At 49.2% G+C, this 61,209-nt stretch overlaps 1 protein-coding gene and 1 long non-coding RNA gene across 5 annotated transcripts; one reads left to right on the top strand and one right to left on the bottom strand.

Moving 5' to 3' along the window:
• Positions 1 to 12,414: 12,414 nt before the first annotated feature.
• On the bottom strand, positions 12,415 to 57,482 carry PKNOX1 (PBX/knotted 1 homeobox 1). 4 transcript variants are annotated; one of them, XM_070466839.1, is made up of 12 exons: positions 57,375 to 57,482; positions 39,728 to 39,796; positions 38,683 to 38,789; positions 35,658 to 35,785; positions 33,501 to 33,672; positions 31,643 to 31,813; positions 26,838 to 26,937; positions 25,760 to 25,857; positions 22,098 to 22,226; positions 18,418 to 18,494; positions 16,156 to 16,328; positions 12,415 to 15,487 (listed from the first exon to the last, which is right to left on the bottom strand). In XM_070466839.1, exons 3-12 carry the CDS (start codon positions 38,731 to 38,733, stop codon positions 15,276 to 15,278), a joined length of 1,311 nt encoding a protein of 436 aa, XP_070322940.1. In that variant the 5' UTR covers positions 38,734 to 38,789; positions 39,728 to 39,796; positions 57,375 to 57,482; the 3' UTR covers positions 12,415 to 15,275. The 4 variants fall into 4 exon arrangements, with proteins under 4 accessions (XP_070322940.1, XP_070322941.1, XP_070322938.1 ...); XM_070466840.1 differs by having other exon boundaries at positions 26,838 to 26,934; XM_070466837.1 differs by lacking the exons at positions 38,683 to 38,789; positions 39,728 to 39,796; positions 57,375 to 57,482 and adding an exon at positions 37,345 to 37,586.
• Positions 57,483 to 57,496: 14 nt separating this feature from the next.
• Positions 57,497 to 59,268, top strand: LOC139034817 (uncharacterized). The gene is made up of 2 exons (XR_011487392.1): positions 57,497 to 58,259; positions 58,394 to 59,268. It is a non-coding gene; the product is annotated as an uncharacterized lncRNA (long non-coding RNA).
• The last annotated feature ends 1,941 nt before the right edge of the window (positions 59,269 to 61,209 follow it).

Raw genomic sequence — 61,209 nt, 5'->3', positions numbered from 1 at the left:
AGGTTGCAGCCTTCAGTAGTTGCGGCTCTAGGGTACAGGCTCAGTAATTGCAACACACGGGCTGAGCTGCCCCATGGCATGTGGGATCTTCCCGGATCAGGATCAGATTTGTGTCTCCTGCATTGGCAGGCGGATTCTTTACCACTTGAGCCTCCAGGGAAGCCCAGACACGAACATTTCTGAACACAGAGGATCACCATTATGAACTGGCCACTGTTCTCGGCATTTCATCTGTATTCCTTCAGTTTAGGTCTCGTGACTTAACCTCTGTGCTTCTACCAGACAGAAAGAAACTCACCCCTCTGTTGTGTGAGCTGCTGATATTCTGGGTGTGGGCTGCTCACAGGACTGCTTAGGCAGGAAGAGGGGGCAGCTCTGGAGGAAGGGGGCCAAGGCTGGGGTGTGGGCAGCAGATTCCTTCTGGAGGCTAGGGGGAGGGTCTGTCCAGGCTCTTCTAGCTTCTGGAGGTCTGCTGGCAGTTTTTGAGGTTGCTTGGGGTGTAGAAGCATCACTTTGACCTCCGCCTCCATCTTCACACAGTGTCCTCCCTCTGTATGTGTCTCTTTCCATGTCACCCCCTTTTATAAGGAGCCAGGTCATTGCGTTAGGGCTAATCTAATGACCTCATCTTAATTAACTGCATCTAGAACAACCTTATTCCAGATAAGGTCACATTCTGAGGTGCTGGGTTAGGACTTCAGCGTGGATTTGGAGGGGACTCAGTCAGCCCCCAACAGCCCCCGACACAGCCTCCCAGTGTTGGGACAGCACCACCCTGACAAGCATTGGGTCTGACAGAAAGCAGGGTCAGGACCCAGTTCAGGCTGGGTTGGAATCCTGACTGCAGGGTCCTTGGGCAGGTTGCCCTGATTTCCAGTCTATAAGAAGGAGATGAGATTAACACTACAGGTATGGAATCAAGTCAGACGGGATCAGGTGCACCCACTATCACGGTAAGTCTCAGCATGGTAATAGCACCACCCCTCTCCCTTGACCCTGTTCCCTGTTTCCCCCTTCTCCGGGCTCTGCCTCGTGGGACGTGGCTCTGTGCTCACATGCACTCGTTTCCCAGGACTTGCACACCCTTGAGACTTACATCAACCCATCAGTGTGTGATGGGACTGAATCCAGACTCTTCTGGGAGCAGTTCCAAAAGCTAGTTATTTGAGAACAGATTTTTAAAACTCAGTTGAGAGCCTGAACCTCCCTGTATCTACTCCTAAGACTGTTTCCCTCTTCCACCCATTATCGAGAAATGGGATCCCAGAAACCCAGAGGGTCTCCAACCCATCAGCATGGATTAAGTTCTTTAGAAAGCATGCTTTGACATCATTACTAAGAGCAATCATTTGTGTGGAGCTGTCACCTCCAATCACTGTTCCTGTGAACGAAGGGACTCCTCAGGGGTGAAGAGCTGGCTGATGAAAGAGCTCTGTGGTTGACGGTTTGCTAGCAATGGGGAAACAGTAACTAAGTTTCTTTCTGCAGGACTTCTCAGAGCCTTCAATATGCTAATGAGCATAGAGACTGTGAAAGTGAAAAAGTCGCTCATTTATGTCCAACTCTTTGGGATCCCATGGACAGAGGAGCCTGGCAGGCTACAGTCCATGGGATTCTCTAGACAAGAATACTGGAGTGGGTTGCATTCCCTTTTCCAAGGGATCTTCCTGACCCAGGGATCAAACCCAGGTCTCCCACACTGTGGGTAGATTCTTTACTGTCTGAGCCACAAGGAAACTGTTTCAAGACTCTTGTGTAGGACTCCGCGGCTGCTTCGGGAGGGCCTCGCTCCCTGCCCGGTGCTGGAGTCAGAGGATTTCTGAGGTAGAGGTTTCACCCTGTCACCCGCCGGGCGGCTTTCTGTGGCCGTCTCTGTTGTGGGAGTTTGGGGATTGACAGGATCTTGGGGACAAGGGCAAATGTACAACTTGTGTCCCTACCACGCTGCCTAGAGAGTGCTGGGTTAGCTTTTATTGCCTTCAGTCTCTAAAGTCCGGTCCGGGCTAGTTCGCTTTCAGCCTTTCTGTTGTATGTTTGACACTCACTCTCTGCGCCTGGTCAGGGCCAGGTATCCAGTTCGCAATCTGAATGTACATTGCAAGTGGTAAGCGCTGGAAAGAAACGAACTGGGTGCCGAGATAAAGGATAGGGGAGTCTAAGGAAGTGATCTTTAAGCCGAGACGCAGAGCGTGGCTAGAGGCAACCCTGAAATCTGGAGGCCCAGGGAAAACTACCTTCAGCAGAGGCAGTGGCTTGAGCTGCGTCCCTGAGGTGGGAGCTGTAGAGAGGTGACCAAGGTCGTGAGCTGGAAGTTCAGGCATGTAAGATAATACGGGAAGGTGTGTCGAGGTTCTGTAGAACTTTGAAAGCCGTGGTGGGAGTTTTGATTTTCTCTGCAACGGAAGAATATTCCTGTTTGTAGAGCACAGGAAAGGCTTATAAGCAAGGGAGAAACACAATAGGCCCGGGTTCTTTTTGGAAAATGTATAATAATTTGGAAGGTTATTGATTATATAGTTGGATTATTGATGATTTGCATTAGGGCGGTGGTCGTGGAGATCGAGTTGAAGGGTTAGGGGTGTTTTTAAAAGATTGGCGAAGACTTCCTGAAGGGTTGAATGCAGCAGAGGAAGAGGAGCAAACTATTACAGGTGATCTTGGGTTTTTCCCTTGAACAGTGGAATGGATGGTGGGCTACTGATGAAATGGGCGAAATTAGGTGAGGATGTTATTGTTTGGGGGTAGTTTGCAGTGATTATATAGTTAAAGAATTCAGTATTTTGGTTCTGTTAAGTGGAAAGTGCCTGTTAGACACTTAAAAGTTTCAGGGGAGCAGTTAGATACACAAGTCTGTAGCTCAAGGAGATGTTCCTGATGGAGAAATACATGGGGTTCCAGCATAGAAAGTCAAAGGATTGCATGAGATCATCAGAGAGAAGTGAGGAGAGAAAGGAGTGCCAGCATTCAGAAGTTGGATATTGAAAGGTCAGTACTTTCAAGTGCAGTGCTGAGCCTGCTGAGAGGAGTAAAGACCACTCAGGATCAGTCCCGTGTCCTTCTGTGTCTGGGAAATCTTTACTGTTTTCTTTCATGGTTCTCTCAGCTCTATGACTCTCAATACTTTCTGTGTATTTTGGTTATAATGCGTCAGTATGCCATGTTTTTATTTTCTCCTTGTCTGTCTCTATTACAGCACACTGATTTTTTGTTTGTTTGTATATGTATATTTAGAAACCCGTTACCGCATTTCAAGTTCAAAATGTTAAGTTATAAGCTCATCAGAATGTGCCATAGGAATAAGGAGAATCATTTGAGAAGTAAGGAAGGCATATGGAGGGAAAATGATTAGAAATTGTCATTTAGGCTGGATTTGAAGGATGGGTACTAATAAAGAATGGCTTTAAATTTTGGCTTATGAGAAAGAATACTGAGGGAATAAGTTTTCTTCAGTGTGGTGTTGTGATGTGGGTGAGTTAGGACCAAGTTTTACCAGGGCTTCCCTGGTGGCTCAGCTGGTAAAGAATCCTCCTGCAATGTGGGAGACCTGGGTTCAATCCCTGGGTTGGAAAGATTGCCTGGAGGAGGGCATGGCAACCCACTCCAGTATTCTTGCCTGGAGAATCCCCATGGACAGAGGAGCCTGGCGGGCTACAGTCTGTCAGGTCCCAAAGAGTCAGACACAACTGAGCAACGAAGCACAGCACACAGACTGAGTTTGAAATCTTTCCTGTAAGCAGTGGGAAACTTCTGAAGATGTTGAAGCAGGTAAATAACATGGGATAGATGTAATAATGGACGATTAATCAGGCAGCAGGGAGTGGAATCATAGCAAATTGAATCTAACAGCAGAAAACAATCTGAACAAGAGATAAAGTGTCTGAATGGAGTAATGGAAGGGAAAAAGAGGAGATGATTCCAAGACACTGGAATGTGATGGTTGGATGTTATGGTACAGGGTCTACAAGCAAATGCAAAAAAAAAAAAAAAAAGACTTGTGTATCAGCTATAATTCAGTTCTCCTGCAAGTGATAGAAACCCCAGATGACAATGGCTCCATTCAAGTTAGAGGAGTTTCTTTCTCTCTCACCGAATCACAGTGCAGAGGCCAGCAGTTCCATCATCAGCAGAAACCCAACACCTTTCTAACTTGCCACTCTTGCAGTCTCAACACAGGCTTCTACCTCATGATCCCAGAGGGCTGCTGATGCACCAGCCATTATGTGTAGGTTCCAGTGAGCAGGGAGAAGGGGATGAAGAAGGGTGCCCTTTTCTCTTTGTCACACTTCCACTTGGACCCTACTGGTTGATCCATCTGCCAACACAGCAGTGCAACTTTGGGGGAATTTGAAAAAGGCAATCCCTCTACCAGACACAGGCCTGAGGACGCACAGCTTGACAAGGCCACAGTGCCTTTGTGCAAACTGGAAAAATGGTGAATTAGTCCATCACTATCCTTTCTCAAGGCAGACCTGGAACACAGCCCTGTGCTGGGGACCCACTAGGTTAAGCAGAGGGTATGTTCTCTAGGCCCACCATCTCTGCTCCAAACTCTCACACTGGGCACAGCTGGCATTAGTCAGCATGGGAGGCTGCCCTGCTGACCTGAATATGGTAACATGGCCAATTTTAGCTGCAAGGGAGGCTGGGAAGTGGAATCTTTATTCAGTGGCCACAGGCTCAGCTTAAAATAGGGGTGTTGTTCCAAAGAAGTCCTAAGGAAGAAAAAAGTAGGGTGCTGGTTTGAGTCTCTGCCACACCCTCACCCCAGCAACCCTTTAAAATGAAACCCCAAATGACAGACAGCTGGCTCAGGACACTGGGGTCCCAGAGGGCAACCTGGTATAGTACCTTGGGTCCAAATCCATGGTCATTCCACACAGCTGATGGACATTCCCTGCTGGGGTGGTGGACATGGGTCATGCTTGGCGGTACCCAGCAGGAAGGGGTCTCCCTGGGCTGTGGTTGCCTCATCTTATGACTCACATCCTGGAGGGAATCCAAGTCCACCTCCCAACCTCTGGACCAGAGCAGCAGTCACTCTCCCATCAATCCAGGCAGCTAGGTGCAAGCCCCGACATGCTTGGAGAAGAGACTCGCCGCCTTGACCAGGACCAGGGCCTGGGCCACCAGGAGGGAGGGGGGATGTGGAGCTTCTCCACAGGGTCTGGCTGGCATGCAGAGGGCAGTGCCGCCCCACCCGCTGGTGGCAGCACCATGACTGCCTCCCCATCCCTGGTGTGACCCACTGTGGGTGGGTGGCCAGTCTGAGCCTGCCTCCAGCTTCCTGTCAGTCAGATCCCCAGGTGGTCCCCCTTTTGAACAAGCCCCGGGCTGTGGCGGTCATGGCAGAAGCCCTGAGGTGGCCCGTCCCTTCCACCACCACTGCCAGGGATGGCTGGGTTTCCATCCTGCCCACGTTCTCTGTCACAGCTGAGCACAGGGTGGGTTCCAGGAGAATGCACACTTCCTGGAGCCGAGCCAGTCAGAGAAGGAAGCAGCTGTCCTCCATGCCAGTCTGGGAGTGACTTGGAGGACTCCTGCCCCGATTAACATAGAAATACCGTCTTCAGCAGAAATACCTTCCCAAATATTCATTGGAAGGACTGATGCTGAAGCTGAAGCGCCAATACTTGGGCCACCTGATGCAAAGAGCCAACTCATTGGAAAAGACCCTGATGGGAAAGATTGAAGGCAGGAAGAAAAGGGGATGACAGAGGATGAGATGGTTGGATGGCATCATCAATTCAGTGGACATGAGTCTGAGCAGACTCTGGGAGATAGTGATGGACAGGGAAGCCTGGCATCCTGCTATCCATGGGCTGCAAGGAGTTGGACACAACTGAGCAACTGAACCACTGCAGTGCTTCATTCCTTAGAATACTGGTGTGGCTCACATGCCTCCACATGGACGCAGAGGTGTGCAGACTAACATGATTTATCTACCAAATTAGTATCAAGAGAGAAGCAGCGGTGAGGGGTGCTGGGCATGCTCACCCCCTTCCCGGGGGTGGGCCTCTGCCAGCTCCAGACCAGGGGAAATCAAACTCGGACAATCCCTGGGGAAGGTGGCCTGGCAGCAAGGGCCTTAAAATGCTCCCTCCCTCACCAGGTAGCACTGAGCTCCCAGCAGGGATCAGGTACTGGGCTTCCTTGCTCGTGGGAGGAGTCATACAAGAAATAAAACACCTGGAGAGGGCTAGAAACCAACAGAGGACAGATAAAAAGTACAGCGTGCACACATGGAGGAGAATTCAGACTTGAAAAGGAACATCCTGACACGCGGATGAGCCTGCAGGACGTGATGCCGAGTGAAGTAACCTGGTCACTGAAGGACAAACACCGAAAGGTCCCACTCACAGAGGCCCCTGGAGGAGTCAGCTTCCCAGAGACGGGAAGTGAGAATAGTGGGGGCCAGGGGCAGAGTCAGGGTGACAGGAAATGAAATAAATTGTGCACTCATGGTAAATGTTATGATATGTGTACTTTACCACAATTTCACAAAGAAAGGAAAATCAAGGAAAGGGTTGAAGAGCCCCAGGGGGCAGAACGGCCGCATATCCCAACAGAAAGGCGGGACTGCCCAGTAAGGGCCCAGCAGGCTGAAGGCACAGCTGGTGCAAAGGCCCTGGGGTGGGAAAAGCTCTCCAAGTCAGGAGAGGGGCCGGGGGAACAGGTTCAGAGCCGAGTCAGAGGGTGGTCGGTCCCTCTGTGGAGGTGGCCTGGTCGCTTCCCACCCAGCACACTGTCTCCTGCAGGAGCATACTTGCCCTGCCCTGCGTAGCACACCCAGCCTCCATCACTGTGCTGCCCGGGTAGCCGGTGTGGAAGTCCCCTGCCCGTCTGCCGCCTCTGTCAGATCACCAGCATCTCAGGCAGCGCTGGGCCTCCTGCGGCCTCAGCAGAGGCAGTGAGTGGCCGGGTGCGCTCTTGACAGGCGGGGGGTGAGATACCAAGTCGGGAGGGAGAGGGGGCGGGAGGCAGAGCCGCCTTGAGGCACGTCCCTCGTGACCTAGTCAGGCTCAAGACAGCACCGCAGGGTCAAAGGTAAGCTTCACACCCTGGATGAGGCAGGTGTCTGCTGGAGGAGCGATGTCCTTGGCAAGACGGGGCATGGGCACCCCAGCCCTTTCAGTGGCTTTCTGGGGCCCAGCACCAACATGGGGGAAGGCTAGTGATTGGATCCAGAACCAGCATCAAGATTAACATGACTCGCTCTTCTCCTGGGTCCATGGTGCCCGACACGGTGGAGAGGAGGCCCTGTGAGGGCACGGCACGGTGGAGCACAGGGGCGAAGGCCACTCAGGTGGGTACCCCCCAGCGGCGTCAGGCAATGGGGATGTCCATCTGCTCACACTTCCCATGTCCAGCAGCCAGCCTGACTCAGGGCGCAGCTCCCAGCATCTGCAGCTCCCCCTGCCCATGTGTGTTGTGAGGCAGATGCTGTGCCTGGAACCACTGCGTGTGGCCAGGGCTTCCTTACAACATGGTGGCTGGGACCCAAGGGCGTATGTCCTGAGAGGTAGATTTCCAGGAGGATGAAGGCCACGTTTGTTCTGACCTCAGACCCCAGCGACACAACCATTGCCTCCTATCCTGACGTCAAGACAGCACTAGACTTCACCCGGTTCCCAGAGAGGACGACCTGCTTGGAGGACGAAGTTCTGCAAGAGCATCAGGACCTGGAAATACCGTTGTGTCCACTGGGAAACTCACCTGCTGAGACCCCACAGCTGCAAAGAGTAACATCTCAGTGCAAAGAGCCAGGATCTAAGGGCTTTAGGTCACGCGACAGTAAGGGGGAGATCATCAGACAGCCCCTTCAATGCTGAATAAAAATGATTTCTAGCATCGTTTTTCCCCTTCTCGATTCTCACATTTAATTCCTGGCCTCTGGTGCGAACAGCTCACTATGCATGCCGCCCACCCCCCTCAATTTGGACAAGGCCCCACCTCATCTGAGACTGGCTGGTCCTCAGGACCCACTCACTCCTAATGCCCTCCCATCTGGACATCCTTCCTGGGGTGTGCGCCTTTGGAAAGGCACAATCCTTGAAAAATTGCGTTTTCTATATTCCTCATTTAGCTAAATGGGATGGTGAAATGGGGCTGGTTCTACTTCCTTTTTCTCCACTCAAACTGACCTTAAAATCTTGTTTTCAGTACATGTTTTGTGGCTCACTTCCATTTCGGATATAGAAGCCACGAGAACACTACTCACAGCCTATCAACAAGGAAAAGTGGAGGATCAATAAGATCTTTAACTCTTCCTGAGCTCAGAGAGCTGAGGCTGCGAGGCGACCAGGTGACTGAATTCTGAAGAGGGACAAGCCCCTCCAAGTCAGGTGGGGGTGGGGCACAGACTTGGGAGGGGACAGATGCAAAGGAGGAAGCCCCGGCCTTTGAGGACCAACCCCCCACCGACTCTCGGGGGTGAGCATCATCTCACAGGCGTGCAGGGCGGGGCAGGATGGGACTGGAGAGGCCCCCAAACCCCCAGCGTGAGCCGGCATGAAACCCCACCCACCACCCTAACCCTTCCTTCCTTTGAAGCAAAAACCTTAATCTAATGGGGGAGGAAACTGGGCCCCCCACCCCAGGCAACCTGGGTGAAGACTGCTGCTTCTGGGCAGGAGTGGGTAACATTTCAGGCCCAGGTACAAGGGCCCCAGGCCCCCACTCCGATACACAGCAGGGTCTGCGGCAGAGGCAGGAGAGGCCAGACCGCTGGCCAGGCTGACCCTGGAGGCCCAGGACACAGGACTTGCTCAAGAACAGAACATCTGCCTCCACCCGAGGTGGGGGGATGAGAGCAGAGACACCCCCCACCCCAGGGTGGGGATGGGTGCACAGGGCCGACTGAAAACTGGAGGCAGGGCAGGAACACGGAGGGAGACCTTCTGGCAGGAAGAATCTGCACTTGATCTTAGCCAAAAGGCCGAGAAGCGATGGCAGGAAGAATCTGAAGGCCATGAAAGCCACGCTGAAACTAAACCCCACACTCAGCTTGTCGGCTCAGCAGACGACTCAGCCCCACACTGCAGGCCAGCTGGAGGGTGCGTCCACTTCCAGGGCCCAGGACTCTTGGCTTTGGTCTCTGTTGTTCTATAGAAAGCGTCTGGCATTTGGTCAGGAGTCATGAGATACAGCGAAGAGAAAACCACCCATCCTCAGAACCAGACCTGAGAGTATCCGCCTGCCACCCATTGTCCATTCCTGCGTTCATCAACTGCACGGCCGCTCCACTCGGCAGGGAACCCCGGGCACTTCTTGACTCTCGCCGCCACAGATAGCACCCGCGTGCATCGCTGCAGGAGCCTTCTGGTGGAGCCTGTAGGACCACAGAGCCCAGCTTCATCTCCTTGGGGACCGCTTGGTTCCGTGACAACCGCCCCAGCAATGCTCCCACCAGCAGCAGCCAACAGTAGGGCCCCCCGCTAACAGTAGGGCCGGATAAAGGGTCTCCGTGTGTGTGCCTCCGATGAGGCCAAGGCCCAGAACATCTTCATGTACTTGTTGGCCGCATGGCTTTTCTTTTCAAGGAACTATTAAGATTCTCTGCCATTTTCTCCTGATTTCCAACAATTCTCCCTTAAAACCCTAAATGTGAACTCCCTGCCAGCTTTAGCATTAAAAAAGAGGGGGAGAAGGCTTCCTCCCAGATTGTCGCCTGTTCACGGTCCAGGTTCTCCTTCTCCTGATGTGGCTGCATCTCCCTGGGCCTCCACTGATGACTCACATGTGTCTCGTAGGTCTTCATCCTGAGTAGCTATGATCAGCTGCCATGTTACCTTCTGCTGGCTTCACACTCCCACCCCCAGGACCCCTGCATCTGGCTTGGCCCTGGCCTCACTACACTACCATGAGGCTGCTCTGATCAAAGCCGCCCTGGTTCCCATCCAGTGTCCTCCACACTCAGCTCCTCCTCTAAACTCTCCCCTCTGGCTTCACTTCCTGCAACATTTCCTCCAGCTCTGTGGCTGTCCTCCTGCCAACAGAACTCTCTGGCTGGAAAACTCAGGTCTACACTCAGAGAGCATACACTACTGAGGGCTTCAACCTCTTATTTCTGACATGGACTGATCGTGGTGTTAATACTGGGAGAAAACTGAGTTAACACGAAGCAAAGTATTTTTAAAATATACCCGATTTTTTTCTAAAGATGTATAAGCAACTAAAGCCACTAATCTCATTAAAATGTTCCTTTTCAGAGATACTGGAATAAAAGAATTCCTACTTTATTCCTGTATATTAAACACATCACTGACTTTTACAGATTGCATTTTTTAAAAAATGTATCTTTTCTCCTCCATTTACTTAATTTTTTGGCTTCACCTGGTGTGGCTTGTGCGAATTTACTTCCCTGACCAGGGATGGAGTCTGGACCCTGGGCAGTGAAGGCAGTGAAGGCAGTGAAGGTCCTAACCACCGGACCCCCAGGGATTCCCCCCAGGCCCCAGTTTTGGGTTGTTTCAACAGTGATATAAGAAGTGGGAGCACTTGTATGAGACAATGCCTCAGTACCATTTGTATGTAAATTACTCACCAAACCATTTAGTTAAGAAACTCTAACTAGTTACTTTTAGACCAACTAGAGACGACCGGGACCCTGCTTTGCAGAGGCCGGGCCTGGGCCTGGGGGCCAGTGTGATGGGCAGAGTGGTCATGGGAAGCTGGCAGCTGGCGGCAGGCTAAGACGCCTGCCCCCAGGCCGGCATTCGTTGCCACTAAGTGATAGCTCTGCTGTTCGACGGATCTCAGTTTAAAAATGGCACCGAGGTGAGCCAGAAAGATAACACCAATACAGCGCACTAACGCGTGTACGGGATTTACAAAGATGGTAACGACGGCCCTATACACAAGACAGAAAAAAAGACACAGATGTACAGAACAGACTCTTGGACTCTGTGGGAGAAGGCGAGGGTGGGATGATCTGAGAGAACAGCATCAAAACATGTGTATTATCAAGGGTGAAACAGATCACCAGCCCAGGCTGGATGCATGAGACAAGTGCTTGGGGCTGGTGCACTGGGAAGACCCAGAGGGATGGGGTGGGGAGGGAGGCGGGAGGGGGGATCGGGATGGGGAACACATGTAAATCCATGGCTGATTCATGTCAATGTATGGCAAAAACCACTACAATATTGTAAATTAGCCTCCAACTAATCAAGGGGGAAAAATGGTATGGAGATCTTAGGTCTTAGTGAAAATAAGAGGGTGTGTCTGCAAAATGGCAAAAATAATTTGTGCTAAGAATTTCTTCTTAGAGGGTATAGAGCACAGCACATGGGCTAAATGTAATATACATTATTTAGGACATCTGCATAATACAACAGAATGCAAAACACTGAACATTTGGCCCAAATACAGTTATTTTCAGGATTTGCCAGGTCATTGCTTTTTAAAAATGTTTGTTTATTTTTGGCCGTGCCGGGTCTTGGTCGCTGTGCGGGCTTTCTCTATTAACAGCTGCGGTGCGCAGGTTTCTCATCACAGCGCGTCCTGTTGCAGCATGGGCCCTGGGCACCTGGGCTTAGCTGCTCCTCGCCATGCGCAATCTTCCTGAACCAGGGATCCATCCCAGGTCCCCTGCATTGGCAGGCGGATCCTTAACCACTGGGGCAATCCCCAGATTGTTATTTACTCGTTTCTCTTTTGAGAGAATATTATTAGTCAAGTATTACAATCTTATAAACCAACTTCTTCCTGTTACGAATGAAGCACTTGAAGCCTAGAGGGGTCGAAGGCTGGACCAAGGTTTCGCCAGGTGAAATTTCACACCCACCCTCTCCCCTCTGACCTAAGGGAGTTGGAGACAGAATAGGGTGACTGACTTCTGTCAAATCGATAAGAACCATGTCTTAAAACAACATACTTCACCGCTGTCATTCCTCACTCCAGCCAGGTCCACAATTTACATGCACTTAAAAAAAAAACTTTAGTCTGCAGACTTAAGCCTCTATGCATAAACCTTAGCCTCTACATATAAACCTTAGCCTCTATGTATAAACAGTTTGGCAGTTAAAACTCTCTGACAGTGGTTTAATGGACTCTTCAGTGCAACCAGGAATTTCTTGGCAGGAAATTTCACATTAGGAACTACAAAAGGTAATACCTTACTGATGAATTGTTTTCTTCTCATTACTATCAGAATAATACTACAATAAAAAACAAACTGAAGCTTTCCATTTTTTTTTTTTCCTGGAAAACCACTGACTACCTCAAGAAACTTAGAAAACACTCTTGAAGATGCAAATGGGCCTGAGTGCTCCAGGGTGGTGCAATCCTAATTTTTTAGAATCTCTGGGGGTCACGACAAACCCCAAGTGTCACCAGCAAACATGTCAACATCTGAATGTTGTCCTTAAAATGGAAAAGCATCTGTGGTGACATGAGTTTTAGAAAATAAAACGTCCATGAAGCATGTTTCTGTTTTTAATTTTTTTGCTTTGATAAATCAGTTGCTTCACAAAAATCCCTTTCAAAGACAACAATCCAAGAAAACATTGTTACAGCATTCACATTTAAAGATTGTCAGTTCACAGACCAGACAGAACTAAATTAGGGGAGGGTGGCAGGGGTTTTTTCCTGTCCCTAACTGTCAGAGGCGGGCTGTTCTCACCTTCCTGGGATGTCTGAGCTTGTCTGAAAGAAAAGGTGCTCCCCCACTTTCTCGCCCTGGTAAGAGTCAGGTCAGGTCATGGGCAGGTTATGTGGAGAAGACTCTGGGACCTGGGCCACGGTGGCTCCAGCATCAGGGCCCTGTGGTCTTTGAGTGAGCTGGGGCCGTGGCCCACCTTACGTTGCACGCTGGACAAACACTTACACTGTTTTATTTCTGGAATCAGAAGATGAAAGCTGCGTTACTGCGGCAGCTGGAGCATGGCTAGACGTGGCCCAGCCATCTGCTACCCGCTCAAGAGCTGAGCAGCAGGTAACACGACACTCTCAACCTGGGTTGCAAGACACAGTCAAAACCATCCTTCAGAGAAAGGAATTTAACAAGAGCAAATTCCCTTAAGACGAGAGCTCAGCAGGGTTGTGCTCTCTCAACTGCTCTAAAAACCCCAGGGGCTGGGAAATGGGTCTTTATTAGGTGCCAGCTAACTACCAATGCCCCAGACAGTGGCTTATGAACCAAAACAGTCTGCCTGTTGGCTTAAGATCCCATTAGTTACTCATGAGAAGAGCAGCATGGAGCCCAGGTGCATGCATGGAGCCCACTCTCGAATGATCTTTATCCTAGTCCTCTGAATGTAGGGACCAGGATGCAGACTTCAGCTGCAGGGAGCAGGGACTGCGACCCCAGGCACCAACTGCTGGACCCCAACATGGCCCTGATGTGGCCCCATGTCCCCGGCTCCAGGGAACAGGATTTCTGCTTGGGGAAACCAACCTGAACCTGAGGTCAGAGGGACGGAGGGAGGCAAGGGAGGGAGGAGGTGGCTGGCCAGCTTCCACAGGGTCTCGTCTTAAATCCTAACTTTGTTGGACTTAAAACAATCTTTCAAACTGGTATAGTTTAAAAGATGTGACTTAAAATATATAAAATTGTTTAAAAGGAACACAACAGCTGCTTTAAAATGTTATTTTCTCCCCAAAAGAGAGTCAAGTTTTTCTTTTAAATCTCCTGAAATATTTTAAAAGAAATTCCTCTGTATTTCTTGCTTCCTTCTAAGTTATCCAGGAAGTACTCTCCTATGACTAACTTTAATTATTAATAATTTGGGAGGAAAAAGTCAGTTCCAGAAAAAAAATCTGCACTTGCTCAAAACACCCCTGGGTAGCCTTGGTCCACAACCACTCACTGTTGCTGCTTTTCAGGAACTGACGACCATTAGACCGTCCTTCAGGGCTTCAGGTGTCCCACGGATGGTGATGCAGAGACATCTTCTGTGAAACCAGGTCCTGTTTCCTCGCTGAGAAAAAGCCTCACTTGAAAGGAAGCAGGCGGATGCAAATCCAAACCCAGGGAAACAAGCCCAGTCTGCTCTGTGGTCCGTCTGGTTACCAGGAGCCAAAGTCCCACCATCATCCAGACGTGATGCGATCAAGTCAGGGGAAGAACCACCGACCGAGTGATGATGAGCCGCCGCCCCACCTCCAGGCCCTGCTGGTTCCTGTCCGTCCTGCAGTGCACACGCACTAACCGTGTAACAAAGCCGAGGGTCTGCTCTTTGCCTGCTCTGAGCCAACAGGATGGACGCTTGATAGTAGTATATGACACACGTTCTATGCATAACATACGCTGACCAAAAGCTCCTAAGACAACGCCCAGCTAACATGGCACATCACCACTTAACCGTGGTCAAACTTAAGTTAGACGGAAATAGTCAGCAAAAGCTTTTAACTGACCACTGGCTACCACTTCTTAACTCACCTAAGCCCTACTTAGTAAATACCTTGAGATGTACATTTAGATCAAATTGCAATCTGAGCAATATATTGACTAAAATTTGAAGATATCAAAATTTCATTAAATAGATGTTTCTTTTATAGTCGAAAATGTGAATTACTACCCTGGGAGAGCAGAGAACCAGAATGCTAGCTAACTGGGGGCAGGTTCATCAAATTTGGCCAATTCAGAACATTCCAAATTGAGACAGTCAATAAGCGTGTACTGTTTCTCCTCTAGAATTTACCCTTGACATAGTCATAATCCAATTCATAAGGAATTTATAAAAATAGCTTTTTATCCAATAATTCCAGCAAGGTAAAAATAGGAGTTTCTTTTCATATACAGCAAATGACACAGGCTTACGGAACATGAGAACGGAACCACATCTGAGTCACCAAACATTCACCACAGGTCACACGCGGTTTATTGTGCTGTCGTCCGCCTCGCACGGGCGGTCTCCAGGTGCAGAGGCTTCTTCCTAATCCCGGGGCTGACAAGTAAACCAGCCCCCCGAGACCTGCCTTAACCACAGAACGAAATTAAAACTGCATAATTGTTCAGAAAATGGCAGCACTAGTCCTTAATCTAATTAGGGGCTCATGGGGCAGAGGGGAGGTGTTTGTCATTCATCACATTTTTAGCGTTAAACCTTTAAAGAATCTCCTTAAAAACACACGCACACACGCACACACACACGTGCACACACACGCACACACACACCTTGAAAGAAGAAGTCGCTGCACCGGCAAAGACGCCCTGGAAGCTTACTATGAAATACAAAAGTGCACTCTTCTATGCCTACATATAAAACATATTAGAAATAAAACTGTGTAAAATGTTTGCTGTGCAAACTATAAAAAGTGGGGCCGGGCGGCGGGCCCTACTGCAGGGAGTCGCTGTTCTCCAGGACCAGCCCGCCCAGGTGGCCGGGCGCCAGCGCCGCCCCGCCGTCCCCCGTGCTGTCCACTGAGTCGTCCTCGCTCTGCTCGGCCATCATCACCTGCTGCACCGCCAGCGTGGCCCCGTCCGACGACAGGGACTGCAGGCTGTCCACGTTCATGCTCACGGGCGCGGTGATGGTCACGACAGCTCCTGCGGCACAAGGCGGCGTCACCAGGCCATCGGGGTTCAGTGACCCCCGACTGTGTTTCTGGGACCATCCACAGGGATTTAAGGACTGTCTCTAGGATCGTCCCAGACCCTGCAAAGCTCAGCTCTCTGTCTAGAGAGGGTCTGAGGGTCAGGATGGTAAAGGGGCAGATGCCTTGGGTGGAACGCAAGCGTCACACTGAGGACAAGGGACCCAGGACACAGGGGAGAGGCCACAGGGGACAGGCAGGGGTGGGGGGACGGAGGCCAGTCTGCGAGGGAAAGTGAACGCCTGGGACACACGCTCCTTGTGCTCCAGCCCAACAGCGGGGGAGTGGGGACTGCCAGGTACCCGTGAGCGGGACATGGCCTAGAGGCGCTGGGCCGTGAAGGCTCTGCACCAGGAAACCGCACAGCTGGATGAAGCCTGAGAGGACACAGAGGGTGAAATACCAGGCGGTGGGCGCATGACACACACACCGCCCCCTGTACTCATGCAGAAGGGGCAGAAAGAGGCGGGGGTGACCTTGGGGGTCTGGCGAGCACCCCGCTCTCCTGGGCACCTGGACCAGCACTGTCCTCACAGTCAGACACAGCCAAGACTGCTGCGTGCCCTCGGCTTACCGCCTTAACCGCACCTGCAGGATGGGGTCACCCAGCCCGGTGCCCACCTTCAGACACAGTCAGCTCACTGGCGGCTGGCTGTGCTGCTCCTGAGGCGATGGAGTCAGGCCAAAACCTCTGGACAGGTCTGTTCTGAGCAGTTTTTTTCTTTGTTTTTGGAGTTTCTGAGCAACTAGAATCCAACATCGGCTGTAGGATTCGTCTTCTCGCGTTGATGAACCTGCGTGAAGGAAATACTCATGTCAAAATGGCCTTTCCAAGGGCCCCGTGGTCTCAATGACAGGCCGGGTGCTTCACAAACCACATGAATGTGACCACATATTCCCTGCTGTAAGAAGCGCTTAAGAGTAACGCCAAGCATCTCCTCTAAACTTCCAGAGAACACAGCTGTTTTTAGAGTAATTCACTTGAATAAAGACAGACTGTCCCACAATGTCTTTTCTCCACTCTGATTTATCCACGTCTGTGAATTGGGTATTCACGATGACACAGATGATGCTGTTCAAACTGGGGATGTGACATGCCCTTCTCTAAGGAAGCGGCAGGTTAGAGCAGCAGAACCAGGCACCCTGCAGCCTCCACGTCCGCGGCCCGCAGGCGGTGCGTCTCTGAGAGCCCACCCGGTCAGGCCCTGAGTGCGGACAGATGTCCAGCTCTGAGGCTGCCTAACTGAAATACTAACATTCAAAAACATCTCCAATTGCCCGAGGACATATTCTAATGACAGATATGAACAGGCTGACACCACAGAGCTTCGTTCAGAGACCGTCTCTGGTCCCTGCGGCTGAGTGTGAGCCGGACTGAAGGGTCACAACAGCCCCTTGGTGCACCACAGACCCCAGCATGACCTAGGAGGGAAGCCCACTGCCATCTCTGTCTGTCCTTCTCTGTCAAAGCTGCTACAAGGTACAGGCATGAGCTAATGATGGGTGTGTCCAAATTCACTCCAAAATACAATTTTTGCAAATGTAAAAAGAAAGAGTCACAAAAGGTTAAAAATGGCCACTAGAAGACTTCCGAAATTTTAGAATTTATAAAAGACACGTATTAAATTGTTACTAATTTTAAAATGAAAAGCTGAGGTCAAACCTTCTAGAAAAGACAATTCTGTTACTAGCACAGAGGAGAGTTAGGAAGGTCAGGGGCCCACAGGTGAAGAGGCTGACAAGCCACTGACCATCAGCACATCCAGAGACATCGCTCTGTCCTCCGCCCCTCACCCATCCGTCAGTCACTGAACCAAAACACAGCTGCTAAATGGGACGCCATGAAGACAGTGGAGACTATGACAGAAAAAGATGCGACAAAACTCAAAGCAACAAAACACTCAAAACCTTTCAACTCTTGTTAACACTCTGTTTAGAAGATCCAACAGGAAATAATCCAAGCACCATGGCTTATAATTGCCACTTAAGTCAAAAACAATAGCTCAAAGGCAAGTTAGTAGAAATACTTAATGCAGTGCCAAAGCATACCTCCAGCATGTATAACTGCACAAAATGGAAAATTTTTATTGTTTATATTGGAATCTATCTGACCTTCAAATTTAAGTTTTAAGTTAAAATGAAAATACAACAATGCTTACAAGTGGTAGACACTGTGTCTCCTTTTACGCATGCCAATGTTCTTAAGCTGAAATCATTTCCTACATCTGAATGATACGTAAAATAATAAGTTAAAAAATGAGGCCAATGACAGAAAGCACGATGCAAGTGCACATTTAGACCCCAGCGCCACTTGGTGACATCACTGCCTCTAATTTAAGGTAAACACATGGTTAGGGTCCAAGTGTCCACAGTGACACGTGACACAAGAGCCACAACAGGGTGCTTCCTCTCTAAAGTACACGTTTCCTTCTCAGGGCCCCTTGGGCCTGCTGTGGGGCAGGACCACTGTGGCCAGCCAGCTGGGCGGCTGCCTCCCCACATCACTGTTGAAAGGATACAGGGTCTCAAAAGGACGGAGGGGGGTGGGGGCCACCAGTGATCAGGTGAACTCACTTCAGCTGTCCACGGCCCAGGGAAACTTGTCCACAAAACATCATGGTTTAAGGGGGGTTGGGGGGGGAGGGGACCTGGAGAAATGCATTTTTGATTGAGCGAGTAGATCATAGGGAAAAGTCCTCGGGCATCGGTCACAAAACTTAGGTGAAAGTGTGTGAGATTTATGCTTAAGTGTCCTGCCACCAATTCCAGACTCTGATAACAGAGGAATGTTCATGTAATTCACCCAAACTGTACTATTCACTGGTGTCAGGATTTCCAGGTGTGCTGTTGACGGCACAGTTTCAGAAAGTGGGTGCATCTTACCAGTTGTTAACTTGGAGTAGTGTCAAGTTTGTCTGAGCAGCAATCTGTTTTTTCTCATCTTCCGTCGGGTACGGATGCTGAAAATAAAAGGAGTGTCACTGTGAACTTTAGTTTTTAAAAAAGGAACTCAAGACCATCCTGGTAAAACAGAAGCACACAAATAATTGTTAGTAAAAACTGGTGTGAACAGTGCTTTTAGCTAAAACTTAACTTTAGTCTTATATTTTTTCCCAGAAATGCCTACAACAGAATGAAGCCTTTCTCCCAGCTGCCCAAGAACACCGGTGTTGCAGCAGCTGGTGGAAGCCCAGGCAGAGGTGTTGTCCAGACGGGAGTCTGGCTCAGAGGCCACGGGGAAGGGAAGAGATGAGGTAAGAGCACTGGAAGCGGAGGGACTCTGGGGGCTCTGCCCAGAGGTGCTGCTCTAAGCACCCGACACAACTAATGGTTTTTCTATCAGCTTCACAGGTGTCATTTCAGAACCATAGACTGTATCCATTTAAAGCAGATAAATGGCTGTGTTTTGACCCACAGCACGGCAGATCATGTGATCACCCGTGCACATCCTACACAGGAATCCACGAATTCTGCACACTCACAGACGAGGAGCCCGAGCAGGGCAGGGCACACCCTACCCATCCTGGGCTGGTGGAACAGGAGGCAGCAGGAAGCGGCCTGGACCATCACGTCCAGGTGACACATTCTGTCATGGGAACTGTGAGCATGAACTGGACGGGGATGCACTGTGGTCACCTTACAGCATCTGCTAGGCTACGAGTGCTGTCAGCAGAGAACTCAGCTGGGGGCTGGGGAAGGGGTGTCTGCTATTTCTTCTTTCTTTCATGGATGACTGAGATATGTCACTTAGAAAAAACAGAATTAAACCAGAAGTAAATACAGACACACCTAGGAAATACTGCAGGTTCAGTTCCACACTACCTCATTAAATTGAATATTGCAATAAAGTGGGTCACAAATTGTTCGCTTCCAAAAAGGTATATAAGTTGTGTTTACACTATACTGTAGTCCAGTAAGTGTATAATAAGCATTTTTGTCCAAAAAAAAGTACACACCTTAATTAAAAGAAACTTTATTGTTAAAAATAACTATCATCTGAGTCGTCAGCAAGTCATGATCTCTTCACAATAGTCACATCAAAAATGACTGAGCACAGATCATTGTAACAAATATAGTAATGATGAAAGAGTTTGAAATAAATATTGCGAAAATTACCAAAACATGACCCAGAGACACAGAGCTGAGCACATGCTGTCAGGAACAGCACCGACAGATCTGATTCACGCTGAGCTGCCACAAACCTTCAACTCCCAGATGGCGACATCTGACAAGTGTGATAGGCTTGTGTCAAAATTCACAGAAGCACCAAAGGAAGGTAATTTCTATCTACAGGAATAACATGTCCAGAGGTGACTATCCTCCGCATGGGGGACCAAAGAGACATCTACTCTGAAACCTACATGCACTCAAGCCCCTCATTTTGCACTGACCAGGACCCCAGAGAGTGGGCAGCGCCAACAAAGAAGGAGGTGGGAGTGTGTTTCAGTTCTTAAGTGAGCATCCTGTGCTGGCAAAGTCACTGTGTGCCTTGGGGACAACGGAACAGCAGCAGATTCATCTCAGCAGCACTCCAATGCCTCACACTGACAGTAACTCACTTTCACTCCACAGAGGCGCGCACACGGAGCCAAATGAGAGCTTCTGGGAACAGAAATATTGTTCTTGTCCTCTAAAAAGCTCATAAAATAAAAATGTGACAGGAAGCAAGTACACAAACCAGGAAAAAAACAAAAGTAACAACTTCTGCCTAGAGTGTGAGGAAAACCACAAAGGGAGGATAAAATTTACAGGAAACGAGGGCAAGAAGACATAGAAAATGTTCACACGGGGATAAAATTGGCATTTTAAAATGAGCCTATGAGCAAGGTCTATTTTAGAAATTATTAATACATTAAAGGAAACAACAGGAAAAAACTCAATTCCATTACGTGTGTAATAGTCCAATCACTATATTATAGACGTATTCACTAGCTGTAATAATCACAGTTCATTTAGAAACACTTCCTAGTGCTTTGGGCCCTCGTTCATCATGTTAACTAGTTGCACGACCTTCCATCAAATCCATGGGTCCTGATTCACACACCACCTCATTCCCCATTATTATAATGAACATCACTGTGACATTCAAGCCATGAAATCTCCATTTCCTTCTGACTCTCTAGGACCAATCTCCAGATGAGGCTGTATTGTGGCAGACAACAGTGTTCTCCCACATGTGTGCGTGAGCTGCCCCCTCCCGCCGGGGCCCAGCGTGCAGAGCCTGACTCCAGGCAGAGGTAAGAGGCTTAGCAGTGACCAGGGCCAAGCCCCAGGGGGACACGAGGCGACAATCAGGTGCTGGCCTTGGGGCTCCCAGTCAAGGGAGGACAAAGAAGATGCCAAGGAACAACCCTGGCCTTAGCCCAGGGGGCAGGCACCTCTGGGGGAAAGGACTGTGGCGACCTGAGGGCACCACGGTGCACCGGGCAGAGGCAAGGAGGCGGGCACAGAGGATGCGGCTGCAGGGGGTGACGACGGTCGTGATGCCAATGGGCAGGTCTGGGCCCACCAGCTCAGCTCAGGAGCAGCCACGGGCAGGACTGTGGAAGAAAAACCTCGTGGATGGACATGCCTGGTGGGGAGGGGCTTCCGGCCGGCCTTCCTGGCCTCCCGCCCCTCTGGATGCCAGAGGCAGCCTCCGAATCTGACAACAAGCCCCCGCCCCCTCCTCCACCTGGACAGGCTGTAACTCAATGGATGAGCACTTTCCTACCTCCACCCACTTCCACCCCCCCCACCCCACGAAGGTCAGCCTGTCCTTCCCAACCCAGCAGCTATAACACTGTCACCCCTGAAAACTACTCAGGGTCACCCCCTCTCCTGAGTCAGGGGCATGAGGACTGGAGCTTGGGTGGGTCATAAACGAGTCTTCCCATGAAATCAACAGACCAAGCTCCACTTCACAGTCAATAGCCCATCTGCCAACCACTCTGCCCACAAGCTCAACTCCTTACCTCCCTTTCAAATCCAACATACATAAAGTGTTGAAAGTGTTAGTTGCTCAGTTACGTCTGACTCTTTGTGACCCCATGGACTGTAACTCTGCCCATGGAATTCTCCAAGCAAGAATACTGGAATAGGTTGCCATTCTCTTCTCCAGGGGATCTTCCCAACCCAGGGATTGAACCTGGGTCTCCCACATTGCAGGCAGATTCTTTACAGTCTGGGCCACCAGGTAAGCCCATAACAGATATAAAACATAACTATTTTGCAAGGTTTTGCCTGGAAGCACCATTTCTCTGCCTGCTTCTCTAATCAGCCTCACCTCCCCCCAGGTATGTTCCACAGGCAGTTTCTCTTGAAGCCCAGGCACTGTTAATATCAGCTGAACTCATTCCCTCTCACTAGTGGTATCCCTGGTTGATTTCAGTTTCCTGAAGCCTTTCCTCCAATTCTGGGTAGCCTGACCTCCTGTCTCGTGGTCTATGCACTATGGACAGTCAACAAAACACCGATTCTTAAAAACTGGCCTACCAGCCCATGTAAGTCAATGCTTCCTAGACAGTAAGCAGAAAGAAAGCATCTCGAAGCCGTGCTAACGGGGCAGTCACATCTGTTCTCACCCCGATGTGCTGAAAGAGCCAGGACCGCATCACGTTGGTGGCGTGCTTCGGCAGGACCCCCCTCTTGTTCTTAGATGAGCCGTCATCTTGATGCAAGATGCTGAGATCTTGGTTTAACTGTAACTGAAGCTTTTAAACAATTGAAAATAACGTTAGACAGCACAGAACGTGATGGCATATCCAACTGGCTTATGACTGCAGGTGGTGAGAAGAGCCAAGGCTCCGCTGGGTAAACAACTTATTTATAGTACAGGCACAAACAGTTGGACTCCGTATGGGTTAACTTTCTGAGGATTTGGTCCCCGCATTGTAACCATTTACACTCGTGTCTCAGCTATAGCGAGGGAGGCAGGTGGGACGGGCACTGAGAATCAGCCGAGTCCCCGCTCTGCAGACAGGTGAGCCCCTTCTTGTGCACACCTGTCCTCATCTCGCTGCCCGTAGCAACAGACGTGACAGCAGCCCATTTCCTAGCCTAAAAGCAGCCAATGAGAAAGGACAGGGAAGCCAGAAGTGCCACTAACTAGAGGAGCCGGGCCAGGAGAACAGGAAGTGTGGGCAGAGGGGCAGAGGGCCCGGCGACCTCAGCCCAGACAGCTCCACAGCCACTTGAGACATGGCCTCCCCTACCCTGAGCAGAGTACGAGATGCCTGTTCACTCCATCTTGGAAGGAAAAGGATGCATGTCTAACACCCTCAGATGGGGGTCCTGCCACATAAACAAGGGGAGAGAGCTTGGGGCCCTGTGCCCGCCCTGGGCGGCACCTCACTCCCAGCTGCTGCGGAGACATGGGGCCATGGTGTTCACCACCCAGACCAGGGACAAAACCAGGGCCCACGTGGCAGCCTCCACACTGGCACAGCAGGGCCGTGCCACTAGGATCCACGCTTTAACTTAGAACTTACGGATGAGGCAAACTTTATACACAAACATGCAGTAGCTTCTACAGGTCAGATTCAGTATCATATGGTCATTAACATAGTTTATAGGATTTGGAAGTTCATTTTGGAGAGTAAAATATATTTTCACTATATTACCTGTACTTCCTCCAGATTTATATCATTTTGGATAAATGAATGCCAACATTTAAACAGAATTCATGACTTAAAGGAGACATTACAACTGTATCTAAAATTTCTGAAAACTCAAGATTACTACCATGAGCATGACTATTTTCTGGGATGCATGTGTGTTTTTACTGAAGGACTGGGTAGTATGAAGCATTCTGTACACTCACGTGTGTGCGCACATGGAAAACGGACTCTTAAAACTAGTTCCACTGGGGCTGGAATGGAGCCTGAGGTGTACCTGCCTCATTTACAGCCTTCTTCATGAAATCTGACATGGGGCTCCATTTCAGTGTCACTTTTCTTGTGCAGGGTGAAAGCACATGTGGCTTCATGAACAGGGTAAGTGACAGCTGGCTGTGTCTCGACTTCACGGACACCACCAAGAGGATCTGAGGAGGCAACTAGGCTGAGGGCTTGCGAGGGGGCCAGCACGCCCAGCCCGCTGCCCTGCAGCACTGCCTCGGCCTGCACGTGGCACGGGGATTTAGAAGCCTAGGAACTTGGGTGAAAACTTAAGGAGTGAGACCCCCACCACCCCCATCATTCTCAGCGCATGTCCAGTCGGCCCCAGCCCAGCAGGAACTCGGGGCATCTCCCCAGAGAAACAGATCAGAGGCTGCAGCCTGAGCACGGCTGGAGAGCAGGAGGAGGGGCAAAGCTAGAAAGAGGCTGAGGAAGGTTTGCACAGAAGTGCAAGACCCCCACCCACTCCCGCCCCTCCCCAAGCAAGAAACCTGAGTCTGCTCCAGCAAAACTACAGAAGGAGGAGGGCAGAATTTGGAGGTCAGGCCACAGAAGAGCCAGCTACCATGGCCCACAGCCTGACAAGCAGCAGACAGCATTCATGTTTATACTGAGAAGAACAGTCAACTCTCCCCAGACACCTGAAAGCCTCTATCACAAACCGCAAGCATCAATGCAATGAACCAGGTGTGATGCAAAGGAAATGGACAGGGGACCTTCACGGATGTGATTTCAAAAAAAAAAAAAATCACAGAGGACTAAGAAGAGTCTTAGAAACTAAAACTACACTTAGTATTTTAAACTTAATAGATGGGTCGGAAGAGAACAGGAAATTTCTCAGAATGTAGATAAAAAGTGGACAGTGGGAACACAAAGACAATAGAGAAAAATCAGCAGACTCAGCTTAGCAGGTCGCGTGTCCAGTTAGTAAGGGCTCCGGGAGGACAGGATGTGCATGGAGGTGGAGGTGTCACAGAGAGTTCAGGGAAATGTCCCAGACTCAAGGATGCAAGGTCCTCGGCAGTGCCCGGCACAGAGCAGCCCAAATAGTTCTGGTAGGACCATATACACAAATTTACAGGTTTTATTACTCCCAGAGCACCCCACCAGGGCCCTCATCAAACTATTTACTCTTCTGTGAAAAACCCCACGGCGCTTGTTTCTGTGCTCCCAGCCCCGCTGCCCTGGGAGTGACAGACAGCTGGGACACGGCGGGGGTTGGGGCTGGCCAGGACCAGGGCAGAGGGGGCTCGCTCGTCAGCCATGCTGCATGCTAAGAAGGGGCTGCACTGACCTAACCCACACTCTGCACGTCTGCTCTGTAAACTAGAGGAAAACTGAGTCATATTCTCCCTTAAATGACAGCACGAATGTCATTCAAAATGTCTACAAAACAAATAAGCATGTGATTCATGAGTGCTCTTCCTCTAATTCTTCCCTATGACACTAGGAAATGCTCTGCAAGCCAGCTCTATATTCAGAGCCGTTGTAAATGGAAAACTTCAAGGAAAGCAGGCTCATGGAGGGGCGGTGGAGGAAGGGTGCTAGGGGGCCTAGCCTCACCCTCCCCGCTGCTGGGCCTGGGAAGCCACCTCGTGTTGCGGGCCCGTAGGCCCAGCAGGCCCCTTGCCCAGGCCTTCTCATACCTGCTTCTGAGTTAGGAAAACATTGACATGCCTAGGGCTGGGCCTCAAAGTGGCCAACAAGGATGTAGAAGACATCCATGCAGGCCAAAAAGAACTAACGTAAACAATGGTCTGAAATAAGTACTGACGACAGAAACACTGCTTCTGATGTAAACCCAGAGAAGTGGGGAAAAAAAACAAACAACTGCATGTGTGTCTAGAATAGAAAGGAGACTGGCCTTATTTCATCACAAAGGCAGAGAGGGCAGGAGGACTTCAAGGCGGGGCACACCACAGTATTTATAGCTCTGTCACTACTGCAAGCCCAACCCCACACCCTTAGCTAGAGGCCTGCTGTCTGCCATGAACCTCCAGGGGTCTGGGAAGGATACATCTAGGCAGCCTCCAATCTCCAGCAGTGGAGACAGCTGCACAGCCCCACGTGGTGGGGAGGGGTCCTGAGCGACCTTTTCCTCCTTCCTTAGGCTTCTCTGAACTTTGCAACAATAAGGCAGACAAAAGTGAAAGACAGGCAACACGGACATTCAGACTAACTGGGGAGGACCTGAGGAAGCAGGTCTGGGACAATGACCTTCATGCAGAGGGGAGAGGTTGAGCCCAGCTCCACCTGTACCCCACACTGTGAACACACGCCCCATCCTCCCCCTGCGCTGTGAACACATGCCCACCCCACCCCACCCTGCCCAGCCCACTTCCACGCACCTGGGAGTTCTGGATCCGAATGGTGCCAGGCGACAATGCCTGTGTCACCACTTGGCCTTGGGGAGTGACAACTGTGACAGGCTGATAGACTGTACCCCCTGGAAAGGATAAGAAAAGTTAAATCACCCCAAGCCTCAACAGTGAATACCATGCCTCAATGTACTTATGGAAGGATAAAGTCGTAGCTTACGGGCTTTGAAAATCATTTCAGACGGTCATCAGCACTTTGGCAGTTGACCTATCACTTCCAGGGTGAGCGGAGGGCAGCCAGGGCTCCTCATGAGACAGTGTGGGGGGGTGTCTGGGGGAGGTGGGGAGTCCGTGAACCCCTTGCTTGGTTCGCCTCTATTTCCTGGCACGTCTTAAAGGACTCAGGCAAAAGTATGAGATAACAGTTCTTTTTACTCTAGTTATTTCTTTCATCCAATGTGCTTTCACCTTCCTGGGGAGGTTTCCTTTTGTGTGATTATGTGGGGGTTTCAGCATCAATTTCACCCCCTCCTTCAGTGCTCTTGCCCTTTTCATGATGGTTCTGATGTGCAACATTTACTAAAAACCATCACAGGAAGGAGGACAGAGTCTGCAGTTCCTTGGTGCATCAAGAACAGGTAACCCCAGCATTAAGACTGCATTTTCATTCCTTGTCATCAATTAATAATACAACTTATGGAATTCCAGCTGAAATATTTCAAATCCTAAAAGATGATGACATGAAAGTGTTGCACTCAATATGCCAGCAAATTTGGAAAAACTCAACAACAACTTAAGATTTTCCAGGTGCTGCTAGGAGGACAATTAAAAATTGTGCTATTTAAAAATTTCAGGTGGTTTTTGCTATGTATTTTCAACTTCTATATAAAATCATTCCTTCCCATATTCTTTGACAGGGAAACACAATTTGCATAATATATTTGTTACTGAGAATTAACAAGAACCAAACATTCAAAGAGATCTAGATGCTGGTGGTCCTGGGAACTGGCATTAATTAGAAACATTGGTCATGTGCTGCTTCATTCTAACATGAAGGACTTTTTTCTGCAAAAGCTCAAGGAAAGTGTCTCTTTCCCTATCATCATACCTGCCACTGTTGCCATGGTGACATTCCCCTGCTGCAAAGCGGATGCTGGCACCACGATTCCTTGGGGGCTAAGAGTGCCTGTGATAGCACTCTGAATCTGCTGCAAGTCAGAAACACACAGCGGAGAGGTTATCAGAAAACAGAAAACCCACGGTTAACACTTCACAGCAAGTGGCATAAAGGCATCATTAATAAAGGAAAGATGCTTGAGCAAAGAGCATCATCAGATGACAAGTCTTCACAAGGCATGTGCTACATCTGTATCTGGAAACCAAGAGATGCAAAACTGACTGTTAAATATGATGATCAATATTGAGATAGGCTTTCAATTTAGCTTCCAAAGATTATCTTTCACCTCATCAGCATACTAAACACACCCTTACAGCCCTGGAGGTATAATTAGGAAGACAAAAATTACCTGATCTCATGACACATCTTCTCCATTCAACTCAGCTCAGAGTTTTCCAAGAACCAAAGCCTCCTGGACAAGATGAACTATTCAGAAGATGATGCCACAGGCTGGGGCTGTGGTGGGGTGGGGGCGCACCCTGGGCAGCAGAGTCTGTACCTGCCCTTCCCACTGTGCAGAGCACATCAGAGCCCCCAGGGTTCAGGGGTGTGGGGTGCCAGGTCTGCGCCTGGCCAACTGCAAGAGCCATGCAAATGTCTGTACCACCACACTGGAGGATCTACTCACCTGAAGCCAGATCCAAATGGGCTAATTTATCCATTTTCTGTGATGGCTGCCCTAGGAGTTGACAAAGTCAGACTCTCTGCACCTGGCTTCCAGCACTGGTATGGCACAGGGCAGGCACCCAGACATTTGAGGGGTTAAACAGCCTATGTGGATATCCTTCAGAGATAATTCCTCTGTGTGCCATCACGTCGATTTGAACATAAAAGCTCTGGTCAGTCTACATCAAGTTCGCTGCATAACTATAAAGCCACCTAAATCAGTCATCTGAGCTCCCACATCAGGACCACAGAAAAAGAGGAGCAAAATTAGACCAAAGCAAGCAGAAGGAAGGAAAATATAAAGATGAAAACAGGAATAATGAAATTGAGAATAGAAAAACAGACAAAGCAGAGATAAGAGCTGGTTCTTTGCAAAGATCAATACACTGACAAATCCCTAGTAAGACTGACAGAAAAAAAAAAATAAAGAAAGAGAAAAACAAATTACCAATAATGGGAATGAAACAGGGGAGATCATTACAGACCCTAAAGACATCAAAAGATGAAAAAAGAATACTACTGTAAACACTCAACACACATAAATTTGACATCTGCAAAGTGCAAAATGCAGCATGAAACAGATAATCTGAATAGCCTTATAACTAATAAGAAAACTGAATTAGTAATTTTAAAACTTCCAAAAAAGAAATCTCCAGGCCTAGGTAGTATCACTGGAGAATTCTGTCCAGCATTTAAAGAATTAACACCAGTTCTACATATCTCTTCCAGGAAACAGAAGAGGAGGGAATACTCTCCAATTCATTTCATGAAACTTATATTATCCTAATACCAAAGTTAGCCAAAGACTGTACCAAAGAAAAGATAACTAAAACTAAGATCATGGCTTCCTGTCCCATCACTTAATGGCAAATAGAAGGGGGAAAAATAGAAGCAGTGACATACTTTTCCTGGGCTCCAAAATCACTGCAGATGGTGACCGCAGCCACGAAATTAAAAGACACTTGCTTCTTGAAAGGAAAGCCATGACAAACCTAGACAGCATATTAAAAAGCAGGGACATCACTTTGCTGACAAAGGTCTGTCTAGTCAAAGCTATGTTTTCTCCTGTAGTCATATACGGATGTGAGTTGGACCATAAAGAAAGCTGAGTGCCAAAGAATTGATGCTTTCAAACCATGGTGCTGGAGAAGATTCTTGAGAGTCCCTTGGACTGCAAGGAGATCAAAGCAGTCAATCTTTAAGGAAATCAACCCTGAATATTCACTGGAAGGTCTGACACTGAAGCTGAAGCTCCAACACTTTGGCCACCTGATGCAAAGAGTCAACTTACTAGAAAAGACCCTGATGTTGGGAAATATTGAGGGTAGGAGGAGAAGGGGGCGACAGAGGCTGAGGTGGTTGGATGGCATCATCGATTCAACAGACATGAGTTTGAGCAAACCCCAGTAGATAGTGAAGGACAGGGAAGCCTGGGATACTGCAGTCCATGGGGTCGAAAAGAGTCAGACAAGACTTAGCAACTGAACAACAACAATTATAAAATTTATAAGGAAAGGCAAAGGAATTAGAATACCAAAAATAATTCTGAGAAAGAATAAACTAGGAGAAATCGACCTACCCAGTTTTGAGACACATATAACTGGACATGGAACAACAGACTGTTTCCAAATAGGAAAAGGAGTATGTCAAGGCTGTCACCCTGTTTATTTAACTTATATGCATAGTCCACCATGAGAAACGCTGTGCTGGAGGAAGCACAAGCTGGAATCAAGATGGCTGGGAAGAATATCAATAACCTCAGATATGCAGATGACACCACCCTTATGGCAGAAAGTAAAGAAGAACTAAAGAGCCTCTTGATGAAAGTGAAAGAGGAGAGTGAAAAAGTTGGCTTAAAGCTCAACATTCAGAAAACTAAGATCATGGCATCCGGTCCCATCACTTCATGGCAAATAGATGGGGAAACAGTGAAAACAGTGGCTGACTTTATTTTTCTGGGCTCCAAAATCACTGCAGATGGTGACTGCAGCCATGAAATTAAAAGACGCTTACTCCTTGGGAGGAAAGTTATGACCAACCTAGACAGCATATTAAAAAGCAGAGACATTACTTTGTCAACAAAGGTCCGTCTAGTCAAGGCTATGGTTTTTCCAGTGGTCATGTATGGATGTGAGAGTTGGACTATAAAGAAAGATGAGCACCAAAGAATTGATGCTTTTGAACTGTGGTGTTGGAGAAGACTCTTGAGAGTCCCTTGGATGCAAGGAGATCCAACCAGTCCATCCTAAAGGAGATCAGTCCTGGGTGTTCAGAAGGACTGATGTTGAAGCTGAAACTCCAATACTTTGGCCACCTGATGCGAAGAGCTGACCCATTTGAAAAGACCCTGATGCTGGGAGGGATTGGGGGCAAGAGGAGAAGGGGATGACAGAGGATGAGATGGCTGGATGGCATCACCAACTCAATGGTCATGGGTTTGGGTAGGCTCCAGGAGTTGGTGATGGACAGGGAGGCCTGGCATGCTGCGGTTCATGGGGTCGCAAAGAGTCAGACACGACTGAGTGACTGAACTGAACTGAATAGCAGCAGGAATCAAGACTAGACAGTCTAGATACACATAACATAGAACACAGAAATGGGCCCTACTAATATACCCGACTAATTTTTGACAATAGTGCACACGTAATTCCATGGAGTAAGTATAGCCTTTTCAACAAACAGCGCTGGAGTGAATGGACAAACATCGGCAAAAAAACAAACCTAAAAATGGGTCACAGGTTTAAATGTAAAATATAAAAATTTTAGAAAAAAAAAAGTAAGAGAAAAAATTCTTTGGAATCTAGGGTTAGAAAAAGAGTTTTTAGACTTGGCACTGAAAAGTGTGACTCATAAAAGGAGATTTGATAAATAGGACTTTATCAAAATTTAAAAGGTTTGCTCTGCAAAAGACCCTATTAAAGAGGATGAAAGATAAGCTATAGACTTGGAGAAAATATTGGCAAACAATATATCTAATGAGGGACTTGGATCTAGAATGTTCAAAGGTCAACAATTTTTTAAAAATCCAGTTGGAAAATAGGCAAAAGGCATGAGTAGACATTCTACCAAAGAGGATACACAGATGGAAATAAGCATATGAAAAGATGGCTGCCATTTCCCTGATGGCTAATGCGAAAGACAACCACAATGAAATGTTACCGCACACTTTCAATGGCTAAATACAACAGTGCTTCAACAAGGATGAAGTTGAGGACATTATGCTAAGTAAAATACACAAAAAGAAAAATGCGTCATGGTCACCCCTACACAAGGTGCCTAGGTCAGTTGAGTTCCTAGAGACATAAAGCAGGATGGTGGGGCAGGGACTGGGGGCGGGGAGGGCGAGAGGTCAGTTTCATGGGGACGGGGCTTCAGGCTGGAAGGGAGGGCGAGGGGTCAGCTTCATGGAGATGGGGCTTCTGGCTGGGAAGGGAGGGCGAGAGGTCAGTTTCATGGGGACAGGGCTTCAGGCTGGGAAGGGAGGGCGAGGGGTCAGTTTCATGGACGGGGCTTCAGGCTGGGAAGATACGTGTTCTGGGGATGATCGTGAGCATGGCTGCAAAAGCACGTGAGGCTGCTTAATACCTGAGCTGGGCACTCTAAAATGGTGAAGGTGGTAAGTTTTGTGTTATGTGTACTTTACCATAACATTTAATTTAAATAATTAAATTATTAAATTTATAAATAATTATTATTAATGATTAATTAAATAAATAATTAAATTATTAATTTAATACATTCATTTGCAAAATGAGAAACAAAGAAATGACTGGTGCTCCGCCTTGGGCTCTGGGGTAGGATGCAGACTCAGGCCAACTTGGTTCACGGCATGGAGCCCAGGCGGGCGGTTTCTCTGGCCCAAGGGGCCATGTGCGTTCCGAGCAGGGGCCATGTGTGTTCCGAGCACAGGCCATGTTCAGAGACCTGGAGGCTCCTCAGAGCAGGACAGCTGAGTACAGCTCCCCCCGCTTAGCCCCCATCTTGACAGGGCCAGTGGCCTTGGATTCCACACGCTTCACCCTTGCTGACACCGCGGTGACCCAGCAGGCATGCAGCCCTGACATAAATACCTGGGACTGGACGGGCGAGTATGGGCTGCCAGGTTCCCCACTCAGGAGAGTCTCGCTGTTCATCTTCGTTTTTAGACAAGCAATATAGCGACTGCAGAAATCTTTGCACAGCTCATTAACCTTTTCCAGTTCAAGAAGATGAATACGCAGAACCTGGATGGCTTTTACCATCTAGAAGCAAGAAAATCAAAACTTTCAGACAAGAACCAGGGAGCACGGGGGTAAGCAGCCATCATTACCACATAAGTCTCCTGTACAGACATGGCCGCTTGAGCTGCCAGGACCAGGAGCAGGAAGACATCAGAGTCTCAGAACCACCAAGCACTTCAGCTGCGCTGACCTGTGGCTTGGTGTCGGGCTCACTTGGTGAGTAAAGGGGGAAGCCTGCCTCCCAGATGGCAGGCATAGTCTGGGAGCTGCCGGGCTCAACCTCAGTCCCCTTGGGTGACTCACCCTGGCTCTGCTCCTGTTCCTTCATCTGTAAACGAGGATGAATCTGGACCTACATCCCAGGTGGTTTTTTATTTTGAAGAAGTTCAACTTACCAACTCTGCTTGCAATGGATTCTGCTTTTGGTGTCAAGTCTAAGAACTCTCTGCCTGGCCCTAGATTTGCCCCAGATTTTAAAGATTTTCTCTTACAGTTTTCCTAAAAAGTTCTTCAGTTTTATACACAGGCACTAAATTTGGGAGTAATTTGCCTCCCAGAAGAACATAACATGGACACTAGTGATGACCCAGTACCACAAACACCATTTCCTGTGACCCCACCGCCTAAACCTCAGCTCCATCCCCGTGACCTTGGTGGCAGCGGTTCATGCACCTCCATGGAATGAGCCAGCCAGCCAGCTGATGCCGAGAATGACCACGCACCAGCCCCGCTGGCCCTGTGTGAGGCGTCAGGCAGGAGGGCCCCGGTCCCTGCCAGCCTGGCCCACGCTGGCAGTCCTGCTCCCTGCTCACTGATGGCAGCACACGGAGGGCCAGAGGCAGAGAGTGCACATGGCCTTCATCCCCAGAGGGCGGGCGCTGTTGGTTCCATTTCCAAGATGAGCACACAGACTCAAAGTCAGACACCTCGTCTAGAAAGTCTATCTAGCTGTAAGGGTGGATACACACCGAGAAGTTAAAAACAACACCTACACCAGGGCAGTTTATTCAGGGAAGTTTTTCCAAAAACCATTCCCTGCTGATGAGGGGCCTCGGGCTGTGGTCTGAGAGCTGGCCGACTCCTGCGGGGATCTGGTGGAAGAATGCGTCCCAGACACAGGTTACCAGAGCTGCCAGTGCTGAAGGGCACGGCTCCTCTGGGGCACTGCAGCGACGTCATCCCAAGGAACACTCCACTGCCTTCAAAAAGCACAGAGAACCCAACGCTTCGGAGCAATGCACCTGGGAGGAAGCGCCCTCATGAGCCGGGCTGGCTTCGGACAGAAAGGCCAAGGGAGGCCGTGAGGGGTGCCAGAGGCTTTGTTAAGCTGGTCCCAGCCCCCTCCACCCCGGGTCTTCACACAGCCCACCACCACTGCTGGCCTCCAGAGCAATGCCAGGGTCCACGATCAGGGAAGAGCTGAGAGCTGAAGCCAGGCAGGGGGCACGACGATCCCGGAGGACCTTCCCAAACACTCGGGAGGGACTGAACTCCTGGCCCACTCAGGTCACAGGCCCAAGCCATCTGGTTGGATTACTACAGGAAGGGGTCACTGGAGAATGCTGGAGACCTGGCTGATCTCAAGAATTGGAAAATCCCCCTCTTCAGCAAAACCAAAAACAATCCAAAGTTCTAATTAGAAATGTACAATTTATTGAACAGATTAAATATAGAAGAAATAAAAAAGAAAACCACAAATTTTACTTACTAAATTGTCAGTTTCTGGATCTTCACAGAAGAAGGGCTTTCCTTCCTTCTCCTGCTTCCTCACGAAGTTCTCAATGTCCACATCGAAACTGGCAGAAGTCGTGCCTTCTGAGCCCTGTGTAGACTGCTCACATTTTTCAAACAACAAAGCTAATAATGGAAATAGTGGATGCCTGGGGAGAAAAAAAAGTTAAAATATGTGTTCTACATTTTCATGAAAATGCCTTAGTATGTATATATGCACTGTTTTATATAAGAGCTTTGCTGAGATATAATTCACATGCCACACAATTCACCCACTTACAGTTTATAATTCAGTGGATTTTAGTATATTCACAGAGTTGTGCAACAACCACCATAGTCAATTTTAAAATATGTTCAACACACCAAGGAAACCCTGTAGCTGTTAGTAGTCACTCTCTATTCTCCCCCAAACCTCAGCCCCAGGTCACCATTAATCTGCTGTCTTACAGATTTGCCAGTCCTAGACATTTTTTACAAATGGAGCCATATATTTTGTGACCTTCAGTGTCTGACTTCTTTCACTTAGCATGATGTTCTCAAGGCTTGTCAGTGTTGGAACATGTATCAGTCAGTACTCCATTCTTTTTTCTGGCCATGTAATATTCCATTGTATGGTTAACACCAGTTGGATAATTCTGAATTTACATTAGATCCATATTCCATTCTGAGTAGATTTTTGTACAGGATGTGAGGTTAGGGCAAGGACCTTCTCTCTACTCACTGATGTCCAGTTGTCCCAGCACCATTCTACCTCTTCTCCACTGAGAAAATCAAGTAGACAAACTCTTCCAACTTCATTCTTTCTCAAAATTGTTTTTAGCAGGTCTAGTTCTTTGGCTTCCATATAAAATTTACAATCAACTTGTCTATATGTATAAATACATCCTGCTAAGATTTTCATTGGAACTGCTGCAGAGCTAAAGATCAATTTTAGGACATCTTTACTATCTTGAATCTTCCAATCCATGAACATGGTATGCCCATTATTAAGGATTTCTTCGATTGCTTGCATGGGCATTTTACAGTTTTCAGCATAAAGTTTCTGCATGTGTTTTGTCAGATTTACACCAAAAATTTTTTGGAGCTCTTGTAATGGTATCATCTTTGTAATTTCAGTTTTCAATTGTACACTATTGGTATAAAAATAGGATTGGTTTCTATGTGTTGCTGTTGCAACCTGTGACCTTACTAAACTCAATTGTTTCGTTCTGGAAGTTCTTTGGTAAACTTAGGGGTTTTTTATACATAGACAATCATGTCATAAAGCCAATTTTATTTCTGCCTTTCTAACTGGCTATGTCTTTTCCTTGTCTTGCCTCACTGAACTGGCTAAACTTCTGTCACAGAGATGAGCAGGAGGAGTCAGGGTGGGCACCTCTGCCTTGTCCCCAGACCTGGGGAAAACATTCCACCTCCACCATTAAGCATGATGTGAGCTATAGGGTTTCTGTAGTTTCCCTGCGTCAGGTTAGGCAAGCTCCCCTCTATGACCGCTGCACTGACGGTTTAGTCATAACTAAAATAGCTGTTAGCTTCTGCCAAATGCTTCTTGGCATCACTGGATAGGATCATGTCACGTGGCTCACTGGTTGATCTCTGAATGATGAACCAGTCTTGCTTCCTGGGATAAACTCCACCTGGTCACTAATATTCTTCTCTTTCCATGCTGCTTGACTTTGTTAATATTTTACTAATGACTTTTATGCCAAAGTTCATGAAGCATAATGACTGGTCTTCACTTTTCTTTTTCTGTATTGTCTTTGTCTGGCTTTGGTACCAGAGTTGATGCTCCATTCATAAGGTGAGCTCAGAAGCACCCCCTCTTTTTCTGTTTACTGGGAGAAATTGGGTAGACTTGCTGTTTTTCCTTCTTTGTGGTAGAAATCTCTAGTACAACCATCTGGGCTTAAAGACTGCTTTTTGTAAGGTTGACTAAATATAGACTTATATTCCAAAACTTAAAAAAAAAATGATACGAGAAATAACATGGTAACCTGAGAAAAATTTCACCCCAGCATTATCACATTCCACCCCACTACTCTGCCCCGCCCACAGCTCACTTCCGGTTTAACCAGGTTTCCCTCCTCACTACTCCTCTGAACAAACACCCACGGACTCCACATCTCACCACTACCTATAAATGGCCTGCTTGTCTGCATCCATTGGTGTCTGGGACCCCACAGGGGGAGGGCTCACTCCTTCCACATCTGGTTCAGAGCAGTTAGGGTCTTGCTCCGTTTTTAACTCTGTGACTACTTGCATCTGTGAGAGGAGGAAGAATATTTTTGTTACTAAAAACAAAATAAGTTGCTGCTAAGTATTCTATTCTCAAAGCAGTGGAATGGCAAACTGCCAGACGGTTATATAACTGGCAATAGTACGTAAGGAATACTACCTACCAACAAAGCTCCTTTGAATGTGTTAATAATATGCTTTTAAATGGCTAAAAAAAATAGAAGGTCAGATTTCCAAACCATTTAAAAATTGAGAGGCATGATGTGTGAAACACTTATTATTTTCAAAACCTCTGAAGGGACCCGGTGCATCTGACCCGTCCGCCTCTCTTTGCTGTAACATCCTCACAGTGGGTAAGGCTGTGGTTGGAGAAGGATAAACAGTCCATGCTCTCAGCTTGTCACAAAAACAACTCAAGCCCAAGACACTCCATATGTGTGATGGGGCTGGAATTCTCCCTTACCTGTCCTTAAACTCAGGAATACAAAAGGTATAAAACTTTAAGGAAAGTCATTGCATCTAGAAAGCAAAGGCCAGCTGTGTTTAAAGAAACCGTTTTAAACACAAGAGGAAGTCTTAAAGCTATTATCATTGAAATTGCTTTGGCTGGCTGTGCTTTTCGGAACTTAGGGGAAGAATATTTAAATCCCTAAACATAAAAGAAATCAGTTTACAAATAAAACAAAACCACTCCATTAACTTCTCTTATCCCTGAGCAGATCAGTGCCCTGGCTTCTTCAGGGCTGGGGTGTCTGGGGTCTACCTGCCCCGCCCCCGGCTGCTACCTCTTGCCCCTCAAGGAGGCAGACTCTTGGAGGAGCCTGGCCGGGGGGCCCGGGCCGCAGCCCTGCAGCCTGGCTCAGGCTTTGTTCTCGTCTCTCCTACAGAACAGAGCCAGCAGGTCACTCCATGATGCCTCTGGATGAAACAGCATACTTGGGAATAGTTTCTCTCTAAAAAATAAACCAAAACCGAAAGCAACTGACTGAAGCCCAATCAAACACAGTATCTCTGGAGAGAAGTCTGACAGTATTATTTTTAAAAAAGCTTAAGATTTATTTCAGAATTTTAAAAAATGATTGTGAAAAAAGAGAAATCTAACTCTTTGCCCTCAGAGGGCTGTCTAAGTAGACGTGGTCGGTCTATACTGTAGAAAATTAAATGCTTACTGGAAGGAACGCTCACAATAGTTTTCCACATCCTGGGAGGTGCGGAGATATTACAAGCACTGGCCCAGCCCTCCCTGGACTCACTGTCTCAGGGTGGGGGTCAGCTGCGGGGGCAGTGGAGGTGAGAGCATGTGAGGGTCCAGGGTCCCCAGGGCATGGAGCCCGCAAGAAGCCGCCACAGGGACGCCATTAGATGTGCCTCTGAGAAACAAAATCACTTGGAAATAGCAGAGGACTTGGTGAAGGGAGCAACCTGAAACTGAATTCCCCATCTCTGAGAAGGAAAAACACTTAATGTGAAAAGTCAACAAAAACAAAATTGCTGTGATGAGAAACATCCCAGGAAGGGCACAGAACTGTCCATCAAGGAGAGCCCTAACTTGGAAAGGGGGGGGGGGCACAGCCTCCAAATCTCACCACGTGGGGAGGGACAGGTGGGTGAGGTGCCCCAGGCTCGGGCACTCCCGAAACCCTCAAGCAGGGAGCCGGGTATCGTGACTGCCGCCTGCAGGGATAGGAAAAGCACAGACAGAACCCCCGTGCCATGAGATGAGTCCCCTCCACCGTCCACATCTGGGGACAGAAACCGAGGAGATGGTCCGGCTCCCCTCAGACCAGCAAGCGGGCAACACGGGAATCTGCGATCATCAGCACAACCAGCTTGTCTGTAAAACCGACAGTTACTAACACCAACATTAAAAAGGTAAATTCCCAAGAAACTCTGATTTAGGGGACTCAAAATTACTGAATCTTGGTGTCATTTAGGAAGCAACTTGAACAATTCTACACCTAATCTTTCGGAGCAGTAAGATATAATAAATGCATTGAGCGTTTAACATTGAACCTGCACCCGCAGGGAAACGTGTGTGAACACGCAGGCACTGCTGGTGCCCCAGCGCCAGGTCGGAGGCCCGCGTGGGGTGTGGGATGGAACCTGCACCCGCAGGGAGACGCGTGTGAACACACAGGCGCTGCGGGTGCCCCAGCACCAGGTCGGAGGCCCACGTGGGGTGTGGGATGGAACCTGCACCCGCAGGGAGACGCGTGTGAACACACAGGCGCTGCGGGTGCCCCAGCGCCAGGTCGGAGGCCCACGTGGGGTGTGGGATGGAACCTGCACCTGCAGGGAGACGAGTGTGAACACGCAGGCGCTGCAGGTGCCCCAGCGCCAGGTCGGAGGCCCACGTGGGGTGTGGGACGGAACCTGCACCCGCGGGGAGACGCGTGTGAACACGCAGGCACTGCTGGTGCCCCAGCGCCAGGTCAGAGGACTGCGTGGGGTGTGGGATGGAACCTGCACCCGCAGGGAGATGTGTGTGAACACGCAGGCGCTGCTGGTGCCCCAGCGCCAGGTTGGGGGCCCGCGTGGGGTGTGGGACGGAACCTGCACCCGCAGGGAGACGAGTGTGAACACGCAGGCGCTGCAGGTGCCCCAGCGCCAGGTCGGAGGCCCACGTGGGGTGTGGGACAGAACCTGCACCCGCGGGGAGACGCGTGTGAACACGCAGGCACTGCTGGTGCCCCAGCGCCAGGTCAGAGGACTGCGTGGGGTGTGGGATGGAACCTGCACCCGCAGGGAGATGTGTGTGAACACGCAGGCACTGCTGGTGCCCCAGCGCCAGGTTGGGGGCCTGCGTGGGGTGTGGGATGGAACCTGCACCCGTAGGGAGATGTGTGTGAACACGCAGGCGCTGCTGGTGCTCCAGCGCCAGGTCGGAGGCCCACGTGGGGTGTGGGACACGGGCAAGCGCTCACTTGTTGCCCATCTGGATAGCTGTCTATGCTCAGTGTCTGTGTCGCCATCATGGTGAAAGAATTCCTTATAAAACATCAGATCGTCTTGAGTCAAACGCAAATGGTGTCTGGGAAAACAAAAGCAGAGATGCATTAGTCACTAAGTCAGAGCATTGCTGTCCCCTTACTCCATAGAGCCCATATACCTTTTAAAATACATATTTCCACATGAGAAATAAAAACCACCCTTCACTACAGTCTAAGACAAATATTATGCAGCACTCCGCACCTGCCTGGTAATCATACATTAGTACCTGCCTGGCCGGATGTGTCAGCTTGTTTGCAGGCATTTGGGTCTCTTCCTCACTCACTGAGCAACACCTAGTAATGTCTACATGTGCAGGACACTGTCCTGGGCCCTGGGGCTTTCCCAGGACCACAAAAGGAGGGACACCAGGCAGCACATGGGAGACTTGGGCAGGGAAACACGACAGAGGGTGAGCGTGCAGCTGCCGGGTCCCAGGGCCATGTGACAGGGCAGGTACACAGACAATGAGCCTGCCAGGAGGCCAGTCTTAGGCAGGAAGGACACAGGAGGGCTTGGAGAGGCTGCGCCAGGCATCGGCTCACATCCGCATGCAATGCAGAGGTGGACACTGTCATCTGCCTGCCAGTGCACACTCGGTAAATGAGACGAGGGAAATAGGTGGGGACAGAGGATGATGGGGGCAGAGGCAGCTGCCCGCCACCCACAGGCAGTGGGGGGAGGGGGGTGCTGTGTGCAGGGGGGCAGCAGGGTGGGGGCGCTGTGGGGACACAGAGCAGGTCACACCTGCTCACGGTCCAGGTGAACACTGTGGTCTTCCTGGGGGGACAGGAAGTCCTGGGAAGGTGTGAGCAGGAGGGTGCTGAGGCTTCAGCTCAGGACAGTCCCTCTGATGGTGTGCAGGGTGAGCTGAATGACTGAGAAGCCAAGGAGGGTAGGAGCATGTGGACAAGAGCCTCGGGAGCGTGCAAAGGGTCTGGGCTGGGCGTGGAAAGGGTCGGGAGAGTTGATGGTTCTCACCTGAGCAACCGGCTGAGCAGAGCCGCATGTCCCGAGGTGGAGTTGACTGTGGGGAGCAGGTTCTGTGACCTGGGGGGAGAGAGCAAGAGACGGGACATTGCAAGCTTGAGGGGCTTCTCAACATCCACGAGGGAACCTGAACAAGCGAGGCTGGGCCACAGAGACAAGCCCAGTAGCCATCATGGTGTGGCCAGCACGTGCAGAGGTCCGACGTGTCCTCCAGGAGGGCCCAGGTCCTGCCCCAGGCCTGCACACGGGGCCTTACTTAGACACAGGGTCTTCACAGATGTCATCATGTTAGGGGTGTTCTGAAAAGAGGGGGGAGCGGAGAGGCTCTAAGGGGCAGCCAGGTGAACCCCTGTGAATCGGAAGCAGAGACTGGAGTGACACTGACATAAGCCAAGGACTGCTGGAGCCAGCCGGTCCTGAGGGGACCGAGCCGCTCACTGACTGGTGTCCCCGACAGCAGCTTCTGGGCAGCTCTGCCACGTTCCCTACGGCAGACCCGGACGAAACACAGCAGAGGCCCTAGAGCGTTCCGGACAGACGACCAAGACCACAGCCACGTCGGTCTCGGCTGGAAGCCAATTCACCAAGGGCTCTCTTGAGGACCCACCAGCGGGGGAACACACTGCAGCCAAGCCCACTGCTGCCCGATCCAAGTCGTGGGGGTCACACTTCCACTCTTTCAACTTCGGGGGCTTTCAGAATGCCCACAATGAATACTGGGGACAAGTCAAAATTTTATCAACAGAATATATAGATGTGCAGTCTTCTCACTACCAAATCTGGTTAAACCTTCAATATGGGACCTAACTGGGTACAACTGTTCTAAAGGAGAATTTTGAAATTTGTGTGAAAATACGTGCTCTGTCTACAATGGAAGGAAGTGGAAGAAGTGGGCGGGGTGGGGGGAAGCAACTCCATGTGACTAACATTTCACTGAGTAAAGATGGGGGAAAGAGTGCCAAGGTGACCGACACTGCCCCAGGACTCCAAGAAGCCAGGAAGCAGCAGCCAGCAGATGGCGCTGTCCGCGCGAAAGGGCGGTCCAGGCCCAGGCCAGCCCGCGGCACTGTCCACAGGTGATCAATCCCAGGCAGCAGCAGAACGATCCTCCACCTGGGCAGTAACACTGACTGGCAGCTGCGGGCGGGCAGCGGAATTCACGGGGTTCACCCCAGCAGAGCTGCTTGGGCACAGGAGGAAGTGTCTGCTCTGGTCAAGGCCTCTGCCAAGCTGCTCAGCTGTTACAGGCCCTCCCAGATCACAGATAGGCCCTCCCCTATTGCACAGAAAAGTAAGTTTCTATTATGTTCAAACTCAAACAACAGTATCTTCACTTTTTTTTGAAGAGATTATATTCCATTTATAGTTACTTAAAAATACTGGCTATATTCCCTGTGCTGTGCGATATATCCTTGAATCTTAGTTTATTTTTAAAAAATATTTATCTATTGCTTATTTGGCTGTGCCAGGCCTCAGTTGCAGGATTCGGGATCTTTAGTAGTGGCACATGAACTCTTAAGTTGCAGCATGTGGGATCTTGTTCCCAGGCCAGGGATCAAACCTGGGCCCCCTGCATTGGGAGTGCAGAGTCTTAGCGAAGATAGGGACGTGCCTATCTTGTCCATATTACACCTAGTAGATTGTGTCTCTTAATCCCCTACCTCTATTTGCCTTTCTCCTCTCCCTGCTGGTAACCACTAGTTTGATCTCTGTATCTGTAAATCTGCTTCTCTTTTGTTATATTCACTAGTTTTATTTCTTAGATTCCACATATAAGAGAACCATGCAGTATTTGCTTCTTATTTCACTAAGCATAATATCCCCCATGTCCACCCATATTATCTCAAAAGGCAAATTTTCATTTTTTATGGCTGATAAATATTCCATTGTATACATGTACCACTTCTTCTACCTACTCATCTGCTGATGGATGCTTAGGCTGCTTCCACATCTTCGCTATTGTAAATAGTGCTGCTGTGAACATCTGAATCAGTGTTTTCACTTTCTTCAGATACATGCCCAGGAGTGGGATTGCTGGATCACACGGTAGCTCTGTTTTCAGTTTCCTAAGGAACCGCCATACTGTTCTCCACTGTGGCTGCACCAATCCACATTCCTACCAACAGTGCACACAGGTCCCCTTTCCTCCGAGTGTCCTCACTACTTATCGTCATGTGAGGCTCCAACATACAAGTTGGAGAACCACCAGCCCAACAGACATACAACACCTTGGTATTCAAGGGCAATATGACATGCGCTTTATTTTATTCTACAAGTTTCATCCAGTTAAAAGAGAACACATTAATGGAAACTGTCACTTTAATACCCTTTTAAGAGTCCAGCCAGAATAATATAAATGAAGAAAGTGCAACTTTCCAAATTTCATGCACAGAAATCTTAAAACTAAAAGTAATTTAAAAAGTACAAAATTTAAAACAATACATCCTTTTTCAGCTGGAAATTAAATCTAAAGGAGCAGTGTGCCGCTTTGCTAGCAAAGATGAAGTGAAACCTGCCACTCTGAAGGAGTCCTAGGTCCAACAAATAGTGAAAGCAATTTGTCAGAAAGCAATCTGACCATATGTATTTGAAGGGCATGCTCAATCACTAATTCATGACCAATTCTTTGTGACCCCATGGACTGTAGCCCACTAGGCTCTTCTGTCCATGAGATGTCCCAGTAAGAATACTGGATGGGTTGCCATTTCCTTCTCCAGAGGATCTTCCCGAACCAGTGACCAAACCCACGTCTCCTGTATTGGCATGCAGATTCTTTACCACTGAGCCACCAGAGAAGCCCCGACCATATGTATACATACTAAGTCACTTTAGTCACGTCCAACTCTTTGCAACACTATAGACTGCAGCCTGCTATGGTCACCTATTAAAAAAAAGTTACAATCTTCTCAAAGTCAGCTAAGAAGACAGCATTAGTGTTGTGACCTTGAAGGCAGACAAAAGTACGAAATGTGAGCCAAATCTAACAGGCATTTTAACATTTCTGAGCATTCTAGTCCAGGACAACTGACAAATTAGGGAAGAACCAGAGGTAGACAGAGTGGCCAAGCCCCACCAGGTGGACAAGACCTTCCTGCTCAAAGCAGATGGGAAGGTCTGAACTGGCTCAGTCCACAGGAACCGGAAGAAGAGGTGCAGCATGTGTATTAAAGGAGGCCCCAGCTTGGCAGCACCCCAGCTCCCCAGATCCCAGCCCACATGATACCCCCAGATGACAACATCAACACGCCTGAGATGACTTCCCTATTGCCTTAGTGGTGTCTCTCAGCCCTCAGGGAGATTTAGATTTTGATATTATTGTGTTTGGCTTCAAAGAATAATCTTTGTATTTGGCACTTAAGTTGTTTGCAGTATTTAAGAAAACTTGGCAAATTAATCTTAGACATCAGCTTTGATTTCAATTTAAAAGGTGTAACTGAGTTACTGATTTTACACATTTCTTTTTTAGTGAAAAGGTATGAGAAATTTACTAAGAGTGCAAACATTTCTTCCCTTATGCAAGTTTACTGACTGCCAGGGACTATTCTAGGTCCCCAGGGTACAGCAGTAAACAAAATCAAGTTCCTCATCCCATGGAAGCCACTTCCTGGTAGAAGGCTTGGCAAGTATGATAACTTGAGACTTGCCACATGTGAGATTTTGAGTGACTACATCTACTTGAGAAAGTTTTATTTAATCAGATAGTTAAGATGCTTAAAATGAAAAAGTCTCTATTAAAACACTAGGTTTTCAAGCTGCATAAAGAGATTAAAGTTGTATGTGGGTACATGGTATATGTAAAAATGGTACATGCAGTCTGATCATCTTGAATTGATCAAAGGCTGTCTTACGGGTGAAATATCAAAACCGACTAAACTTATAAAGAGAATAATAAAAATTGTACAGAAAAGCATAGAGAAAAAAACAGGCCTGTAGCCTTAATAAACATTGATTTTATTTTTTATTTTTAAAAGTAATTTTATTTGTTTATCGGCTGTGATGCGTCTTCATTGCTGTGCAGGTTTTTCTCTAGTCGGAGCGAGTGGGGGCTACTCTCTAGTTGTGTGCAGGCTTCGTATTGCGGTGGCTCCTCTTGTTGCGGAGCAGGGGCTCTTTGGCGCTTGGGCTTCAGCAGCTGCCATTTAGAGCACAGGCCCAGCAGTTGCGGCACATGGCTTAGTTGCTCTGAGGCATGTGGGTATCTTTCCGGATCAGGGATTGAATCTGTGTCTCCTGCATTGGCAGGTGGATTCTTTACCACTGAGCCACCAAGGAAGTCCATAAATGTTGATTTTAAAATACTCTCAAATAAACTCTTCTATGCTCTAAACTTCATTTCAAAGGGCATTAAAAACTCATAGAAATGTATCCCATTGTTCATTGCAGCACTATTTACAATAGCTAGAACATGGAGGCAACCTAGATATCCATTGACAGATGAATAGATAAAGAAGTTGTGGTACAAATACACAATGGAATATTACTCAGCCATAAAAAGGAATACAAATGTCAGTTCTAATGAGGTGGATGAACCTAGAGCCTATTATACAGAGTGAAGTAAATCAGAAAGAGAAAGATAAATACCATATTCTAACACATGTACACGGAATCTAGAAATAGGGTACTGAAGAATTTATTTATAGGGCAGCAATGGAGAAACAGACATAGCAAATAGACTTATGGACATGGGGAGAGGGGAGGAGAGGGTGAGATGTATGGAAAGTGTAACACAGAAACTTACATTACCATATGTAAATAGTTAGCCAACGGGAGTTTGCTCTCTGACTCAGGAATCTCAAACAGGGGCTCTGTATCAATCTAGAGGGGAGGGAGATGGGAGGGAGGTTAAAGAGCAAGGGATCATATGTACACCTATGGCTCATTCATGTTGAGGTTTGACAGGAAACAGCAAAATTCTGTAAAAGCAATTATCCTTCAATTTAAAAATAAATAAATGAAAATAAAAAACTCATGGCAAGAAAGCCAGGTGGAAATGATGTGTTTTATCCACATTAATAAAAAATGGAAACAGAACCTACACATCAGCCACAGGGCAATGGTAGAATCCACAGTGGTCCCGACCATCAATCCAATCACGGACATGAAGGTTAAGTCCACAGAAATAGGCTCATGGTGCTGTCAGGAGGAAAAGCAGGGCACAGAGTCTGCTGGGCACATGGCTGGGCCTTCGTGCAGCCCACAAACATCTGCTGAAAGTCTTCTCTGAGCCACGCTCTGTTTTCAACGCTGGGGATGGGGCAGCAAACCAGACACGGCCCCTGCTGTCAAGAGACAACTTCACAACCGTGTGAAAGAGGGTCCAGGACTAATTTGGGAAGAAGAGACATCTGTGAGCACCGTGAGCATGTGGTTCTCTCCCACCTCCTTTATTAGCTGCTGTTCTTCTCTGTGGAGGTCTTCTGTACTCCTGGGTAATTAATCCTGAAACATTTCACCGTTTTTCTTGCTACTGTCAAAAGTATCTCATTGTCACTATTCTTTCTGGTGGACTGCTGGGTAAGAAATGCCCCCAGTCTGCAGGCTAACCTAATACCTATCAACATTTCTAATCCATTTATGAAGAGTCTACTGGTTTTTCTCAGCACATGTAGATAAAATCCCAATCAATATTCCTGTTTTCTTCTTCTTTTGAGAAACTAAAAAAATGTCAATCTATCCTGCAAGGCCACAGTAACAGCAAAGAAGTGATAACGGTACAAGAACAGGTAAATAGGCAGTGGAGCAGCAGGAATGAGACATCAGACCTGCCGGGGCTGGAAGGAAAAGTACCAAAGATGCAAAAAGCTTTGGAATCTTGAAGCGTTTACAAAAATCTCTCTGATCTCAATCAATGCCTGCAAAGTGCTAGTGAACCCGGGGTGCCGGTGCGGCCCACAGGCGCTGTGGTGGTCAACCACATGCTCCCACTCAGCCTCGGGCATGTGGAATCTCGGGGACCTGGGCTGGCCAAGCAGAAGCCCCACAAGGTCAGAGCTCCGTGTCAGCCTCCTGCTTACGTAACCCACACAACACACACTGAGCACTGGTCCCAGGAGAGACCGTCTTCACTGTCCCCACGGGGCTTGGGGAGGGAGGGAGGGAAGACAAGGCAGGCAGTATCTTCCCAGGGTCTACCTGTGTCCAGACCTGCACAAGCACTTTACAACACATCCCCACACTCTGACACGCCTCCCTCCCTAGAAGAGGGTCTCGGTCCCCTCCTCTTAAACCCGACCGTATGACTCACTGGGAGGCATGCGTGAGACAGCATCCAAAGTGAGGCTGTGTGAGTCCAGGCCCGCGGCAGCTCTCACCATCCTCACTGGGTCACTCACTCCTAGAGCCCCGAGCGTCACCTCAACCCCCGCCAAGTAAGAAGTCTGACTAACCAGAACCCCACCTCCCCCGCCATGAGGAAGCCCAGGCCACAGGGAACGTCCACCCAGAGGTGCAGTGATCCACAGCCCACCTCACAGCCCTGCTGACAGCCTGCACCAACTTTCCGATTTGAGAAAATCCCTCCCCAAGACTCCAGCCCTCAGACACCAAGCCACTCTGGGGCCTCCCAGGCCTCCTAGCTGAGGACCCCAACCTGTAGGGCAGAGACAGGTCACTCCCACCACACCCTTTCCAAACTCCTGGCCAGAGACCCAGGACCAGTAGGGACCAGGACACTTGCCAGTCTCTGCAGCCCTGCCTGGCCTCCTCCTGCTCATGAGGCTGAGCGCCTCTGAAAGTCTGACTGCCAGGCCCGGCCTTTCCCTCTACGTGCTATTTCTGAGAGCACAACAGACTTCGTTTTGTGAAAATCAGTAAACAGAAACCTCAATGAAACAGAGTCAGGAGGCCAGCAGTGGTACTCTCATGTCCTGACAGCAGGGACAGCCAGACAAGAAATGGACAGACTCTTCTCCCCACTTCCTAGAGTTCAGCCAGTGAGGCAGTGACCCAACCCAGCAAAGAGAAGCCACTAGATGAACCCTGGATTCCTCCAGTGGACTCTGTTAACTCCAGCTCTCCCAACCTCCCCTTCCCCTTTTAAAAAGAGTTCTCCTCTCCTGGCCAGCCAGGGACTTGCCCGGGATCCAGGTGGTTGCAGACCTGAAGTTGCAATTGTTGATCCTGAATAAACCCAGTTTTGCTGGCAAGATAACTGGCAGTCTATCTGTTAAAGCAACTGTTTCTAAGATAACTATAGAACTCCCAAGGAAATCAAGAGAGTATTTGACAATCTGACAACTTTGATGCCTACAAATATTAATTTCATCAATTCAATCTATGACTTACTGTGTCATTCAAAATGGGAAACACTAAGAGAATGGATGAAGAAGGTACACAGAACAACCCTTCAGTCATGCAGTGTTCAATGCTGCACAAACCTAACTCTGCACACACTAGTGAGTCTAAAGAAAGTGCAGACCTGGTGCTGAGTGTCCAAGTGGCATCTCCCAACAGCAGTCAAGGTGTGCAGTCATACATCTCCAGAATATCCCACCACACATTCCTGAGGAGGAAAGGGACTCTTCCTCCCTGCTCATCAATACCTATAGGAAATACATACTGGAGCCAGAGCATGTTAACAGCACATGAAGGAATACACTACCTGTGAGCATCTAAGTTAAAATGCTGGGCAACAAAGACCTTGGGGCTTCCCAGATGACTCCTAGGTGGTAAAGAATTCGCTTGCCAATGCCAGAGATGTGGGTTCGATCCCTGAGTTGGGAGGATCCCCTGGAAGAGGAAATGGCAACCTACTCCGGTATTCTTGCTTGGGAAATCCCCTGGACAGAGGAGCCTGGTGGGCTATAGTCCATGGGGCTCACAAAGAGTCAGATAGACTGAGTGACTAAACCACAACACGTCCCACCACCATCACAATGTCTGGTGCACAGCAGGTGCACAGTAACTTTGTTTAGTGAATGGTTGCTTCATTTAACACAGGAATTACCTGTTTCATGAAAGCTTGCTGTAACTCACCCCAGTGCCTCTTTTAAAAGCTAAATCTTTTTTATTTTTTAAACTTTATTTATGGCTGCACTGGCTCTTTGCTGCTATGTGTGCGCTTGCTCTAGTTGCAGCGACCAGGGGCTACTTTTCCGTTGCGGTGTGCAGGCTTCTTCTTGCAGTGGCATCTCTGTTGGAGCTCAGGCCTCGGGTGCAGGCTTCGTAGCTATGGTGCACGGGCTGTTGTTTTGCCACATGTGGGACCTTCCCAGACCAGGGACGAACCTGAGTCCCCTGCATTGGCAGGCAGATTCTTAACCACTGGACCACCAGAGAAGTCCAAAAAGATAAATCTTGACTACCTTCTCCATCTCATCTAAAGTTGCTGGTCTGTGCAAGTTTTCTCCCTCCAAGGTCAATTCTGGTCATTTATGCCTTCTTTATGTACCACTCACAGCTCTTCAAAATTTACCACCATCAAATTGTATATGCATGTTCTTATTTGTAAAATTTTCATATCCATAGCCACATCCCTTTTAAAGACTATGTTCTCATTTCCTCTTAATCAGATTTGCAAAAAGCAAAAATAGATTTGCCTTAACTTTATTTTCCTGGTTTCTTGAGTTGAAAGCTGAATTCATTTATTTTTCTTGTTCTCTAATAAATGGTTAAGTCTATGCACTTTCTTCCTCCTAACAGCTGTTTTTGCCTCATCCCATGTGTAGTGTTCAGTAGTCTTGCTGTCTTTCATTTACAGGATGAACACTGATCTCCTCTTTAACCAGCATTATAAAGAAGGGGGTCCTAGCATTTTCAGGTGGATATTTTTAGCTCTCCTTTCACTCTTTAGGTTCTGTCTAGGTTGCACTGTGGTCTGAGAATCTGGTCTATAGAATTAACTTTTCGAAACTAGGGATTTTTCTTTGTGGCCTAATATGTGGCTGGTTTTTGTTCAATGTTCTGTGTAACTGAGAATCTATACTTTAGGTTTGTTGGGCACTAATTTCTGTACATCCCTCAGTTCTAGAGTTTAAATCCTTTCTATCAGCGGTTCTTCTACTGGGGGCGACTCTGGCCCCCAAGGGACGTTTGGCAACTTCCATTAACATTCTGCTTGTCCCAGTGGGAAGAGGCTGGGGACGCCGCTCACCCTGCTACAGAGCTCAGGACAGCACCCACAGAGAACCACGTGGCACTGAGTTAAGAAGCCCCTCCACACTTTCTCTTCTCTCTGGTCTAATCTGGTTTGTGGCTTGCTGACTTCTCCAACTTGGATCAACCTTCCGATTTTTCTATATTTTGATACATTCTTGATACATTGATACATTCTTGATACATTAGCTTATGATAGAAAGAACTGCTCTTCTCATGCTTTTGCCTTGAGTTCAGTTGACACTGTTATTGCTAAACCTTTCTTTCTGTAGGACTGACAGTTTTCTATCTCTTGTTTCTCACCTTCTTGTTTTAGCTTTAGATGGGTCGCTTACATACTGCATCAGCTAGATTTCACTTTTCTACTAAATCTGGAGTTTTTATCACTTGGGAGGGCTAACCCTGTTACATTATTTGCTGTTTCTGGGCTTGTTCATGCCATCTTACATTGTTTGCTTTTTAACACACCAAGCAAACCTCCTCATTCTCCTCTTTTTCCTGAATTTCTTTTTGTTGAGATGACGAAACTCTTTGTTCCACTCTCCCCTCGGGTACCTGGGAGTCACATATTCTACCTTCAGTCTCCTACTAGCTCCCTCACACCACCTCAACACTGATACCTACACCCCAACCTGCTTCTAGAACAAGCCTCACTCCATCCATCGGCGAAACGGCAACGTGCGTCCTCACCCCACACCTGAATTTGTGCTCCTGAACTGCAGGGACTTGGCGCTGGCAGTGAGCACACAGCAGTCTGGGAAAGCTAATGTGTCTAGGGCCATTTCAGGATAGTTGTTTAAACCTTTGACATGAATTTCAGGGCATTTAAAGGTTACACTTATAATCTGGGGTTTACCTGACTATAATGCTTCATTCTCATGAATGACATGTATGTAACCTGTCTAATACCATTTATACCCATGCACATGTATATTTGATATTCTATTTGTTCAGCAACACTGAGCTAACAACCATGCCTCCTTCTAATGGGGGACCAAGTCAAACTTAGCAAAGCACCTTACAGTAACTAGTTTTGAACAGTGGGTTATTCTGACTTGTCTAGACAAGAATTCAGATTATTTTAATGACATTTTAGCTAAAAGGAGAAAATATTTAAATGTTTTGTCTGCACTATAATCATCACCTTCATATTATTTATGAGAAAATTACATTAGAAAAGCATTCCTTTAAGTTTCGATGGCAGAAATACTGGGAATATTCCATAATATGTATTTCGCTCCATGTATCAAATTCAACAGTTGAATTCTCCACTTGGAATTTACATAGAAAATCTTTTTTAAAAAAAGAACAGGAAAAATAACATACCTAAAGATGGAGAGATTTTTAAAGTTTAAAATAGTTACAGGTTATAGTCTTGGGATATACTGGAAAATGAAAGTGTCAGTCACTCAGCTGTGTCCAACTCTGTGACTCCATGGACTGTAGCCCGCCAGGCTCCTCTGTCCATGGGATTCTCCAGGCAAGAATACTGGAGTGGGTAGCCATTCCCTTCTCCAGGGGATCTTCCCAACCCAGGGATCCAACCTGGGTCTCCTGCACTGATTCATTACCAGATTCTTTACCATCAGAGCCACCAAGGAAGTCCCAGGATATGCTGGACTAACATTAAAACTGAAACTGAGAAATACGGACTTCCCAGGTGGTCCAGTGGTTAAGAATCTGCCTTGCAATGCAAGGGATGCAGGTCCAATCACTGGTCAGGGAACTAATATCCCACATGCCCTGGAGCAACTTAAGGCCTGTTCCTCAACTAGGGAGTCCGTGCAGCAAAGATCCCCCATGCCACAACTAAGACTCAATGCAGCCAAATAAATGAATAAGCTTCAAAAAGAAAAAAAAAAGATGAAGAAACTGAGAAATAAACATCTAAATAAATAAAAGGCAAAGGAAGTCCTCAGGCAAGTTAACTAAACATTATCTGGGGACCTCCCTGGTGGTCCAGTGGTTAAGACTCCGAACGTCCACTGCAGGGGCATGGCGTTTGATCTCTAGTCTGGGAACTATGATCCCACATGCCACACAGCATGGCCAAAAATAAAAAAATAAACATTATCCAGTCAAGTCAAAAGGGTCCATAAGAAAGCAAATCTCAGAAAAGTACTCAAAAAGAGTTGAGGATTACTCCCATCTCCTGTTTTCATTCCTTTCACATAAGAATCACCCAAAAAGATGTGAAGATCAAGGGGAATAAAAAAGATTCTAGAAAGAAAGAGGCCGCGATGAGCCAAAGACCAGTAAGGGCCCTGGTCGGGCCGGAATGAGGCTCCAGGCCTGTCCCCAGCCTGGGTTCCAGGCACGCAGGAGCCTGGCTGGCCTGCTTTCCAGCCAGGAGCTCTGGAGCTGGCGACGTAGAGCCCTCTGGCATCTGGGGTCTCAGAACAGGGGCTTCTGGGCAAGGCAGGGGCACCCAGGAGAGAGAACTCGACACTCTACACTGACTTCATCGGAGAGCAGGAATTCTTGGTGCTCAGATAGCAAACAGAAAAATCAAAGAGCAAGAAGGCATTGGGAACTACCCACTAAACAGGTTTCTAGATTTAGGCTTCCAGCATTTATTCCCATGGATCCCTTTAGATTCTAATCAAGAGTTAAGAGCTATTTACATAGGCTCTGTGTTGACACCCATCACACTATGTACTGGTCATCACAAGGTTGAGTCCAGTGAGAGAAAATACCCAACCTTTCCCCTTTTATTAGTCATATTCCCCAACAGTTAACACTGTTTGATCCATTTAGATCCAGACCTACGGGTTTCAGGGTAGCACTGAAGAGGGCCCCCTGCTAACTGTGTGTGGCTTTGCAGGCCACACAGCCTCTATCACGTCTTTTTCCTCTGCAGTATACCATGGACGGTTCCAGGACTGTACAAAATGGGCCACAGTGGGACACGGCACACAGGCCTGTCGCTTACCAACCCCAGGCCTAGAGTTTAGCTGTCCCAAAAGACACATTATACTCTAACCCCAGCTACAACGTGCTCTAACTCAGCCTCAGTGATGCAGTCTCTTGCACTTTTCATTTAATCCACACACGTGCTGTGGTGTCCGGCAGCTCCCTCCCTTCCAGGTTGCCAGGCCCACCCACCAGAGGCTCAGGTTTCCCAGCAGGGAGGGTCCTCAGCCTCTCCGAAGCTGCTCTAAGAGCAGGATCAATTCCATCCACACAGAAACGCAGGAAATTCTGGGGTAATTTCAGTTTTAGCGGCTCTGAGAGCTGGCAACGAAGCCAGAAGAGGATGGAGAGACAGTACAAACCACACCTTTAGACCGGGGCTGGGAGTGGGGGTGCGGAACTGATGATCCTTCTCTAAACCGAACCGGTGTATTAATAAAGCTGAGACAGCTGTTAAGGACCACAAAAAAAACTGTCAGAATTCTATATTCTAAAAAGGAGACCTTTTCCAAGACCCTTGGAGGATAGCAGCTGTGTCACTACAGCGCCATCAGTCTTCATTCCTCTATGGAAAGGGCTGTGGCTGCAGCTAGAGAAGCAGCCGCCTGACCCCCCTCCCACCCCGTCGGGCGGCCCCTCCTCCCTTCCATCCGCCTTCACGTCCCTCCCCAGCGAGATGGTCAGTCAAGAACTCACTCTGAGTGGAATGTTTGTCAAGAGATCACTTTATTTTTCAAGCAAGGTTTTGAGAGGCACCACTTGAAGTTTAATATAATATTCAAATAAAATCACAGATGTTAAATCCTGTCAAAACAAAATGTAGCCCAAAAAAGTATTTCCCAGCCAACTGCACATGTTCACGAGAGACACAGCAAAATTTCAACAACAAAGGTGTTTAATGGTTTCAGAATCCGTTTCAGTAAATTCTGAGCTGAATGGCCTATCACAGCTGGTAGAATTTAAACTCACATCACAGCTTTGTTTTTAAAACCATGACTACCACTGTCATCAGTAAAAACTGACATTCAAAACTTTCATGATATACTTGCTATTAATGGTCAATGAGTATGTTTTAGGTTCAATAGGAACCCCAACCCTTCAAAGCAAGGGTTATGTCATAGTACCATCTTTCTCCCGAGGGCACTGTCTGAGCTCAGGGACACAGCACTGTAGACATGGGCCTGGCAGTCCTGTCCCTGTCCTAATCCGGTTGGCACTCAGCATCGCAGGCCAGAGGATGATCAAATAAACACAGGAAACAAGACCCACATGCTTGAAAGGCTCTACACCAGCAGGGACAGCCACACATACTCAAAACCAGAATCACAGAAGGGCATAAGATCGTAGATAAACGCTGAAAATGAGAAACATGTCAACTGCGTAAATACATGAAAATACACATAACACTGACTAAAAATACAACTCAAAATAGCTGCACTGATGAATATGTAAAAAGTTATGCCTATCCCATTAAACTCGGGCTCCATACAAGGTGGTTTGGAAAATGCTGTTCCAGGGCATTACTTCTCAACCAGGGGGAATTTTTGTCCCCCAGCAAATGCTTGGCACTATCTGAAGACATTTTTGGTTGTTACACCTGTTGGTGGGGGTCCCGCTGGCATCTGCTAAAATCCTACAACGCACAGGACAAGTACCCAGCTCCAAAAGCTAACAGGGGCCCAGTTCTGAACCCCTGCCCCAGAGGATCACAGGGGTGTTTCATTTATGCAGCAATAAACTGTGAACTTGTTTTTAAAAAGATACTTTGCAAAAACACATAAATGAATTTATAATAACACAAAATTAAATTTGATTTTTTAAAGCAAAAAAAATTAAAACCTTGATAAAATGTCTCAGCTATAGTATAGCATATACTGAGGGTTTGCCAAGCTTTCATGAAGGCATTCTTTCTGCAAATCCAACAAGACTGTTGAAAACTGCAATCACAATCCCTACCACCTACAGTCCCTTCCAAGTAACCCACCCTATTGCAGGCCCTGTGGAAAGGGGATGGCTGTGAGCTGGCAAAAGCCCACCCCTCCTTGGGGAGAGCTTGGGGACCAGGTGGGCACCTGGGAGACATGGTGGAGGGCGAGACAACTGTCACCTGTCTCTGGGGTGAGCAGGGTGTGTGAGAACAGGAGAGGATGAGGCAGGCAGAGTTGAGGAGCAGAGAACACATGGCAGAGAGTGTGCAGGAGCAGCAGACAGTTGAGATCAACAAGGGAAGAGCAAGCCGGGAAGGTCAAGACCGGGGTGGCAGCCAGATCCCACCAGGCCCCAAGCTGCAACTCCATCCACCTCCAGGCCCAGCACTACCTTGGTCGTTGGACTCCACTAGGTTCCTTTCTCCCTTATTCCTGTGTGACCTGCCAGTAAAGTCAGCCTGCTGCCTGCCACCCTGGGGCCTGAGTACGGCAGCCGGGCATCAAAGACACAAACGCCAGAGGCCTTTCCCACCATGTGCCCTGCGGCCTCTCCCCAACAAGACTCTGCAAGGCCGGAGGCTACACCAAATGACACACACCTGTGGGGTGGCAAGGTCACCCTGAGTAGAATAATCCTCAGACAGGAGTGCATGAGTGCATGATCCCACACTGGGCAGGCCACCCTAAGGGGAAGGGAGGGCTGGGGGGCTGCTGGCTGGACCTGTCCGGAGGAGTGAATCCTAACAATGAAGGGAAGGCTCAAGACAATGGGAACTGAAAACATTCACCAGTGCACAGGCCCTCAGTCCTGAAACCTGACCCATCAGCACTTTTCAAAATTCTAGAAGAGCTGGAGGGAGGACTTTCCCCCAAGGAAGCTGCGATGGAATGAAGCAGCTACTCTGTCCCCTCCACAGGTCCCCAGAAGTGACCTCAGAGCCATAGAGCTTCCACACACAGAGTCTGAAACCACCTTATCAGACAAGAAGGTGGCTGGGCCAGCATCTGGCCCACTGTCTGCAAACCTCCCAGAAAAAGTGAGTGAACCAGTGAGGCTGATACACCAAGCTGCCGGCCGAGGGTACCCTGACCCTTCGCTGGCCAGGTGGGCAGTACAGCCACAGGGGCCTTGTTTGACAGTCTCTACAGCCAAGTCTTTCCAACCAAATGCCTCTGCCTCCCAGTCCCTGAATGCCGATTCCAACAATTTCTCAACTGAACACTTTCAGCACTATACTCCACTTTCCTAAACAACTTGTACAAGACAGAACTGCAACCCATCCCAGGTGTGAGTCATCACTACTGGTGTCAGACAGTTACTCCAATGACTCACCCGCTATGACCCCAGACAGTTCAGCGCTGGGTTCCCCGAGCTGCGCTGTTTTTACTTCCTCATCACCCTTGCCCTCAGCACAAGCATTATGAGGAAGAAAAAGGAGAGCACATATATACTCCTAGTAAGGAATGCGCTGAGAGCAAATCGACCGCTAGTGCAGAGGCTCTTAACTTGGTCTCTGAACCTGAAGGAGAAAAAAATCACATCTCTATAATGTCTGGCTGAAATTTAGCACTCATTCAATTCCACAGGTAGTCACAAAATCCTGGAATTTGCACAGCACCTGTGACTTCTTCACCAACAGAAACCACAGATACTTCCACAAAACATTAGTACTGTACAAAAATCTCAAACCGGCACTTATACTCATCAATACTCAAAAAGAATTAGATCTGGTGTTCCATCTGTTACTATGTGAGCTATTAAAAACCAGGTCAGGAAATTCATCACAAGTTTACTTCAATATTTTTGATAACTGTATTTCAGTATAATAGGTTCTCTTCCTGAACCTTTTTTATTTTTTCTAAAACGTTTGTGCCAGGAGGAGTCCTCCAGAGGTCTGGGGCGGGCAGGAAAGGCCCCCTGGGGCGCATGATTTGCATCACTCTAGAGGTTTCAAAGCGTTCTTCTAAACAGTCTCAACTACTTTGCAACAAAAGTGAAAGTTACGCTAGAATGTTGCTATTCGCCCAGTACCTTTCACTGATCCTAAGTGGTACTTTCCTAAAGTTACAACACGCTGACACAGACCTGTGCCCTAGAGGACAGCGTCCATACCCAGTATCATTAGTGTCTGCACTTAGATCGTCAACACGGGATGCTCACCTTTCCAGTCCTGCTTCATACCATATTTCACCAATTCTAATCCCCACTTGTAATCTTCTGAAGTAGGAAGGGTCCTTCGGAAAGCCCTGTGTCCTACAACTCTATTCCACAACCGTGCTAAACGAAACACACGCCTCTCTCCACGCTGGGCAAGTGAAGAAAAAACCGATGAAAGGCAGATTGGAGTCAGTGGGCTACCTTCCAAACCCACGTACACCTAGATTTGAGAGCATCACCAGCAACCGTACTGGCAGAATTTTCACATTTCACTTCGATTTTTCCACACAGTATTCAGAAAACTGCATAAAATATTATGCAAGTACATAAGCCCTTTCTTAACAAGTCAGGAGAAATCATACAAGTATATCCAACGAAAGCTGAGGGTTTCATTTAGCATAAAGTGGGAAGTATCCCTACTAGTAGTTTCTACTGAAAACTAAGTCTTAGGGTCAAAACTGTTCATCACAACCTCCTTGCAAACGGCAAATCTACCCTGGATGGCGCAGGTCTGAGATAAAAGCTACCAAATGCACATTCGCGTCACTACAGGTATTCCCCTCCCCCTTCCTAGCATCCTCCTTCCGCCCTCACCCCGGGACTCCGACCCGGGCAGCACACGCTAAGACGGATTCAGGAGTCATGCATCACAAAGGAGAGCCTAACGGGCCCAGCCTCTGAACCACTAACAACGCCGCGTCCCAGCAGCCTCTGCGCTGAAATAAAGCAGACTCCTCTTTCCCTGCCTCTCCTGAGGTGACTCACGACCGACCTCTCCCTCAAGGAATCTGGGAGCCAGCGGGCAGCCAGGCCGGGCCCCACACCGCCACCCTCTAGCTCTAGTCGGCCGTTTACCACCCGCGACGCCTGTGTCACTCGTTCCAGAGCACCCCGGATTCCCTAACAACCCGGGACCTGCCGGCCGCCGCCGGGCCTCGCGGACCGCGGAAGCCCGAGGAGCGCGACGCCCCCGCCTCACGGCTGCCGAGCACCCCCGCCGCCGCCTCGCGAATGTCCTCCCCGCGCGCCCCCGCCCGGCCCCGCCCCCGAGCCCCGGACGCCGGCCCCGCCCTCACGCGCGCCCGCTCCCCGCCCCGCCCCCGCGCGCCCCCTTAGCCCGGCCCCCGCCCCCGCCGCGCGCCCCCGCGCCCCCCGCCCCGCCCGCGCAGGGGCGCGCGCCGCGCTCCGAGAGGGACGGTTAGGAGCGCGCGCTTCGCCGCGGGCCCCGCGCGGCGGCGGCGGCGGAGCCTTCCAGAAATTTCCGCGTCCCTAAGCCCACACCGAAAAACAAGCGGGGCGCGCCCCCGCGCCGGCCCGGCCCTCAGCGCCCCTCCCCGCGGCCGCTGCTCCCCTCCCCCACCCGCGCCCCCTCCCCGCCCCCTGCCCCGGGCGGCAGGTCCGGCGCGGCCCTCCCGGGCGGCGGCTGCCCGCGGAGACCCGGCCGGCGGCGGCGGGGCGGCGGCCGCGGCGCCGGCGGGCCGGCGTGATTGATAGGGACGGGGCGGCGGAGCGGCGGCGGCGGCGGAGCGGTTGAGTGACAGCTTACCTGGGTGCCAATCTTCATCACACTGACAAGCGGCTGCAGCAATCGGGACCCGCAGTGCCGCGCCCGCGTCCAACCGTCACGCCGACGCTGGGCCACGCGACACAGCCTCGCTCAATGGGAGGAGGGCGACGCCGACGCGCGCCGCATCAATATTCACATGGAGGGCGGGGCCTGCGGGCCCAGGGCCCCGCCCCGTCCCTGCGCCGCGGCGGCTGGAGGCGGGGCCTGAGTGCCGTGGGGCGGAGAGTGCGCCGGGGGCGGGCGGCGGCCGGCCCCGCCCCCGCCTAGCAGTCGGGACCCGCCCCCAGCCGCTGCGCCGCGGCGCGAAGAGCGGCCGGCCCCGCCGGCCGCGAGCCCCGCCTCACTAGTATGCAGCTGGGGGCGTGGCCTGCTGTAGCCGCGCCCCCGCCGCTCTTTCCTCAGAGACTCAGGGAGGTGTGTGGAGCGGGCTTGGGTAGGCGAAACCATCTGCGACGGTCAGGAGGGGACGGCGGGCCGTACCATCCGTGGGAGGAGCCCTGAACGCGCGCCCCGGCCATGCAGGGCAGGCCAGCCCCGGGCTGTGCTCGGAGGCCGGGCCGTGAGGGCGTCTGGCGCCCAGGCCCCTACTCTGCGCGGAGCCCCCTTTGTGTGCAGGTCCGAGGCAGTCCCCTGCTTTCTTCCCGGAGGTTGCGCACGTGCGCCTCGAGAGCGGCGGCAGTGCCCAGCCACCAACCTGACCCCCGGCGCCCTCAGCCGCGGTCTGGGCTCCAGCCACCGCTGCAGGCTCGCCTCTGGTCCCGCGCTCTGCAGTCAGGCACCTGTCCTCCGGTGGCCCACGCAGGCCCCGTCCGCCAGTGAAGTGGCACCCCTTAGGGCGACGCGGAAAGTATGGTGTATCTCAAGGTGGGCTTTCAAACACGGTGCTGCAGCGGGCCCGCGGGTCCCTCCGGTGGCCTTGCCCTCCAGGACGTTAAGGAAAAGGCCAGGCCTTTCCTACTGCAGAGGCACGGGGCCTGAACGGCTGTCCATTTCTACAGAAACCTTCCTCCCCGGTGGGATCTCTGTCTGGAGAAGGGCTCGCGCGCTGCCCCGGGACCCAGGACTGGATCTCGTGGACGGTGCCTGGTGGTTCAGTTGGGAGCCACTGGGAAGGACTTCGCTCCTAAGTCTTCACGACTCCCACCAGCACCATGAAGCTGCAGGCAGTCTCCGTGGTCCTGCAGAAATACTCCGTTTTCCAGAGAGAAGGCTGTGATAGCAGGGCCTGGGCTGGGGTGCAATGAGCCACTGAGCAGTGGAGAGTTGGAGGGAGGGGACCCCTACAATTCAGTGGTGCAGACCAGCTACCTGTGTTTGCAGGGCCCAGTGCAAAGTCAGAATGAACGGTCCCTTGTTCAAGAGTCACTAAGAATTTTAAGGCAGGGACAGGAGATTATTATAGCCGGCTGGGGCCCCAGCTGATGGCACTGCTCACAGACACCCTGAAGCAGCCCTGGCCTGGCTGGCCTCACCGTCTCTCCCCACCTGGGACTGAAGCTTTCCCCTGGTTCCCATCCAGTGTGTGAGGCCTGGGGGTGTGCCGTCCCCTGATGGCCCGAAACAAGTCCCAAGGCAGTTGAGACCCAGGCCCTGCACCCCTGTCTGGCCTCTGCGCCTGGCCTCCTCTACCCAGGCCCCCACATGATCTGCCTGCCGTTCCTTTCTTTTTCTTCATGGGCCGTCTCCAGAGGAGAAAGGGCTGGAAGCCGTCCGTGACACTGTGGCCCAGAGGCTCACACATCTGGGGCCTTTTTTTAGGAAAAGAAAATAAGGTAGAAGTGGGGACTTTGCTTTCCTCTGCCTCCACCCATGGTTTCCCCCCAGTGGTGGCATGAGGGTGGTTTACGAACAATAAAGAAAGGTTTGTGCACAACAGGCGCTTCTGCCTACTTTCTTCCCAATTTCTTTGTTAAAGACTTGCTACTATTTCCTCAAGGACCACATTTAGGTGTATGAAATAAAAAGCCACGTATAATTGTTCATAGAACTACCTGGATGACAGCAGGTGCTGTGAAACCAGGAGCGGAGGAGGGAAGGTGGGAGCAGGCAGGCAGGTGAAGGGGCTTTGCAGGACCAATGGGAAAAGGTAGAAAGAACTCTGCTGAGGTGCCAGTGGGACAGACAGAGCCCCGCTCCGTGCAGCTCTGTCTCAAGCTGGAGAAGGTGGGGGAGAATGTAGGGGAAAGGTGAGCCTTGAAACCTGCCTGGCAGAGCATGTGAGACAGTACACAAAGCCTATGGCAGCCAGGATGGGGTGCATGGTGCTGCACTGGCAGGGGATATTGCAAGCTGAAAGCTGGAGGAGGTATGGGGAGGCAGGATTGGGGCCATCTTTAGAGGATGGCTGGGATCTGGGGCTTTGGTAAGAAAAATGAGTGGGGAAAAAAAACCCTAGAGATAAGGGTGAGTCTCTTGGCTTGTCAAGGCAGCCAGTATGGCAGAGAATAAGCCACTTCAGTTTGCACAGGTGAGCAGGAAGTCACCAGCAATGTGTCAGACCACATTACTGCTATGCTCAACCCCTCCAAGAGTCCCCCATTTGATTTAGAGCAAAAGCGAAGTCCTTGCAGTGCCTGTGAGGTCTCTACCGTCCCTCTCCCCTCCATACGTCTGACCTCAGCTCCTGCCACTCTTCCCTTCACCTGCTGTGTTCCAGCCAGCCTCTTAGCTGCTCCTAACTCACTCTAAGTGTGATTCAGCCTCAGGGCCTTTGCACTACTAATTTCCTGTGCTTAAAGCCCTCTTCTCAAAGGTATCTCCATGGTTCTCTCTCACACCATGAAGTCTTTCTCAACTTCATTTTCTCAAAAGAGGTTTAAAATTGCAAACTCCCAACCCATTCCCTACCCTGCTTCCTCCTCCTATGGTACTTCTGTAGATACATGTAGCTTGCAATGTAGCTATTTAATCATGTAACTTATTTACATGTAACGTATGATACAACTGAATAACAATGTAGCTTACTTACATATAAGGTAAGATGTATCTGTATAACCATGTAACTTATTTACATGTAGGGTATGATGTAACTGTATAACCATGTAGCTTATTAACATGTAATGTACAATGCAACCACATAACCATGTAACTTATTTACTGTGTCTATCCTCCAATCCCACACCTGCCCCTGTACACACACATAAATAATAGAATCTAAGCTCCTGAAGACCAAGAATTTTACTCTGTTTTGTTCACTGATGTATGCCAAGCACCCGTGCTAGTACCTGGCAAGTAAATATTTGTTGAATGAATGAACCAGTGCTTCTAATACATGGTGTATTGGCTATCTATCGCTTTGTAACAAATTATCCCAAACTTAGTGTCTGAAAACAACATACATTATCTCATCGTCTCTGTGGGTCGGGAATCTGGGCATGACTTGATTGGGTCCTCTGCCTCAGGGCAGGTCACAAGTGGCCTCCAGGGCTGTGGTCTCACTTCATGGCTTGACTGGGGAAGGATCCATTTCCAACCTCACATATTTGTGGGCAGATGGACTGAGGGCCTCAGGTCCTTGCTGGTTCTTGGCTGGAGGCCTGTTCAGTTTCTTTGCCACATGGAGCTCTTCAGAGAGGAGACGGAGAGGAGAAGAGGAGCCAGCAGCTTGCTTCATGAAAGCCAGCAAGGAATAGAGTCAGCGTGGAAGACAAGTTGCGGTGTTGTATAAAGTAATCCCAGAAGCATCTTCCAATCACCTTTGTCTATTTTGTTGGTTAGAAGCAAGTCTCAGGTCCTGCCCAAATACAAGGTGAAGGGGAACCAGGAAGACACAAACAGCAGGGAGAGAGAATCTCCCAGGACCATCTTAGAGCCT

This window comes from Odocoileus virginianus, chromosome 4, assembly GCF_023699985.2.
Source record: "Odocoileus virginianus isolate 20LAN1187 ecotype Illinois chromosome 4, Ovbor_1.2, whole genome shotgun sequence".
Classification (NCBI taxonomy): Eukaryota; Metazoa; Chordata; class Mammalia; order Artiodactyla; family Cervidae; genus Odocoileus; species Odocoileus virginianus.
This window is presented reverse-complemented; position numbering and strand designations above follow the sequence as displayed.

Bases quoted from the DNA above. Each gene is read 5' to 3' on its own strand.
- PKNOX1 (XM_070466837.1), bottom strand. From the start codon at position 37,500: ATGTGGACGGTGGAGGGGACTCATCTCATGGCACGGGGGTTCTGTCTG. The intron at 33,673-35,657 runs GTAGTGGTGAGA...TTTTCTCCCCAG, and splicing joins GACAAGCAGGCCATTTATAG to GCATCCACTATTTCCATTAT. The intron at 25,858-26,837 runs GTATGATGATAG...TATCCTTTCCAG, and splicing joins CACCATGGCAACAGTGGCAG to GGGGTACAGTCTATCAGCCT.